Genomic DNA, 60,948 nt, shown 5'->3' with positions numbered 1-60,948 from the left:
GACCGGTAAAACAAAGGCTACATGGCAGCTTGTGTGTATATCATATTTAAGATCGTTTAATAACAGATGGTATTTGCCGCTGAAAACACACGACACTTCACAGGCACTGGATGTTGTTTGTAACACCACAGTAACTCAGACCCTGGGGCACCCCCCCCCCCCCCATGACTCTCAGGCCCCATTAAGCAAAGGTTTCCCTGCTGCGCCCCTGGAACACAAAAAACACGCCCTCCATCCCAATGCAGGTAATAAGAGCGTGGTTTACTTAGAAAAATGTATAGGTTCAGTGAACTGTTTATACAAGGAGGACACACAGAACAAAGCTGGCACAGACAGAAAGGATGCTTTGCTGTGTGAGATCAGACCCCGACTCGCAGGAGACCCTGATCATTTAACAAAGGTAGAACAACCTAATGCAACATCCATGGTGACGAATTTATTAAACCGACCTGTGAGCGGCTGCATTTCCTTCTACAGCTGCATTTTTACGGCGTGTAATTGAATTTATTTAATTTTTTTTAAAGTTATGGCAGCAAAAAAAAAAAAAAAAAAAAAAAAAAAAAAGCAGTACATCACAAAAACCATGGATGGTACGGTGAAAATACCTCGGCTTTCTGACAGGTTTTACAGGAGGAGGTCTGGTACATCCGAGCGAGTCGGGCAACTCATCAGAGTACGTGACGCAAATGAAGTCCTCAGCAATTGCTACTCAGAATTGAAGAGATTGTTTCCAAAACATTTCCACAAAATGGAGAACTTCTGGTCCTATTACAGTTATGAATATTTCCTCATTTAAAAAAAAAAAAAAAAACAAGGAAAAGTAAAAATATATATATATATATACCGCATCAGCAATCTTGTCATTTCAGGCACACTACTAAATTGCGGATTACCTGAATACAAAAGTTCTCTTTTGTATTCCTTCGACCTTGTTTTCTTCCACTTTTCTGGATGCAGTAACTTCCTGTGTGGGGGGTGTGGGCACCTCTTAGAGTTCACTTTGGTTGCCATTAATTTCCCTTTCAGTCTGCACTGTGTCAAGTTGTTGACTGTTCTTGCATGCGGTTTTTATTTTTCCCCTCCACAGGGCAGGCATTGCTGGGAAGGTCGCAACCATGTCCTATACAGTCATCATGATGACAGGTATTTCTCTTTATATATATATATATATATAAAAAATATATATACATGAACATAAAAACACTCTTCACGAACACACTGATAAGAAAAGACTAAGTACTGTGCAGTACTTCAGCATTGCGGCTCCAGCCCAGATGAACCCGGGTCACTGTGATTGGTCGGCGCAGCCTTGCACCGGACTGGCTGCCGCCCCCTCATCATTACTGCTGTCCACTTCCTGGTCCATCACGCTCTCCTCGTCCAGGCACTGGCTGGTGTAGTTGGTGATCTCCAGGAAGCCGCTGGGTTCCACCACCACGTTTGACTGGCTGGAGTCAGGCATGATCGAGTACTGGGGGATCACCTGGAAATTAAGGGAAAAGAAAAGGGGGACGTTACCAGCCAGCTTTTGGGCCTGGAGCACCATAATCACACAAACATTGGAGGTTGCAATCCAAGTCAACTGAGACGGAAACTGGAGGGACTGGCTGACTCAAAGCCAAGTGTGAATCTCATGGCTACCACCTCTACTCCTCAAGCCCTGCGTGCTGCTGTGGTGTGACCTTAACCAAGATGTCCACAAACATCAATAAACCGAAGCGATGCTGTAAGGAAGAGTAGGTCAAAATTCCCCCAATACAAAAGTGACGACAGATAAAAATCATGCAGCAAGTTATTGCAACTAAAAGTGGTTCTGCAAGTTACTGAGTCATGGGTTATTTCTCGTTAAATAAGTAATGACTTATATGTAGGCCTCTTTCGTGCGTCGTTTGTCACCTGTTGTTAGATTCACCTTATGTAGAACCTGGTAAACTTCTGTTATGTCCTAATATTAAACCACACAATTGGTTTAACAGAAAAGGTAGGTACTTTTTCCACATCACTGGTAAAGGGTAACATTTGCAAATAGTGGGTCAGTTGGAGAACAAGCAGCAAAATATCTCCAGGATAAGTGTCATGGCGTGGGCTGACACCTGACGAGTGAGAATCTCCTGCAACGGTCATCTCCTCTTTCAAAACAGAAGCTGCTACAACACTGGAACCGACTTACATGAAGAGGAAACAAAACAGAGCTTCAGTCTGAAAACGCTGGCATACAAAGATGACTCAGAAATGCTAAACTTTAGCGTTGATGGAGATGAATGAAAATGCGCAAGTTCTAAGAGCACAAAACCCAAGAGGGAAAGTAATGAAGTCAACTGCTAGACTGCATCCACCATCCCAAGACTAAGACCACAAAGCCAAGACCACAGATGGATACCAGCTGAGGACAAGTTCCCTAAATCAGCGTGACGGACACGGGACCCTTCATCCAAGGTTCATTCATCAACCCCAAGGAAAGTTCTGAGCAGCAAGACCTTAAATCTGCAGAGTGGCCTGTAGGATCAGGCAATTTCTCCGGTGCCTTTGAACTGCCGTTCAAGCGATTTTATTTAGAATTTATTTAGCACTTTAGTCTAAAGGAAGGCAAACAGCACATCAGAATCATACTTGATGGCATGGAGGCGATTAGCTGTAAGTGCAGCTGCACTGAGCTTCTAATGAATGCCTGGGTACAAGTTTAAACAGTACATGAGTCAGGGGTTACATAGCATCTTCCAAATGATTAATTCTGCATTTGACGGAGGCTCTACCTGTATGACGTCGACGTCTTTGCCCGCCTGCGCGGCCAGGCTCTGTATTCGGGCAAATCCGCCGTGCGTCGGCTTGGAGTGGCTGGCGTGGTGCAGGGCAGCCCCAGAGCTGCTGATGAGTTGGCTGGACGCCGCTGGCGCTGCCACCACCTGGGTGCCGCAGTCACTGGACGAGTCCACCACCATGGGCTCGGCGCCCGGGTCAATCTCCGCCTCCATCATGGAGATCTTCAGGATGTCCGACACGGACGGCTTTTCCGGGGCCACGCTGGGCCCCGAGCTGGACTCCGGGAGAAGCTTGGCAGCCGCCTCCCCACTGCTGCTCACTGGGGGCGAAGGGTGGCTCCCGAAAGTGATCTTTGTGACTGTGGCACCTTGAGTGATGATTGGTTGCTGGATCTACCCAAGAAAAAAAAAGCATGGAGAAGTTATACCACTGAACACAGCAGCGAACATGAGGTCAGGGTTATCACTGCTAACAAAAAAACTAAATATATTCATAAACCGAAATGAGATACAAAAATAAACTGCATTAAGTTAAACAAAAAAAACATAAATATTGCTTCCGAAACTAACAAAATAAAACAAAACACAATACAATTACCATTAATGGTGTAGTTTTTAATAATTAGTAATTGAACATTTGTTTGAGGACATCGGTCAAATAATAAAACTACTGAAATTACTATGAAACACTAAAACAAGCAAATATATAACTATGTATGTTTAAAATAAAAACGAATAAAACCAAACTGAAAACTAGCAAAACAACTTGATTTAAAAAGTAAATTGAAAGCATAAAAATGAAAACAAAATCAAAAATCAAAACCATTATAACTGCATCACGTAAGCCACATGCAAATGGGCGGGGGGTAGTTCCCACCTGGCTGGGGGAGGGCTTGTCGGAGCCCACGGGATGGTGGGCCTGCAGGGGTGGGGGCTGCGACAGCTGAGTGTGGATGGGCCGGTTGTGTGTGCTGGGGGCCTGCTGCAGCTTGGGTAGCTGAGGAGTATGGGGGGGCTTCATGGTGACCACCTGCACCACAGCCTGGGTGCCCTGTCCCCCTGATGCTGGCCGCTCCTTCAGCAGGAGCGGCTGGGGAGCAGGAGGGGCAGGAGGAGGAGGAGCGGCCGGTTTGGACTCCTGTGGGACGACTTCCTTGGAGGTTGGCTGAGCACCTGCAGATTTGATCTGCAACAGCTGCGTGGAGTGCGGCACGTGCCGACCCTGCTGCGCAGGCGGGGCCTTGGGCTGCTGTGCTGGGGGCGGGGCCATGGCCTGAGACGACCTATAGAAAAGGCCTGTCTGCGGGTCTAGCGTATCACCCTCGAGCTCGCTCTCCTCCAGCACCACCTCCTCCACCTGCTTGCTCTGGCTTGCCTGGCTGGTTACGGCCTACAACACAGGACAGGACAAACAAGACTCCGATGTAATCAAACTGTGCCACCCCTTTTAAACGCCAACAGGAAGTGACTGGCCTGTGAACCCTGGATCACATCCCCTTTAAAAATTACACGCGACAGCCCACCTGCTGCATAACACGCGTGACCGTCACAGCCGTGGACGTTGGGACGGACTTGACCACCACCGGGGTCTGTGCCGTGCTCTGGGAAGATGCCCCCTGCTGCTGCGTGGAGGAGAGGACTGGCTCAGCCCCGCTGACGGACCCAGAGGAACCACTGGCCTTTGAGAATTTACCTGCCCAGGGGATTCAGACAAGCCGGTCAGTGGTCCGGTTTTGTCCAGAGAACAATCATGATACAGACAAGTAACACCAGACAAGTTCCCACCTATCATGACTACGGAAAATTCAGAGGGTCTTATTAAACCCAGAACCTAAAGGCCATTTCTCCAGTAATGAGCTTTGTGTCGCTGGGGAACGCAGAAACGGGACAGGTGTTTCTCACTAGGTTGTGGCAAACAGCCATTCGCTGACCACATGCGGTAAAACATCTGAAAACGCCATCAGACTTCCTGTCAGCCATATATGACAGCACATCTCTAATGACATAACTCCTCCAGCCGTTGGGTGGGATCCTACCGGCAGCAACATATTCTGGGAGCGTGTCTGTCTCGGCAGGGGGGTGAACCGGGGAAGCTGGGGACTGCCTCTTCTCCTGGGCCATCTGGATGGGCACCGCCATCTGACTCAGGTCGATCGTATGCTGCCGAGGCTTGGACTCCACCTTCTCCTTCACTGCAGCGGTGAGAGGTCAAGTAAGCGACAGACAGGCAGGGGGTGCTGTTTTCAGGGGCTCCCCCCCCATATGCCCTGGGGCATGTCCACCAGTTTCAGGCACCCTATTTAACGTGCCAAACGAAAGCTCCCACTGGGGCCCTGTGCCAACACTGTGGAAATCCCCAGAACTTCTCCCTCCAATGTTATTAAAAGACACAGATACTAAAACGTCAGGTTGTGAATAAGCTGCTGTGATGTAAGCAGGGCGTGGGAGGGGATGACATCATGGCAACATGATACATTACACCTGAAGCATGGTACCTGTTGTTTGCTGAAGTTCTAGCAAAGCTTTGATTGTGGAAGTAGCAGACTGGGACTCCCCGGACACGTCCTGGTAAATAATTGTCGGACTGGCTTCTACTGAAACCTCATGGTCAGTCCACTCCTGCCCCCTAGAGGTTATAACGTGCACTACAGGCTGAGAATCTGGGGGAAAGAACAAATCTGTATTAGACGCTGAAGCCGAGGAGGTGGGGAGGCAGAGGGGTATCCAAGCCTATCCCGGCAATGGGGTCTATTCCCAAATTTACCAAGGGGATCGCCCCGCAGCCGACAAATTTTACCAAGTATCCCTTTAGAACAGACAAACAAATTTAGAGGCCACCAGTATAGCAACATTTAACAAGGGGGCCTCCACCTGTAGTCCTCTGATTAGAGGCATTCTGAAAGTGTCTGACTTACCGTGAGGGCCATGCGACGGGTCTGCAGAGGGGGAGCTGCTCTCAGCGTAGGCCTGAGGCTCCTCCTTCAGCGCCCCCTCCTGTACGGAGGCCGGAGCTACCTCGGCAATACGGGAGACCTGCTGCAGCGTCTCGCTAACCAGCTGCCTGGCCTGTTCGCTAACCACAGTGGTCTGGAAATTCACCGGCTTGGGCTTGATGAGTACCTTGGGGGACAGCAGGAAAAGAATGTTTGAGAGTCTACCAGCATCTCACAATAAGCTAACTGAATTCAAAATACCAAAATGTTGAGAGACCCTCCTCTGACCTACTTAAGGGCTGCTGACACTGACCTGCGTTTTCCCTTGCTGACCATAGACGATCTTAGTTGGTATGATCTTGGTGGTGGTAGTGGGCTGTGCTCCTGAGCCTAAGCCCTTGGGCTGGGTCACGATCATCTTGGTAATAGGGCGGGAGGCAGTGATGATGGCTGGCTTGGCCCCAGGGACAGCCTGAAGGGTCTTCTCACCCTGTGACCCCAGAGAGGGACGTTCAATAATGCCATCTTATTGGTGTTCCATCTAATTTCCTAGACCAGGATTTCCCAACCCGGTCCTCAGGGACCGGCAGGCGGTCTAAGTTTTTGCTCCCTCTAAGTTCCCTGCCAGACAATCCACCAGGAGCTGGGAGAGCAAAAACATGAACCGTCTGCAGGTCCCCAACGACTGGATTGGGAAGCACTGTCCTAGACATCATATAAAGCCATTGCCTCACGTACCCCAGCATTCAACAAGGTGGTGACCACGTTCTTCCCCGGAAGACCCTGAATGGTGGGTCCCTTTCCTGTCGTCTTCTGTACAACAATAACGTTGGGCTTGGAGGTCATGGGGATGGTGGTTATCTTGGTTGTCGTACCTGTGTCGGAGTAGTAAAGGCACAATGTAACCATGCTGCACCAAAAGCAAATCACACAAATATGCAAAGAGCACCCCCTGCTGGTCAGAGAGGATGGCTTCTGGTCACATGACTGCCTGCCAGGCATCCTTTCCCACTTCTCACCAGACACTATGCTGCTGCTGATGATCTTGCCGCCAAGGGTTGCCAGAGATTTTGGCACAACTGTGATGATGCTCCCGCTGGTCGTCTTGACGTAGGTGGCACCGGCTGGGGAGTTTGCCACCCGCGCACTGATGGTGGGACTGACAGCTGGCCGCGAATATGTGGCTTGTGTACCTACGTAAAGGGCCCGGAAGTCCGTTAGTGTGCCTGTGAGCTACAGCTTGGTTGCTGGAGGAAAACGACGACAGAGGGTGCTAACCTGTCGCCGTGGAAACCAGCTTGGTGGTCATGATGGCCCCGTTGCTGCTGACGACCATGATGGGTGAGGCGCTGCTGCTGGGCAGGGCAGCCGACGACGGCTTGGGAAGGATTTTGCTGGGCTGCATCTGCTGGGTGATGATCTTCACACCTGAGAAGCAGCAATGAATCGTTATCCCCAGAATTCAAGAGCAATTTAACATCTTTATTAGCCTTCAGGCAACAGCTGTGTTGGAATGCAGTGCCAAACAGACGGTACAAAGCAGTGCAAAAGCATGGCGATATGCTGATAGCATGAGTGATGCAGTGCAGTAACAATGCAACAAAGTGACCATCACAGGTTACTGAAAATAAGATGGCTTGGGAAAAGATGCTCTTCTTGAGTATGGTGGCCAGTTTTGTGAGGCTGTAAAACCTATCCGACTGCAGTTGGGTGAAGAGTTCGTAGCTGAGATGGCAGATTAATCCTAATTTCAGCAGCAGTTAAGGTCAATGGAGGGTCAATACAGGGTATGAAAGATTAGGCCACAAGAGTAGGGAAAGTCACCTAAGCCCCTCAGCTGGAGCTCACCTGACTCCTGCTTGATCTGGATGGTGGGCTTGCTGCCCGGCGGGGTGGTGGCCGACTGAGCGGCGCCGAGGGAGGAGGCTATGGGGGAGCCCTGGGCCAGCTGTTTGGGGGACTGCTGATGCTGCTTGGGGAACTGGGCCAGAATCTGGGTTGGAGAGCCCACCAAGTTCTTTGGCGAGGGCAACCTCGCAGTGGCCACCTTGACACCAGCTGAAGAGGCGCCTGAGGAAAGAGCAGAATGAGGACATTCGGTCTCTGAGGCCATGGGCCTCTATAGAACATCCTCATATGAGTTTTACTTGTATAAAAAAAAAATGTCCTGAGGGCAGAATGAGAAATGATTGATTATCTAAAGCAAACAAACTGTAGAGGAGGTGGGACCAACTAAATCAGGTGTCTTGGTCCAGCCTCCTCGAGTTGCTTGGACCCACCTCCCCTATAATCTGATGGTTCGGAGAGAGAACCAATCACTTTTCATTCAGCAAGTAAAACATCCACGGTCATAGGAAAACAATGGGAGATGGCGCTCACCCTGGGCTATGGTGGACATGACCACCGAGGGCGTAGAAGAAACCACTGTGGTCACGGCAACTGTGGCAGGGGCAGGCGAGGGGCTGGAACTGGCTGGGATCACGACGGTCTGTTTCTGGCTGGAGGGGGTCGGCATGGAGGTGGACACGAGCTTGGACACCGCGGCGTAGTTGTGTGACTTGGAAAGGATGTTGGGCACAAAGCTGGAGCTTGGAGAAGTGGTCACAATAATCACCTGGGAACAGGACATCACTGGATCAGCACAGTGCTAGTCACAGCTCAGCCTTAGCCAATCAAAATCAACAACAGCTGCCTGCTGGGAGGGACAGACAAGGCTTACCTTCTGTGTGGTGGTGTTGGTGGTCTGAGTGGTGGGCTTGGTGAAGGTGATCTTGACGGGCGACATGTGGGGTGGCAAGGAGTTGGCGATGCTCTGCATGATGTTGCTCATCTTAGGGCTGCCGCTGACAGGCACCGTGATGGTTTTGGAGATCGGTGGAGCGGGCTTTGGGACCTCCTTCAACACCACGGGGGAGGAACTGGAGGAGTTGGTACGCCGCCGTTTGCGTGGCCTCTCATCCTCATCAGAACAGCTCACACCTGAGGAGAGAGGGTGGGCTGGTTTCTCAGCTTCAAAGCAAGAGAGGAGAAAAACACATTCAACTATGACAGTCACTTCCATAGATACAATGAGCCACAGTGACATCTGCTGGACAGTGCTGGAAGCACACTTGTGAATTTAACAAAAATCTATGACTTGGACATAAACAGTCTGCTAAACTGAAAACAGGCATATGACGACTGCAATTTTTATCATTTGGACACAGAATACTATCAATAACCACAAGTCCCTCAACACCCCCCTCCCCAATTCCTGGAGGGTAAGGCGGACTCACTCTTCACATAGACTGTACTCCCGCTCGGCAGTACCACCACGTTTGAGGCTGGGCTGGCAGGCCGGGGGGACTTCACGATAGCGGTTGCTGCAGCACCACTAGGTGCAGTCACGCTGGTGGGTGTGGACGAGGTGCTCGTGTACGAATAGCAGACAACCACTGGGAGGTGAGTAGGGACAGAAGTAGATCAGTGTCCACCATCCTATATAGCCAAAAAAGGGGAGAAAGCAAACTTGGACATAGCGGAAACAGTTACCTTCTTTATTTCCCGTCTCGGTGGGCAGCAGGAGGGAGGCGTTCTGGTGGGCTGCCGCATTCGCCACCGCGTTCGCTGTGACAGTGAATGCTGTCTGGGGGACCAGGCGGGGCATCAGCGGGACCAGTCTGCGTCCCTCTATAGACCATTCTGAGGAACTGTTGGGCCCGGACATGCTGGGGGTGGGGACAGGCGTATAGAGTTAGGTTTTCATTGCTGACTGCAAACGGTCAAGCGGCTTCGAGACAAGCGTCAAGCTGAGCCGCGTTACAGAAGCGTGCGACAGACAGATCCAAAGATGGAGATGATCCAGGTGATTCTTACTGATAAGCGATGGTGGTTAAGCGCTCATCATTCACCGCTCTGCGGACTTCTGCGCGATGCCGCTCAGTTGAGATGCTGAGAACGAAAATACTTGCACATTCAGAAAGATCTAGAAAATGCATGACTGCTCCACAATAGTCCTCTAATCAGACTGCCATCACATATTTACTGTTCACGTGAAAAGGCCAGTGATTTTTCTGTTTGTGCAAATACAAAGTGAAATCCAACACTGAATACATTTCTACCCAGTTACTGTTTTTTTAAAATCGCGAATATGTAACCGGATATTTTATTTGCCAATCATCCATCCATCCATTTTTCAAACCGGTTATCCTACTGGGTCGCGGGGGCTCCGGAGCCTATCCCGGAAGCAATGGGCACGAGGCAGGGAACAACCCAGGATGGGGGGGCCACACTCACACACCATTCACTCACACATGCACTATTTGTCAATCATTTAAATTACAAATACAACACATTTAACAACAGTTTCCAGTACAATGCAAAAACAGCTATTTGTTATTTATTAATTACTTAATCTATGTATTTGAATACACTTTAAAAATTGTTTGCAAAAAAGTAACTGGTGCTCCACTGTGTGCAAAAATACAAAGCAAGTTTTATATTTACACTATAAGGAAAACGTTCTGCTGCTGTAAAAGGAAGTTACCATTACATCCATAAGCATCGTCATACAAATGAACAAGCACACACCTAAGGACTTTTGTGAGTTCTCCAAGAAGATCCTTCTTATCCTTGGTGAGGTCCCCTTGGGCTCGAAGTGCTGTGATAACCCCAGCATATGCTTCAAGCTCTGAAGGAGGGAAATTAGTCCAATTTAAATAACAACTCTGTCTAACTGATGTTCACGGTTCATTGTTGACAACTTTGCTCTCCAGAAAATCTGCTTATCACAAGTCACTGTACCTGAAGAGATTTTTCCCCTTTAAATTTTTACACCACACCAAGGTATACCCTTTTATACAGTGCTGACACAGACAGACCATTACTTTTGCACTTGTACAATCCTACATATGTGATTATATGCAAAGATACCCACACAATCTAAAAACAAGCATAGTGAAATGAATCTGTATTTGACATTTTTCTCAAGCATGAGAACAAGTACATAAGAATGAGTTGTTCTGGTAAATTCCCCCTCTCTCTACTTTTTCAGAGACATATAGACATGACTGCTTAGTCATATATTCATCCATTGCCCCTGCAGTATTTTTAATTTTTAGCCTTGTGTTTTTAAACAGTGTGGAGTTCGCATAGAAAGCACCTTCATGTTCTTACCCAGCTTGCGAAGGATCCTTTTGCATTCATCCCTGCTAAGGTCAAGTATGGTGGGCCACACCACAGGCATGGTGCCAGCCAGCTGCGGCTTCTCCTGCTGGATCATTAACTTCACAGAAAAAGCACAGCTGTGGGAAGGAGGATGGTGCGTCAATAAATATTCAAACATGGACACTGCCTCAAACAATAAGCAAACAAACAACGTTTCAAAATGATATTTAAATGGTTTCTTTTCCCCAGACTTACAACTTAAGATTACATAATTGACATGTTAAAATTATCAGTTTTTTTTTTTAATTGCCAACTCAATGTCTCAATGACTGATGGTCATTTTACGTTATATTATAAGCCAAGAGAAAAATAACCACTTTACATGTAAATAATGTTCAGCCAGTACCATATAATACGTAGATTCGCGATAGTCGTTACGCATGCGGACACAGCGACCAAAACATGCCACAGTGACTCCAGAGTCTAAGGCGTGACCAAAATCGTAGAGCGCATTGATAATGACATGGTAAATACATTTTTTAAACAAAGCAATCGATTTTTTTTGCTTACTAGAAATCCACTTTTCCCCATATTGCATTTGTCATTATACTGTAACACTGCTCTTTAATTTCCTGTTCATTGCTAGAGAGGTAGATGATGGGAACTAATCAACATTATCAGGAAAAGTGCAAATGACATTTCGGTCTTATAAAAAATGCTTTTGGTTTAATTAACGGTGGACCTTAATTTATAGAGTACCGCGTTTATAGCCGTAATTCTTTTATCCCCGTGCACAAACGCGCCCCCCAAAATCCAAATTATCCGCCAAGCCGCTTATTCATTTTGCTGATTTTCCCCACAGCCGCTACCGCCTTGGCTTGCAACATTTTACGAAGCACTGACCCACATAACCAGCTGACAATTTATTAAAATTGTTACATATCTAGTTAGAACTACACATCCAAATATTAATCATGAAAAATGAGCCCAGTACTTAAACAACCATTTAGCATCCTATCTGGATTCCGAAAATAATGTAGCAACCAAGCTAACATCCGAACATAAAGTAAGAAAAAATATCGCGTTAAACGATATTGTCTAGTTATAAAGAGCTGTAATTAAATATTTGGTCTACAGATACATAAGAAGCCAGCATCCATTCACAGCATCTTGCTAACTACTCGATATCGATAATAAAAAATATATAGCTACATAACTTTTCAGAAACAATTTACCATTCAATATTGTTCCGAAAGCAATGTCTTGGGTTTATTCTGGCTTATGAGGCTGCTGTGCTCATTACATGTTATTCCAATAATCATTCGGCTCAGACAATTCGGATTTTACAGGCTACCATTTTTTATTGAAATTCCACCTCAGATCCTTCATAGTCCTTCAATTCCGCCATGATTAATCGACAACAAAGCACCAAGGCCCCAGACAAAGGTGTCCTAATCGAGCCTTAAAAATACTCACTGTTTCAGAAAAACATCACCAAATAAAACATACGTTTCAAAATCAGAAATACCAAAGCAATTTTCAATATATTTGTTTTCAATGATTTCTTTGGGATAGTGTTCACATAAGTATAATAACTTCCGTTTTTGAAAAAGGCAACGCGTTAAACTTTCGTTTTGGTAGGACCCATTTTTTCATTGTTTATATCTTTTGTGCCTTTTTGAAGGTACCATTGCTTTATTATTTGCTCCACATGTAGAAGTGATTTAGCGTGTTTGTTGTATAAAACGCTGAAGTGCAATATAAAATATCAGTATTATAGAATAAGATAAACGCATTTTAAAATCACCCCCAATGCTGCCAGTATTGATGGTACAGTAGAGTTCCAAGTTAAACAATGACCAAACCAGCAGATTAAATTAGCTATTCCAGTTTTATGTACAATATTTAAATATAAGATTACGATTAATTTTAATGACACTGGCAGTTTGCTATATATAGTTCTAAATGTGTACTTTCAATACCCTAGCTAGCTACACTTGTGGTAGGTCTATCTTCACAAAATGCCGACGACTCGTTGACTACAGAAAATGGTCGTAGGAAATGAACATGGAGATAATTCTGTCACATATATTCGCTCCATATCCCTTCAACGGTAATATGAAAACAATTATACAAGTAATTTCCAAGTCCACGTTCTATATTTCAATACTGTACAACAGTACAAGACATTCATGAATGAAATATATGCCTCCGGTATAATGAATTTCTGATGCATTCAATTCAGTTTAATGTGTCAGGCCCCTTACACTCAACAATTTCGGAAATGGAACCAATAAAATGATCACAACAGCAGTTAAAAGTTGTGCTCTATGAGAAATTCGAGCAAGTACAGATCACAAGACGAGAAAACATTTCAAAATCCCACAAGAATACACGACAAGTTATAAATATATTGTGGTTTGAAAAGAAAATAAATATTTTGGATTTTCTAGATCAGTATGTTAATCGACATCCACCCTATCACAGTATATGGAATAATGTACAGGTGTGAAAGGATGGATGGGAAGGTGAATTATATTATTTTTGAAAATAAACCGGATTAAAGAACGGAAGTTAGTGCTTCAGTATATATATATATATATATATATGTGCGTGTGTGTGTGTGTGTGTGTATATATATATACACACAATGTGCAAATGGAGCAAGTTAGGGAAACATAATATTAACTTTACATTTCTAAATGCATACATTAACCTAGCGTGTCGACTGTAATGCTGACTGTGAAAGTGACATCTTTCAAAGGCCGTGCGAGACGGAATATAAGCGGACTTCTCATGCTTTTTGAAAATTATTCAAAATAGACAGCGAGTGAGCGGTGCATTATGGGGCGGAGGCGGACCGTTCGCTTTGACTCCTCCAGGCCACTCACAGCACTGTCGCACAGCTTCTCATTGCTGCCTATTAAATTCCAAAATTGCAACACCTAGCAAGATAAATAATTTACTGCATGAAAGTTTTTTTTGGTATCCAGTGTGTAGTTGTAAGATAATTTAAACTGGACCAAACGTAACAATTAACAATGCCGAATTTTTGCGCTGCCCCGAATTGCACAAGGAAAAGCACCCAGTCGGATTTAGCTTTTTTCAGATTTCCAAGAGACGCGGAACGGTAAGTCCGAGATCAAACAAGGGTTTTATAGCACTGAAAAGCTCATTTAGCCAAAGCGCTGTATTACACGTGTGGAGGCAACGTACTTTGAATTTATTGTTGTCGCTATAACTGGCTGTCAGCTGATATTAAATGTTACATTTCCGGAATATGATCTGTAAAAATGTCCCACTATTAGCAGTTCTAGACTGTATATATACAATTACTATAATATATTTGTCCTATGTGCTAAGAAATTCCGATGGCTACTTAGCTAAATACTAGCAACATTGCTAGGAAAGGAGCATGCCAAAAGTGTCCCACGCATGTTCATGTTACACAAATGCATATCAATGATTGTAAATTATCTTGAAACTTATAATAAGCCGTAATACTATACAACAAAAAAGCGTTTGCAGTGTATTGATTGACATGCAAAGCCTGCAGAGCGAAAAGTTAAGTCCGGGGCTGGTGCGCATACTGCACTAACTGCGTTCTCCAACTCCATCTCCTTTCCTTGTCGGCGTGAAATGAACGAATAATATCGGGCTCTTTGTTTCGCGAGGCGGGGTTACCGCGTTTGTTAAACAGGATGAAGATTTTGCGCTGCCGCCTTGTTTAAAACGTCGTGCGTTAATGCGAAATAGATATTTTGAGCAAGGTACTGCAGTACTTTGTCAAGCGTCCATGTGCAATAAACAGATGAAATGTATAAAAATTTTTCAAATAATGCAAGGCATAGGTCTGTGGATGAATCCTTTGCTATGTATTTGGAGTATTTTAGTTATACTTTACTCCGTCTTTATATTGCAATATTTTGTAAGAATAGTACACACCTGAGTTTTAAGTTACATTTTATTACATTGCTCTATCTTTATACTTATAATATTGGAGAATGACTGTTTGATCTGCTATCTGATCATTTGGTTAATTTTACTTTGTGTTTAGGTGCAGACTTTGGGTAGAAAACTGTCGCAGAGCTGATCTGGAACAGAAGACCTCAGACCAGCTGAATAAACATTACAGACTGTGTGCAAAACACTTTGAGACATCTATGATATGCAAAAGTGTAAGCAATATTTCATATTTGGTTTTATATATAAGGTCATAGTCACAGTTCTTCTAAAAATGAATCTGCAAAATTAAAAATCTGCTCATAAATGTATAGAAATGTTTCCAATAGGAATGCTCCTCACATTCTCAGTACTGTTGTCTTTCAGAGTCCATACAGGACAGTCCTGAAAGATAATGCTGTTCCAACCATTTTCGACTTAACGAGCCACCTTAATAATCCACACAGCAGGCACCGAAAGCGGATAAAGGAACTGGTGAGGCGTTTAACTGTTATGGCTGCCTTGTGTATGCTCACCTGTGTATGTGCCCTGTAATGGACTGCCATACCATCCAAGGTGTGCATCCGTCCTGAGCCGCATAATGCCTGGGAGAGACTCCAGGTCCTATGGTGACCCTGACTAAGATAAGCGGTTCGGAAACTGGATAGAATGATTTACAAAAACCACATGAAAGTCTTTTTTTTTCCATCAAGTGGGTTACATTTTGTAATATGATGATAATGATGATGATAATAATAATAATATGGTTTTCAACAGACCGAAGAAGAGTTAGAGAAGATGAAAGAAAGGCGATGTAAGTGAACTGTAGTATTTATTTAATCCAGGTTCCAGGTGGTACCAGTGTATGCTTTTTTTCCAAATGTTCTTACTTTATTTTCCCCCCAAAAACCAGTGGAACCCTGTACTGAATCCACAATGATAAACAACGACAGTGACATCACAGAGGGCCAAGCTACCAGTGAGGACCCGCCCGCATTGACCGAAGAGGAAAAGGAAGTTAGAGACTACTTGAAGTCCTTGTTTGAAATACTCGTGGTTTTAGGCAAGCAAAACATTCCCCTGAACGGACATGCCGAAGAAGACAAGGAGAGCACGTGTTTCACACCAAGCAATTTCCAGGCGTTGTTAGAGTACCGCATCAACGCTGGAGAGGAGGTCCTCCGGAAGAGGTTTGAGTCGACAGCAGTCAATGCGGAATACTGTTCCTCCACCCAGCAGAAGCAGATGCTGGAGGTGTGTGAGAGCTGCATCCGTGAGGAGCTCCTGCAGGAGATCAGGGAGTGTAGGTTCTTCTCGCTGGTTACCGAGGACCTGGTCGAGATCACTGGGGAGTGTCACCTTCCGCTGTTCTTGCGATTCGTGGATCAGTCTAACTGCCTCCGGGAGGAGTTCATTGGCTTTCTGCCATTCGAGGGGGATGAGGAGACCCTCACGGAGAGACTACTCTTTGAAATCACTGAAAAGTGGGGCTTAAACATGGAATACTGTCGGGGACAGGCTCACGTGAGCTCGGGGGTATTTACCAAAAAAATGAAATCGGTAGCCACCAGGCTTGCAGAGAAGTATTTATTGGCGGTACACACACCCTGCTCCACGTGTGCCCTGAACATTTACCTGGCAAACAGTATAACCTTGACTGGTGTCCAGATTGTGATGTCAACGTTCAAAAAGATTGACTCCTTCTTCAGCAACTCCCCAGTGTTGCAGGCTGAGCTTGAGCACGCCATCTCTATATTCTACCAGGGCAATGAAGAAAAAGCCAATGACCTCAAGGAGACATGTCATACCAGTTGGACGGAGAGGCATGACTCTTTTGAGTTGGCAGTTGATTTCCTGGAATCCCTTCTTCTCTGCGTAGACAGCATCCATGACAACGAGGACTTCAAATGGAGTGATCAGGTCACTGCTGATGCCTACATGATCTCAGAAGCACTTGCGGATTTCGAATTTGTTGTGACATTGGTCGTGCTTAAAAACACTCTGTCATTTACCAGAGCTTTTGGCAAGAACTTGCAAGGGCAAGCGATGGATGTGTACTTCGCTGCCAACAGTTTAACTGCGGTCTTGCATTCGCTTAATGAAGTCATGGATAACGTGGAGGTCTACCATGAGTTCTGGTTTGAAGAGGCAGTCAACCTGGCAGCAGCTCTGGAGATACCTGTGAAGGTTCCTAGGTTATACTACAGGAAGCAGCGTCCAGAAGCAGGGATGGAGATCCAGCCAGAGAGTTACTACAAAGAGTATCTGACCATTCCAGTGGTGGGCCATGTCATCAAGGAACTGAAAGATGTCTTCTCGGAAAACCACCTGAAAGCTCTTAAATGTCTCTCGCTTGTTCCTTCTGTTATGGGACAGCTGAAGTTCAACACTTCAGAGGAGAACAATGCTGACATTTACAAGAACGACCTGCCCAACCCAGACACCCTTCTGGCTGAGTTACACTGCTGGAGGATCAAGTGGAAACACAGAGGCAAGGAGATCAGTCTTCCCTCCACCATCTACGAGACGTTGCAGTTATCCGAGGTCAAGTTTTTCCCCAATGTATATGCCTTCCTCAAAGTGCTTTGCACACTTCCCGTCCTAAAGCTGGAGAACACCAAATGCAACACTGCCCGGAAGCGCTTTAATGCTTATCTTGCAGACACGCCTGTCAACCACAGGTCCAAGAGTTTGGCGCTGCTCAACATCAACTACGATATTAAGCACGATTTGGATTTGATGGTTGACACATATACTAAAATGTATCAAGAAAAAGAAAATGAATAAGATGCTTTTTTAATTGTATGTGTACTTGAGTTTTGTTATACCTTTTTTTTCATATTTTTATGTGTAAGAAATTGAAATACAAGAATCTTTTTTTTTTTTTTTCTTCGCTGTTATTCATTTCTGTATTTGCTGTTTGCAAACAGAGATTTCCTGGATATTTAGGCTAAAGTTTAAAACGCAAAAATGTTTACTCAAGCTATCTATGAAGGTGATACCATACCGTACCATAGCTGGTTTAGTCCTTTTACTGTGGTACATAAACTTTTAGTTGTGTGTTATATTCAGGGATTGTCTAATTTGGATTCTGACACAGGTGAGTGATATGGTTCACACCTCTCCACTTTAATATAATAGACATTAAATTATAGTAACAGGGATTGTGTGCAGTGGCATAATTGAAAATGTAATTACTTGCTGCCATTACAGGGTCAATGCAATGTCTTGTTAAATACTTTTAGCATGTTGGGAATAATATAAGTAAGAATGGAAAAATGCCATAAAACCCATGGAAATATTGCAGAAAGGTGAACAATGTAGCAGACTGTCAAGGAATTATTCAAAATACCACGACTTGGTAAATGTGGTAACACATTTAAATGATGCAACTAAAAATAATTAAATTCATATTTTCTCATGACAGAGCCTAAAAATCAAAAGTACGAATGTATTTTGTTTGAAAATATAAAATGTATGCCTCTTGATCTGTTTAAAGGCTGTATGATAAGTGTAGATTCATTTCTAAAAGCAAAATGAATAAATGATTTTGCCAATGATTTTTGTCAGGAATATTTTACAGTTGTGTTAGACTTTTAACATTTCATATTTCCCATTTCTGTATCAAAACTGTTTAACTGATTCTTTGAATGTTCCTATTAATTAAACACTGACAAAACAGACTTCAGTGAAAATGCCCCAGAAAGTCAGTTTCATGTTGTGCTTTTCTGATATTTTGATCATATCTTCTTGTCCAGGGTCCGCAGCTATCAGACTGGCAGTAATACATACACTCCCTGGCCACTTTATTGGATATTTCTTGCTAGTGCTGGGTTGGACCCCCTCAGAACTGGCTTAATTCTTCGTGGCGTAAGTTCAACAATGTGCTTGAAACCTTCCTTGGGACTTTTGTTCCCTGTTGGCAAGATTGCATGACGCAGTTGCTGCATATTTGTCGGCTGCACCTTCATGATGCGAATCTCCCACCACGTCCTATAAGTGCTCTGTTGTCAGCTTGAACCAGTCTGACATCCTCCTCTGCCTTCTGTATTTTCAATAAGAGAAGCACCGCTCACTGGATGCGTTTTTTGCCAACCCATTCTCTGTAAACCCTAGAGATGGTTGTATGTGAAAATTCCAGTAGATCGGCAGTTTCTAAAATACTCGTACCAGCCTGTCTGGCACCAACAACCATGCCACATTTACCTAAATCACATTTCTTCCCCATTCTGGTGTTTGACGGGAATATTAATTGAAGCTCCTGACTTGTATCTGCATTATTTTATACATTGTCCTGTTCAAATGACTGGCTGATTGGATGTTTGCTTCAACGAGCAGTTGAAAATATGTACCTAATATTATATACGGTACCAGTAAAAAGATACAGCACAGGTTTATTTGTACTATTCTCCACAATTTTGGATAACTATCAATACATCAAAACCATAAAATATCAAACATGGAATTATGCACTGACAAGAAAAGTATTAATCAAAAGGGGAAAAAATTGTTCTGAGGGACTCAGAATGTTGCTGGCTCAAATCCCATGGTGGACAGCCTGTGCCACCATTGGGCCCTTGTATGTATATGTAGACGTACACACACTGATGAGTTAAAATGACTGCGTCACGACCCAAGTCTTGTTCTATATACACTAGCCAATCAGAGTACCCCTGCTGACCTCCGTTTACCATTGAAAGTACCTATAATGAGCACGCAAGCATCGCAACTGGACCTTGGAACAATGGAAGAACATCTCCAGCTTCAATGAATCCCATTTTCTGGTGCATCATGTGGATGGTGGGGTATGCATCATATGCCCGTGTGATGCACTGGACCAACAAGTTGCAGCTACACAGCCCCCTAAGCAGCAGGGCTTGATGCCCTGTGTCATGGCTCCTGTTTGTGCCACAGTAGCCCATCTGTTGGTTCATACCAGACAGGATAACCCTTCATTCATATCTTGCATTGACAAGTCTTAGCCGCCCAACACCCTGTCAGCAGACAGCAGGTTTTCCCTCCTTAGATCACTCTTTTCTTGCTATGGCAGACCGGTTCTGGTGCAGTCTTCTGGATATATTGATATGGCCCTTGTCAAAGTCACTGAGGTCTTTATCCCCCCCCCCATTTCTTCTGTATTCAGATATAAGTACCAAATGTTATCTCGCTGTCTAATATATCCCGGACCGATTTAGGCTATTCGCTTCACGTGGGGGTGGTCATAATGTTTTAGATTTTTAGCATGTATATACAGCCCTAAAACACAGAATCATATAATTGTGTACATCTGGAAGCTTTTATAACTACTAGTAAATAAGAAAGTGTAGCTTTACAAAAAGTCGGAAACTATAGATGATTCCGGTATAAAATTAGCAAGATCCGAATAAACTCCTAACGCGAGAAACATTTCGGCGTAGCAAAGGCCAATTAAAATACATAACAAAAAGTGATTATCACTGTGAGAGGCAGAATTCTAATACAAATAAATGTGTGAATATATGCAAATATTTAAGATACAGTGGTTAAGAATACACGTCAGACTGTCCTAATGAAAAGATGTTAATTTACGAAGTGTTCTAGCCCACGCGTTTGATTCGTGGGTTTGAATGATGTTTTGTGTTTGCGCACTAACACGCCCAAAGGAAAAGTGAGCGTTTATAGATCTCCGCTTATAACAATATACATTTAAAATGTTTTTTTTATCTCATACTACCGCTTACCTCACTATAACCTATGAACCTAAATGTCAGTTACGATCTCAAAAAAAAAAAAATTATATATATATTTATTTATGGTTCGTGAGTCATGGGGGGAGTGGTTAAGTGCCGTCACGTGGTTTAAACGTTAAAATGTAACTCATAAAATGTAAAAAATATGTATATATTTAACACATTTCCAGAAAGACGTCCATTGTATTTTTCTAACGAGAAATTACACAGTTTATGTAGGACGACACCAGCCGCTGGTTTCCGTTTACTGGAAAGAGCCGGCAGCTCTCGCCATGATGCGGTGGCCATCGGTGCGCCCTGCAGCAGCCGAGCGACGTTCATTTCCGTCGTGCAACCGTGTCCTTCCTGGTTTACGGCGGCTCGCATAATGACACCGCGCTAGATAACCCAAGTTTTCTGGGGGGCGATGCCATCGGACAAAGGGAGGGTGAGCTGAGCTGCGTTTGCTCCGCTCCATTGCCCCGTGTAGCTTCCATATAGCACCGCGCATATATTTCCGTGAGTTTGGGCTGCTATGCACCGTCTGCTCTGAATCAGCCCAAAATGCCCGACTGCTGTGCCGCAGCGAATTGCAACCAGTGCACAGACCAGTCTAGCATTGCGTTTTTTAGGTTCCCGCTGGACCCCGATCGGTAAGTTGGCCGCACTTAAACGCCATATACCTAACCCACCACTGAAGAGGGATGTATCTGCTTTTAAGGCGTCTTAACTGCTTTAATTTAAAGTTGCGCAGAAGTATTGTGTGCTGTTTCCTGCTGTTTCGGGAGATGAGCACCACAGTCACGGCTAGCTGAAGCTGCAATCCACAAAAATACCAGTATCTCCTAGCGAGCGAGAACCTAATTTTGGTACAGAAAACATTAAGTCGTGATCTGAAAGATTTAATTCGTAAGCCAGCTGGCAAACCGTATTTCAGCTGAAAAAAAACTGCCTAGTGAGGGTTACTAAAGGTACTAATAATCCTATGGGATGTGGTTTTAGTTTCTTGCATTAAATATGGGCGCATGTGAAGGTAATATTATTCGTTCTTTTTGTGATGATGTAGAAACCCTTGGATGATATCTCGATATTTTGGTAATCATGGTAAATTTGAAGGGGCAAAACAAGCATATTCTCAAATGGCATGTGTAAGTTATTGAACAGAAACATTGTTCATAATGTCTGAGTGTTAGATGCAGTAACAAGCTAAACTTTAAAATGTATGTCTGTAGGTGTAAGCAATGGCTGGACAACTGCCGGAGACCAGATCTTGAGAACAAAACACCTGAACAGCTGCACAGGCTCTATAAACTTTGCGCCAGGCACTTTGAACCCTCACTGATATGTAGACATGTAAGTATCTAGTAAACTGTACTATAGACATGTAAGTGTCCAGTAAACTGATGTTCTACAGTCTCCTTAACATCTGTGGCCCATGCAGTTTTAGGGTCACTGTCTTGACTGTGATATTTGACACAGGAAAAAGTTTTTGAAACTGCCATTCAGAATAATGTTTTCACAGGTTTAGTCTTGGTATGAAATTGGGTTTTAGAAATCTAACACCCTTTAAATAGATTTTTGTAAGTAATAGCACCCCACCTTGCAATGTAGGTCATCATAACCTGTATTGGATAAGAGGTTCCGGAATATAACTGGAACCACAGAAGTCTATTCAAAAGCTTATAAAAGTTGCATGGGTAGGCAATTCTACCAAATGCCCAGGGTGAGAGACATTTTGATTTCTATATTGATCTTTAAATGTGTTTAAATGTACCAGTTATGTTCCTTGCAGAGTGCCCTTCGAACAGTCTTGAAAGAAGATGCTGTTCCCACCGTTTTTGACTTCACGAGTCACTTGAACACTCCGCAGAACCGTAACCGGAAAAGGATACGGGAGACGGTGAGTTTCACCCTGTGCTGTATAATCTGTCTGGCACTGCTACATTTCTGATTTTGTGTGTGTCAAAGCAATGCTAGCTGTTCTAGCTTTGAGATTCTGAAACCTAGGCAGTCTCACCTGAGGTGCGAGCCTTGCTCAGCAGGACAGATCAATATGTTGGATAAGTGTCCTCACGTTACGCCATAGTGCTGGTATGACTGATGCTGAAGGCTTCTGGGATTACGTCATGTCTAGCATCTTCGTTGCTTTTCAGGCCAGCGCAGTATCACAGCAAATGTGGAATTTGTATTTTATGGCAAGAATTTCCCAGTCGTTTTACAAATCATAGTTGGCAGTCTTTGCAAGCAGTGTGTAAATATGAAGTTTTTCGCTTTCACACATTGAAGGTAGACTTGTTTCTTTTTTGTGACCTTTCAAACATCTAGACTGAAGAAGAGGATATAACTATAAAGAAAACTAAAGGTTAGTTCTTTTAATTTAAAATATTGATCTTATGTTTTTAATTTGTGTTTCAAATTTTCATTGCCATTCATTAGCTGTGTAGTGCTTTTCACTGTGCATCATACTCTTATGTGATAGTAGTCAATAGTTTAATCTGCTTTTATATAAGATTTTATTCATTGTGTGTATATGTATTGGGTTTCCCCCCAATCTAGATGATTATCTTCCATCAGAAGTGAAGGATGAGCCAGGCGAGAGCAGTCTAACATCCAGCCTGATACAGGACGACATCAAGAAAGAGGATGTCACCACTTCTAAGGCCAAGGAAACCTTGAAATTGTATTTTAAGGAGACTCTGGCTTTCACTGGATTTAGCATCAGGAAGGATGTCAATTCTAAAGTTGTCGAGCCCCTGGGAAGTCATGGAGAACTGCACTGTGTCAGCCCGATATGTGTGGAGAAGATCGACCAGAGAGAAGTTCTGCAGTTCACTGAGGACCTCATGCGGGATGAGATACGGAATAGCCTGAGGTCTGCACGCTTCTTCTCCATCCTATTACAGGAGGTTGCTAACATTGAAGGTAAAGATCAGATACCTGTGTTTATCAGGTCTGTCACCTTGGCTGGATTTCCGCAGAAACACCTCATGGGCTTTCTGCCCTGTGACGCTGATGCGGAGGGCTTGGCTTATATGCTCCTATCTGCTATACGCAATAAGTGGGGGCTGAGGATGGAACACTGCAGGGGACTTACATACCTGGCCACTGGAGACATCTGCCAGAAGATGAAGGACCTGTCCAGCAAAATACTGCAAGAATTCCCCCAAGTGGTTCTGGCACCCAGCGACCCTTACGCCTTCAACATGTGGCTCATTCGCTGCATGCCTCTCCTCAACATACAGAAGGTCGTGGACACTGTGGAAGAGGTTGCTGCCCTCCTGCGCAGATCATCATCTCTCTCAAAGAAAGTAGAAGACAAGATCAGTTCTTTGTATGGACACATGAAGGGGGAGGTGGATAGGATCAAGGAGGCATGTCAGAATCACTGGGAGTGTGGCGTGGATGCTTTTCAGACCATGTTGGATCTTTTGGAGCCACTCCTCTGCTGCATTAACGAGATGAGTCCCGAAGACCCAGATAACTCTGAGCTTGTGAGGCGGCTGAAGCCAGTCCTGAAGGATTTCCATTTCATTATCACGCTTGTGGTTCTGAAAAACACGCTGTGCTGCGTGAGCATCCTGAATCCCAGCCTCAGAGGAACAATAAGCATCAGTAGCACTCTGCAGTACACAATATCAAACGCCTTAAAGCTGCTCAGCAAACACATGCAAGAAATTGCGATTTTCCACCGAAAGTGGTTCTCGGATGCGGTATGTAGGGCAAAGAAACTGGGCGTTGATGTCTCCCTGCCGGAGTGCAGTGAGGAGGACAGCAACTCGAAAGCCGTCGCGAACTCGCCTGAAGATTTCTACCGGGAGACCCTGAGCATTCAAATCTTGCAGTATCTCACAGAGTCTGTGAAGAAGGTGTTCAGCACAGAGATGGTCCGCATCCTCAGGTGGTTATCCCTGGTCCCATCCTACATGGCTGACCACAACTTCAGCATCCGTAAGGACAAGGTGGCAGACGCCAACTTGAACAACCTGGCCAGGCCTGACTCCTTCTATGACGAGCTGGGCTGCTGGGAGGTGAAGTGGAAACACGCCAGCAAACGCCGGATCCTGCCTACGACTGTTTTTGGGACCTTAAAGATCCCAGATATTGGATTCTATCCTAATGTTCAGAGCCTGCTGAAGGTACTAGGCACAATTCCATGTGTGAACGCAGAGGCTGACGTGTATGGGCAGTACGATATGGTGCTGGACCGATACAAGTCCTACCTGCACGCCACACCAGAAGACCAGAGGCTGTGCAACATGGCGTTCGTCTTTGTCAATCAGGATGTGCACTTCAGTATCGAAGAGATGGTTGACTCCTTTGTCAAGAAGCATCCCGAAATATTGGAGTTGCTACAAATGGTAAAATGATTTTAATACAAATGAGTGTGATTTACTTAATTATATAGAGGTGGTTTGGTGGCGCAGGGGTTAGCACTGTCGCCTAAATAATAATAATAATAATCGATATTTTATTAATCCCCGTGGGGAAATTGTCTTTATGCCTCCCTCAACTTGCTCTTTGTGGAGTAAGTTGTCCGCGAAGGGCAGCCACCCATAACAGCACCCAGTGAGCTGGGGGTTAAGGGCCTTGCTCAAGGACCCGCAGACGTGCTGAGATTGGGTTTGAACTGGCGACCTTGTGATTACAGGCACACAGGCTTAGCCTCGCCTCAGACCTCTGGGATGAGGGTTAGAGTCTCTGCCAAGGCTTCTAGTGTGTGGAGTTTGCATGTTCTCCCTGTGTCATTGTGGGGTTTCCCCCCATAGTCCAAAAACATACTAAGGTTAATTGGAATTACCAGGATTTCCTATAGGTGTGCATGTGTGAGGGAATGGTGTGTGAGTGTGCCCTGTGATGGGTTGGCACCCTGTCCTTGGTTGTTCCCTGCCATGCTCCTGTAGCCTCTAGAATGAGCTCCAGACCTGCCGTGACCTTGAATAGGACAAGCAGTTTCAGAAAATGGATGGATAGTTAATTATACCGAGGATATTTTACTGATTTCTGGGTGAGTACAAAGATAACATTTAAAGTATTTACTATTGTTTTACGCAGGATGACGAGAACCACAAGAACCAAGTCGCAGGTAATTGCACACTTTAACCCAGAGTTCAAAAACGGAGTTTGTGACTATTTTAATCGTAAACATATTTGATGTGTCATTGATGTTCTCTTCCAGACTCAGAGAAGAACCCCTCAAAAGAAGAGATTGAGGAAAATCAGATAATGACTTTTGGGGGTGAGGATGAGAAGATGGAGACCTCTCAGTGTAAAGGGACGGATAAGGCGGCTTTGAGGTTGGCCTTGCGGAGTGCCGTGAAGGCAGCCTGTTCCAGCTACAGCAAGCAGCCAGGGGAGGCCTTTGCAGAGCTGGAAGGGGAGGTCGAATATGTGTCTAAATCTGAGATGAAGGAAGTTCTGTCTGTGTGCGAGAGTTCAGTAAGGGAAGGAATTCTTTCTGAGGTGGGGAATTCATTTTTTTCCCTATTCATCGATCGAGTCGTGAAGCTAGGAGATAGAGAATATCTCCCCCTCTTCCTCAGGTTTGTGGACAGCTTTGATGCCATGAGGTTGGAATTGATCGGATTCCTAGAGGCTGATCTTGATTGTGACTCCATGTCAGAGCGCCTGCTTGAGATTGTGACAAAGGAATGGAGACTTGATTTCAAAAACTGCAGGGGTCAGGCATATCTAGGTTCGGGAGATGTTTTTTACAGACTGAAGGCCTTTGCATGCAAAATTCAGGAGAAATACCCTCTTGCTATCTGTACACACAGCTCTTGCTATTCTTTTAATACTTGGTGGTCAATGTCAGTACCCATACCTTCCATAACTCGAGCACTGGAGACAATGGAAGAAGTTGTGTTATTTTTTAGCAGTGAGCTCGCACTGGAAAAGCTACTGGACCAGGTAATAGCGCTGGGTTTGAGAGAGAGCTATGAAAAGATTCAGGAATTGCAGGGGAAGTTCTGTTCCGTCTGGCTCGAGAAGCACGACTCCTATGAAGTTTTTGTGCAAATCTTGGAGCCGCTGGTTGAGTGTTTGGAGAAAATCAGGGACAACAAACCACAGAGATTGGCAGCCAGCCTTTCTGAACAAGCAGGGAGATTATTACAGTTGATTAAGGACTTTGATTTTATTGTACCTATGGTAGCCCTGAAGAATGCCTCTTCCTTTACTCGAGAGCTTAGCTCAGGCCTCCAGAAAGATCACTTTAGTGCTGCATCTCAGCTTTGCCAGATCAGTGGCATTGTGGCCACCCTCAATAGGGTGAAAACCAACATCAAGGTATTCCATCAAAATTGGTTCGATGAGGCATGTGCGGTAGCCCAGAGTCTCTCTGTCCAAATCAAAGTGCCTGACATTGTTATTGTGACCAGGGACGGCATTTTGAAACCGACCACTTATTACAAAGATACACTGAGTGTCCCTCTTGTGGACAACCTTATCAATGCTGTGAAAGATCACTTCTCAGTTCATCACAAGGAGGCCTTGAATTTCCTATCATTGGTCCCTTGTTCTGTGACTGTGAGCTACATGTTTGAAATACTGAAATCAAAACCGCCGCTCTATAGCAGCGACCTTCCAGATCCTGACAACTTCTTCACGGAGCTATGCTGCTGGAGGGTCAAGTGGAAGACGAAAGTTGTTACCGTAACTATCCCTAACACCATCTTTCAGACTCTGCGTCTGCCAGTAATGCAGTATTTTGGGAACATTAACACGTTGCTGAGGATTATGTCGGTGTTACCCAGCACCACGCTTGAGTACTGTGGGGAGACACTGCGCCACAAGGTGTTCCAGGACTACATCAGGGAGACGAGCAGTAAGGACAGGTCTCCTTGCTTAGCTATGCTCAAGGTAGGAACCAACTTCAGCAGGGATTTGGACCGTATGGTTGCTCGATGCTTGAAGATTACGCCAAAAGCGCTGGAGGGGCTCTGCTTGGTAAGATCTTTTGTATTTAAATTGAGAGTATTCTTATGATTTATTTTGTTGATGTGATTTCTGTTGTGTGTAACCTGACTGCTAGATCCTCACATTTTTGTGGGAGTTTTAGGCAGGTGTGACCATACTGGGCTGATGAGAAAAAAGCTGAAGAAATTAATATATATTAGAAATTCTGTTTGTATGTACCCTTTTTAAAATGGACATTTTAATAAGCAAGTTTTTTTTTTTTATTGCTAGGAAAAAGAATCTAAAAGTCTCAAAAATGCCGAAACACACAAGGATGGTAAGTGGAAAATGCTTTTCCTCATCATAGCATTGTAATGGTTGATGTTTGGTATTGATTAGCATTTATGAGGCTCATTAAAATATTTTACTGGTGATATGAGCTGGTAAAGTGATTCTATGGGTGGCACACTTGACTCATACCTGCTGAGTTATGGTTCAGATCCCATTTCTGTTCCATGTGTATGGGGTTTGCATGTTGTTCCCTAAATTCCTTGTGTGTGTGTGTTACCCAAGATGAATTAGCATCCCATCCAGGATGTACCCCAGCCTTGTGCTCCATAATATCTGGGATAGACTCCAGTCCCTTCCAGCACCACCCTATACTGGGTAAACTGTTGGAAGATGGATGGATAGTGAAGTTTTAGTTTATCTAATCCTCAAGAGGAAATTAAGGAGTTAAGCATGGATGTTCCCAATTAGAGTAGCAATGATGTGAGAAATGAAATTCAGTTGTTGTGTTTCTTAATTTTTAGAGAGGACAAACTTGGGGAAAGTTATTTAAAACTAACTTTCTCCATATTTACAGGGGATGGATCAGAAGACGTTGAAATGACACCGTCTCTGGATATTAGGGCAGACGAAGCTTTGAAACTTGATGGTGAGAATGGTCATTCCGGAGACTACAGGCAGAGCTTGGAGGTTGTGTTCAAGCAGGTTTTGAAGCTGGGAAGAAGTAACTGCCGCTTTTCTGAGCTTTCCAAGGAAGAACAAGACCTGATATTACAGAATCTTAGCCTGTGTGACTGGGGAGAGAGCAGCCGGCTTGACATGGACATGGACATTGACGAGGCTGAAGTCTTGGATGTTCTTGTGGGGTCCATTAGACAAGTCGTGCTTTCAGAGGTCCAGGAATCACCATTCTTCTCTCTCATTATGGATAAAGTCACCACGATCGCCAGTAAGAAGTACCTGCCCACCTTTGTGCGATATGTTGCTGATTGCTCGACCAAGGTGGAGCTGCTTGGGTTTCTGCCCTTTGACGAAAAATGTGACTACGACACCCAGGCAAAGTGCTTCGAGACTATTCTTACGGACGACTGGGGCCTTCAGATGAGTTGCTGTCGTGGGCAGGCCTACATGCGGTTTGGAGCTGGGAGTTTGGCCTTGAAGAAGATGTCTTTGAAGCTCTTGAACAACTACCCACTGGCAGTAAATACTCCCAGTGAGTCGTGTGGTCTCGCTTACTGGCTCATGGGTGCTCTGCCAATCACTGCTGTCAGCAGGGTGCTGGGGATAGTGGAGGATCTTCTTCTGTTCTTTGAGCAGTCTCCGAAATTGGAGGGGGAGCTGGCACAGGCCATGGACGGGCTGCTGAATACACCCAGGGAGGCTTTGGCTGAGGTTCCCGAAACCTGCTGTTCCCGGTGGAAGAAAAGGGAAGACTTTTTTGACATACTGGTGGACACCTTGGAAGGAGTATTAAGCTGCTTGGACTGGGTGAGTGGCAATGCTGGCGCTGTGTGGAGTGAGGCCATGTCCCTCCATGCAAGCTTACTTTCTGAAGCTGTGAGAGACACTGACTTCGTGGTCATATTGGTACTCCTGAGGACTGCATGCTTACCCTTCCGAAATTGCAGCACGGTTTTCCGATGTGGGAATCCGGCCGATATCCTCTGCGAGGCTGACAAGATTGTCCCGATCATAGAATCTTTGAGTAACATGCTAGAGAACATTGACACCCTACATCCCCTATGGTTCGAGGAAGCCACTCGTCTGGCTACCAAAGTAACCTCTGCCCCGATCAGTTTCCCAGAGGAATCTGCTAGCTACGAATCGCCTGAAAACTACTACAAGAAGACCTTGACTGTTCCAATCTTGGAATGTCTAGTGGAGGAAATGAAGTACAACTTCTCCGATAGCCACCTGAACACTTTGAAACTGCTGTCTCTGCTTCCGACTTGTTATCCGCAAACCATGTTCGCAGATTTTGCAGAAAAACTGGGCAGTATATACCAGACTGACCTCCCAGAACCTGACACCCTCCAGGTAGATGTCTGTAACTGGGCAGGTGTTTGGAGGGAGAAGTACCAGGATGTTTCTCCGCCGTCATCCATCTCTGAGACGCTTCTTCACCCCGAGTCAAAAAACCACGTAAACATCAGCGCCCTGCTGAAGGTGGTCGCTGTGCTGCCGAGCGTCAGCATGGAATGGGATCTCATGAAAACGACACTGAACTGCATGAGGTCCTTCCTGAGAGGTGGGATCGGTAAGCACAGTCAAACGGATATCATAATGCTCCACATGTATCGCACGACCCTCCAGTCTCTGGACGACATTATCAACCAGTGCATTAATGTGGACCCAGAAGCATGCAAGTCAATTCATCAAGTAAGTACTACTAGGACCTACCCAATATAAATGTAATATTTATGGACTGTGTATATCAGTGTTTCCCAACCTCCCAGACTGTCCATGTTTTTGCTCCTACCTGAAGCTGGCAGGGAGCAAAAATGTAGAGACTCTACAGGGAACTGGGATGGAGCAAAACATGGACTGTCTGGGGGTCCACACGGACTGGGTTGGGTAACACTGGTATACATAATTAAATTATAAAACAATTTTCTCACACTCATTAAATAATCTTTTTCTCTTTTTTTTTTTTAGGTACAACAGAAAGTTAAAAGCCTACAGCTGCAAAGTGGTTAGTATTGTGTCATTTGGCTTTCTTTAGGAATTATGATTAATAACATGCTATACACTCATTTGCCATGTTTTTGTCAGAGTTTTGCATCGTGGAGGACAGGAATCCTGATAACCCAGAGGAGACCAGCAGCCTGCATCTAGCGCTGAAGAATGTGGCTAAACTATATGCGCCAGATTTGCTGAACTCTGAAGGCAGCAACTCCAGCTTATCTTTTTATGGCGCCTCTGAACGAGAAGAGATTCTCAAGGAATTGTGGGATTCGCAGTTCTTCACCATAATTACCCATCAGGCTATGGAGATTGATTTGGTGCGTTACGTCCCCGTGTGTGTCCGGTACTTGGACAAGCAGGACATTCAGTGTGAGGAGACTCTAGCTCTCATCCCTTGCTGTATGGATCCACCTGCCTTTGCGGATGCCATGGAGACGGCGCTGTCAGAAAAGTGGGGTCTGAATATGGAATTCTGCCGAGGACAGGCCTCATTGTGCACTGGGAATGTTAGGGCCCTGATGAGGTCTGTCTCTGCTGTTATATCACAGAAATACCCTATGGCTGTACGGACCGCCAGCTCTGCAGTGTCCCTCAATGTGTGGCTTGCTAGATCCCTCCCAAACATGAGTGTTGCTCGCTGTGTGGTCGCTGCCGAGGAGATGCTAAGATGGTTCTCCACTGACATGCTCCTGCATAACAAGCTGGAGGACATGATCTCCTGGGTGTTCCGACATGATGAAGGCAAGCAAAATAAGCTTACGGACACTCTTAACAGCGACTGGGATGGGAGCCATGACATTTTTGAGACGGTGGTGGAGCTTCTGGGACCGTTCATGCATGTGTTGAATGAAATGAGAAGTCCAGAGAGCCTTCAGAGAAGCCAGGCCCAGCTCTTGTCCAGGGTAATTGGTGATTTTGAGTTCATTTTTATAGTGACTGTGCTGAAAAACCTGTTTGGTATCACCAAAAAACTAAGCCAGGGTTTCCATGGCAAACCTCTAGACATGGTATTGGTTGTTAATTCCTTGCCTGCTCTTCTGACTTCCCTGGAAGAGGTGAAGAGCAACATTTACGCCTACCACGAAACCTGGTTTCAAGAAGCAGTGGATCTGGCTGCCAAGCTGCAGGTTCGGTTGCTGCATCCAGTGCTTCGAGAAGCCCTTAGCAAGCGTTACAGGAGCACAGTGTCCGTAATGGCGGTGGAGCACTCTATTGCCGAGATCACGGAACTCTTTCCAGACCACACCTTGCGTGTTATGCGGTGTCTGGCGATTGTGCCTTACGTCATGTCGAAAACCGAGGGCGGCTGCCGAGAGACAGACATAACTGGCGCGTACAAAGAGGACCTTCCTGACATAAGCTCTCTCCTCCTCGAGATGGTGTCCTGGAAGTCCAAATGGACTGATTCCATAGCCGCGTACCTGCCCACCACCGTTCTGGATACGCTGAAGGTCTCTGACATAAGGTGCTTCACCAACATCGAGACGCTCCTGAGGGTCCTGGTCGTGCTGCCATTTGCGAGGAAGGAGAGCACTTTCAAACAAGGGAAGAAAAGCCTTCAAGAATTCATGCAACAAAAGAAGAGATCCCTCTCTGAGCTGTATCCACTTTGAAAGGTTCCTGCGTTACCATGAGCCTACATGTTTCTTACATTGGCTGTTATGTACTGCTGATTCATGAACTAAATTTTTCCTAGACTTTAGATTTCAGTACTTTTTTTTTTTTTAGTGATTTACCACTTCTGTGTAACTTTAAGTATAATCATTTTTTCTTTCATGTTTCTTTTATTATGGATTTTTAGGTTAAAAGTGGAGGACTGCCTAATGGGACCAATACATTGCCAAAAATATGCCCTCAGCGGGCCCTGATGTTTGTGTGCCTTAAAAGTTGTCGCGTGAACTGTAAATGAAAGCCCAGATCGAGCGGATTGAGGTGTCTTTAATCACTGTTGGCAGTCCCTTGTAGGCTTGGAAAGGTTCTTAGGATCAAGCTGTAGGTTTAGGTCCAGATGGAGGAAAGGTATGATAATTATGTGCATCAGAAACTGTCAATAAAAAGAGAAACCTTTAGCATGTGTCTGCAGAAACTTCTAAGAAGTTCCATTGCCTTGTTTCATTCATTTTTCCTTTTGAGGTGCTGAGTCAGAACTCTTGTCACGTTTGCTTATTTCGTTGGTGTTTACGTTGAAATCCATGCACTTCTGAATACTCCCCTCCCAAAGAAGTAAGCATTGACCTATATTTGTCAAATAAAAAAAGTAAGAAATGAAGCATAATTTCAGTTTAAATGTGTCTATTTCTTTAGAGTACTGAATGGAAGACAACTAAAATTAAGTGCAATGTCTTCAACCACCACTAGGGGGCCTTCTCACCTTCCAATATTTTGCAGTAACTACTCCACTCAGGGTTTACATTAGTTGTAAGTCTTGCAAAAATAAACTGGTTTCTGCTCTCTTTAGGTGGGGTAATTCAGGCCTAATTTAGCCGCAGCTGGTGATAACATCATCTGGCTAGCGTTGACATTGAGTTGTTTTAAAATGCCCTAATAGGGTGTATAATATATTACGATTGCGTCAGGGAGGGGGCCTGTTCGAGATGTTACTCGGCTGTATTATCTGGGTGGCTGTTTTCTCTTTTTGGATGGTAACAGGCCGGCATGTTTGGTGGTATGTCAGTCTATCTAGCCTTTCATCTGCAGATATCTTGTACTTTGGCATACGCTCTCTGGAAACCAATCTGAGCTAAAGTGTTTATGAAACCCAAATGAATCTGACATCCCAGACACTACATTCCCCGGTTATTAATAGCTGCGTAATAGTCCTTCTGACAATGTGGTAAACTGTTACCTCTGGAGTCCCAGATGGGTACATTTTTTTCCCTCAAAATTCAAGATTTTGGAGTGCAGCCAAGGTTTAATAATGAGACCTCCATGTGCACACAGCATGTTTCTGCCTAACAAGACGAAGAATATAGATTTAAAGGCACCACTGTGGATGAATGACTGTGTTCTCTGTCACGGACCACTGGACACAAAATTATTTTCCGGGGAAAACAACCCAAGTTGGTGTTACATGTATCTTTAAGTCTGAAGTCTTCCAGTATCGTTACATAAGTGACCGTGATGGACAGAAATAGCATTCATGGGTTCCAGTAGGTTACCAGTGGTCTGTTCTTCCTGCCTGAAACATTGGGTGTGCTGTGAAAGTAAGGGTTTGTATTCCTGGATTGACAAGTCCTTCCTGGTGTGCCCCTTCTCTTACTGGTATATAACGTTTGGTTCATCCAACCAGGCTCTTACTTCAGACGTTTTCATTTTTTTGAATGAAGGTCAGCGGACTCATATGTTTGGGGGATTGTGAGGGATGACACTGTTTCCTTGCACCATCACAATTGGGGGTTCTTATGCCCCCTGCTCTAAGTGTGTGGGATTTGCATGTTCTACCACAGTCCCGATTACCATCATTAGAATTGCTCAATCTGTGCATCCTGCGATGAACTGGTGGTATGCCCAGTGTCCGTACCCTGTTCCCTTCACTGCTTCAGATAGGCTCTAGGTCCTACACGACTCTGTACTGGAGAAAAGATGGATAGATTGCAGTGAAACTTGTTAAGGATTGATGGATGTTATCGGGGAGGGGGCCACTGTGGCCTCAGCTTCCGAGGTGTGTGGTTGATTCCCACCCCCCGGGTCAGTAAGTATGCATCCTCCCCATATACACTCTCCCGCAGTCCATAGACAAGATAGGCTAAATCACCCATAATGTGTGTGTGTGTGTGTGTGTGAGTGTGTGTGAGCCCTGTTATAGACTGGCATCCCATCAAGGGTGGATCCAAGGCTTGTGCCTTGTCCTGCCTGGGATAGACTCCAGGTCCCTTGTGATGAGGATGAGCATTTGGATAATGGACATATGAGTTACAATGGTCCACACTACCAGACTAAAGAACTGTGTCTGTTACATCTCAGCTTTATCACTGATTTTAAAAATCGTCCAAATTGCAGAAACAGCCAGCGGCTCCTTTTTACGGCATCACATCTGCTTCCCGGCATCAGGATCTTTCTGAGGTAATGGCTGTTGCCTACCCCCATTTTTTTTTTTAACAGAACATTTTTGTCTAATTGCAGCCTGTGAGATAGATCGACGGCATTCTTTGTTATGCACTGGGATCCAGTTCTGAATCTGTACCATTCCTGTGTGTGTTCCAAAGGCACTTCCAGTTTTTTTTTTTTTTTTTACACATTCTGCATTGTAATCATGTATCTGTATGTGCGTGTATATGCCCTGCAAAGGACTAGCTTCCCATCCAGGGTGAACCCCTGCCCTGTGCCCTGTGCTAGCTGGGATATAGGCCCCCATGAACTTGCACAGGATAAGCTGCTGAAAGATGGATAGATGTAAATGCATAATCTGAATAATGAATCTTAAATAGGTTTTCCTCTCATTTTTATCTGCATTCTGAACTGTATAGTCTCCCTGTGAGCCAAAGTTCCCAATTAACTACAAAGGCTTTTCAGGGTTTTCATTATTGTTTATTGAATGCCACAAGTGTTGTTGATTATGTCTTGTCATCAGTGTTCGTTGGAGTAGTTTTCTTTTTCCCCACCGAAACATTGTTGGGTTAGATGCCAAATCTGAATTGTCACATTTTGCACTAGATTTTGATCCAGTTGAGGTTCAGTTTTTTTTTGCTGCATTTTTATTTGCAGTCTGAAATCTGGAATGTTGATCTTAAACTGTTACTGTTGATCTACTGTCCCAATCGTAAAAGAGATAACATGGCTGTTAAAGGCAAGTGGGTAGCATAAAAAGAACTGGAGAAAATGTGCGTCACATGATAAGATTCTTCTTAACATGTAAGTGCAACTAAATCTGATCCCCTGTAAGATATTTAACATGCCCTGACCCGGAGCTGGAGATGAACGGCGATCCCAGAATTCCTGCTGAGGAAGGCATGTCTGGTTTTTCACAAGTTGCCAGCAGGCAGCAGCCTTGTTTGCAGATGGGACTAAAGCTGGCGTCTCTGGGACTCATCTCGCCATGGAAACACAAGCCCCGCTGTTAAAAGGGGATGTGAGCAGTCATTCAGCATGGGCCCGTTATGGTTCTGGCAACTGACAGACGAATGTAGGATCCGGCGACCTGGTTCAGTCAGTAGATAATAATGTAACTCGACTGAAACGCCCTTGAAACAGACGTAGTGCTGCCGTATCAGGTCCATCAAAGGGGGTGTTTTCACACCTGCGAGATGTTCATTGATCTCTGAAAGTTGAGACCATCACCCAGGTCCTATGCTGGCTTCCCCTTGAAAGTTGGGCTTGTGCCCTGATTTAGGACCATGATACTTCATAATGTCCATATATTTTAGCTATTTTTCAGGCAGATTTTTTCCTAGTTTTTTTTTGACTGGAATACAATGTAACAGAATGCAGAACCACCAACAAATAAGCCATTTGGTTTTAGCTATCACAGTTTCACATCTCTCAATCAGATCCGGAAATTCTCGTCTTATTTCTCATGTATTCCACATGAAAAACCCAGACCATGCTGCATGTTTTTTTTTTTTTTTATATCTGATATCGGTGTTGCAAAACACATCCAACGATCTGTGGTAGAGCAACAAATTTCTGATTGGCAAAAGCAGCTATTGAGACCCTGCCACAGAAATTCAAAGACCTCAATTAGTTGCCATAGTCAAATTTTGCCAGTTAGCGTGAGCAGGCTAACCCTGACGCTAAGTGATTAGGCTAATGTTTTGGCAGGCCTTCCTACCGCTTCATTTGGAACTAAGTGTCCTCACCTCACGATTTATAATACTGCTCTGTCACTCCGCCCCCCCCCCCCCCCGCCCCCCCCCCCCGCTAATGCTGCTGGGAAATGATAAAAAACATATGTATTGGTACAATTTATCTATTGTGCTCAGGGGCCCTGACACCCCCACTTGCCCTTCTAACCCAACCACCCCCTCGATGGGTCAGAGCGGGGAGGTGTTAGCAGACTGTATCAGAGGTAAGTCCACCAACACCGCATCCAGATGGTTTATCTCTGTGGCAACCCCCCCCCCCCCTCCCCAACACTCCTTATCACTCCCCCTGACACTCTGACACCAGCTCCTCTTCAACACTCCCGTCAGAAATAATACGGTTCTGTCTGGTGACGTGAAGACACTCTTCTGGCTGGCCCTCTGATGGATGCTTTCTAGTTTACCCTGCAAAAGAATCTCGTGAAGGTTTTTCTACATGGTGGCAAGAAGGCAATCATTTTCATTTCTGCCATTTAGCACCACTAGTTTATCAGGCTGCTGTTGTGGTCTATGCAAACTAAGAATATATTCGCATGATTTCATGCCCATTGTTTGGGAACAAAAAATCTATTTAAAGTTTCTATTCTTTAAATAATACTAGACAGTGCATGTTCACAGCTAAAATCTTCCTGGTTAGAATTTTCCCTGTATTTATAACTAATGTCTTATGCTGATTAAATATTTTAAATCTACATGATTCCTGGGTTGATGCCATACAGGAAAGCATTCATAGCTTGCTCACATTGACAGACAGTTTGCTATAATTATTTACTTTCTCAACATGGTTCATATGTTATTTGCTTGCTCTTCATTGTTTCATTTATAAGTATTTCCACCTGTTTCACCCAAGAGGAGAGACTGCAACTTATATCAGTAAACGGTGAGGAAGGTAGGATTCCTCTCCTAACATGGATGCTTTTTTCCAGCTTTTTAATAAAAATATAGTAAAAGTACTTAAAGAAAAAGAGCAGTTTTCTGTCTGTATGTCCAGCCTGACCTGAGCACTTGAGTGGAAATATCAAAACAGTAATGCATGAACGGTGATGGCGGCTGGGGTTTATAGCCGCTAATGTCACTCACTGCGAACTCGAATACACATGAATATAAAAAATTAATCGAAAGAAACTTCATTAACGGGTGATATCTGCTTGTTCTGATATCGCGATACTGTGATACTATTCCCAGTGTCACAGCTGCTTTTCTCATATTTTATTTCTCTAAAGATTACTAGTCACTGACATCTCGTTGATTTTTTCCGTCTACTGCTTGTCCTCCATGCCATTCATTCACCACCAATCCAACCCAAGCAGCCTCTGAATTAACGTGCAGCATCAGATGCACAGAGGCCTTGTACCGGCTTTTCTCTGCTCTCCGTCGCTTAGCACTCTCATCAAACGTGGGAATGTATTTTGAGTCACTCTTCGTGTTTGAAAAGAAAGCTCTTCAAAAAAAAAAAAAAGTTGAGAAATTAAAAAAAAAAACAAACGGGGGTCCTCTGAAAACAGTGTAATCTACACTCGAGGGTCCCTGGAATGTCTGCATCTTTCCACCAAGCCGTCTTTAGACCTTTTTAAAGACCACACATCTGAACTCATAAATCAAGCCTGCCTAGTTTCAACAAAGTTTGTCAATAAACTTTTAGTATATATTTTTGATTCTTTTTTGTTATTTTGTTCAGTGTAATTATAAGATGTAATTAAATTAAATCAATTGTAATTAAATCATTGTATCATACGTCTACAATTTTTTTTGTTTCCTGTATCCAAAAAAACGAGAAAAAGCTTTACAATTGAAAAGATTGTGCCGTTACAAAACACTTTGAGGAGTTTTTAAATAATTAAGCGATACTCATAGCTTGAAAATAATGGGTGGAGGGGAGATAAAAAACAACAGATAAAAAATGTAAAAAAAAAAAAAAACCGAATTCTCTTAAAAAAAAGTCAGAAATTAGAGAGAAATCCAATATTAAGCTATCATATATAAACTTATATATGATGTGTGAATGTAAAGTACAAATTCTCTTTACTTATGAAATTCCCTGACACTCAGTTAACGAAAGAGGCATCTTTTCAAAGCTATTTGTGTCACCCCCCCCGACCAACACACACACATTCATTTCAAGGCAATTCATCAGGAAATTTCGCATATAAATGTGCAAACGAGTGCTGGTATCGGAGAAATTCTCATTCGGAAGCAGAGGCTGCAAGGTGCCAGTGCTGTGAAAGTGTGAAATTCTACAACCGATATATCGGCGCGGCCTTACTGCGCTCCAGGTACGTTTGCACTAATACGTTTTTGCAATGTATAATTTATCATTTCTGTGTTTTATTCTCTTATTCAGTTACTTACTATTTGAATTGCATATATAACATCTGATATGTGATGGCGACTCAAACATTTTTGAGATTTTTTTTCTTGACACATATTTGCAAAACGATACTTATGAAATTCTTGCATGAATTTTTATTCTATGAGTCGTAACTGGACTAGAGAACAATGACTGTAAACACAGACATTTAGTCCATAGATATTGAGATCTGGGACAAATTTGTATGTGTAATTTCTTTTGATCTACATATTTTGATTTATTGGACAAGTTTCCTGTACCATTTCATTGGTGACTGGTTAATAATGACGCATCTGAATGCAACAGTGGGGATGAATCATGTCTGATTACTGCCATGCAAGAAATCTAGCGACACCTGTGATGTTAAAGACATTAGCATTGTTTTCAGCCCAAATTTCAGATTGTCTTCAACTTCATGCAATAGGAAGCTATGGATTTTCTTTTAAATTGTTTTCTTTAATAATGCCAGATGTACCAGAAATATTAGTATGATTATGACAGACTGACCAAGAATAGAACTGATAGTAAACCATGTCTGAAAATGCTTTAGTTAGAACATGAAAACATAAGAAATTTACAAACGAGAGGAGGCCATTCGGCCAATCAAGCTCATTTGTGGAGATCTTAACTAATAGCTCAGAGTTGTTAAAATCTTATCTAGCTCTGATTTAAAGGAACCCAGGGTTTTAGCTCGCGCTACACTAGCAGGAAGACTATTCCATACTCTAACCATGGAGTTTATGATCCATATTAAGTAAACTTAGTGATGTTTTCCATATAAGTATCATATGTAACAGCTTAAGATTTTCAGGATTGAAAGATAATGTAGTGAATATATTTGCAACTTCTAAATGATTGTTAAACCACAGAATCTCATGAGCATCATTTACAAGCCACTGATACAGCTGCATCAGGCCAGTGTGTGGGCAGGGAGATTCATCAAATTTCAGTGGTCCTCCAAGGATACTTAACGGGTATTTCTTTATCTTTGAGAACTTTTGATAGTTCAGATAATGTCAGTCGAGGGTCTTGAGAAACAGATAAATCTAAACACCCAGATGACTTGTATCATACATTCCAGATCAATGATTCCCCACAAATGGCTGACCAGTGAACAAAACATTCACACCATGCAGAGATGCACACCAGGCCACTTCGATTAATGATTTACACGACTCCCCATCAGAGCCAAGCTTCCCTATCACTGAACACAGAACAGGAATATATTTTATATATCACGTTCATTCAGTAAAGCATGGATTGAGTCATTAAATACATACATTTGGGCCAAATAGAAACTGAACTATCATATTCATAAAACTGCAGTCTGTGACTAAGCAGATTAGGATGCTGTGCCTGTGGCTGGAGAAATGCTAGTTCAAATCTCAGGGTCAGTTGTGTGATTTTACAGTTTTGCCCCTGAGCAAGATCCTTAACCCCCAAGTGCTCTATGGACCGTCTGACCCTGCTTTCTCAAACTATGCATGTTGCGTAGGATAAAAGTGTTTGCTAAATGCATAAAATATGTCTTGTGACCAAGAATATAGTCTTGCAAAGAATATATGCATTTACTTGTTATTTCTGTGTTGTCTTTAGTCATCAATTCTTTTATATGTACACACACAGACATATAATCCAAACAATATGCTAAATGTGTTTAGTGCATGTAGTTTTCAGTAAACATTCTTCGGTTGTAGTTGCTTTTCATTAATAAGTGAAACATTTTTCTGATCTTCCATCAAAGTTTGCTTGTGACATATTCCAGTCCTGGTTGGAGAGGAAGTTTGGGTCATAGCTCTGTGGCTAGGAAAGGAGGGAGGATCAATCTGTGAACTTGTGGTTAGTGCACCATGGTTCGATGGAGAGAGTGAGAGAGAGAGAGAGAGAGAGAGAGAAAGAGATCTGATGATGAGAGCTGCAGCTGTACAGTCTAAGCACACTGGGTGTGATAGATGAAGGTGCATCACTGAACTCCTGAATAGAAGCCAACCAGCTCCAGCTTTGGGAGGGAAACTTCTGACATTTAAGTCCCAGGGGTTAAAGGTCAGAGGCTTTGTCATCCACTGGCAGGCCTCCAGACTTTTGATTTTGCTGTGATCTTCCTGAGACAGAGGACAATGGGAATGTATTGTTGATTCAAGTCACTGTAACTCCCAAACATTTAACCACTGTATTGCCTCATCGCATCCTCTTTGTGGAACAGATTAAGGTGTTGCTGGCAAGGGAGACATGCTTCCTCCACCCTGCTCTTTTATCTCATGCACTTACACATGACAACAAACACATCCAATAAAACAAGTCATTAAACCTCCTGAAGTAATCTATGTAATTTTCCCCGACTGGAGAATAATTCCGGCGATGGTAAAATGCAAACTGCTTAAATGGCAATAACGCACATTTCAGAGCATCAATAAATCGCCCACTTCATCATCGAATATCTTAGACATTTCAGGAAAACGCAGATGCATGAGTTCAAATAACTTTTTGCAAAAGCCGATTAGCGGTGAACACTGTGACGCTGAAAACGATGCCGTGAGCTCATGACCCAAACAAAGGAATATATTACATGCCCCAGCACAAGTGGGGAGCTTTTGATACACCAGAGGGTAGTTGATGGCAAAACGCCCGCCTTAATAATTTCTATCCACCATAAATGAAGGTGATTGGAAGGAAACAAGAACGTACTGGATGAGGAGAACTTCTCTGGATAATCAAATTGGTTGTCAAATGCCGTGACAGCTGTTAATAACCTAACAGCTAACGGCGTTTCAAGTGGTAGACATATTGCAAATATAACAAGATCTCTGACATAATACAAAGGGCACATTTTGCCAAGGCAAGATCAACTATTATACGAGACTGCACGCTATAAAGACGAATATTTAAAGTAATAAAATGCATGCAGTAACATTTCACCAGTTTCAAACCCATTGCTAATTATAGTCAACTATGTCTTACTTGCAAAGTTCGCAACATTCGTATAATTTTTATCAAGGTTGTTAGTTTAACATGTTGAACTCCTTACCTGCATTTAACTATATGCTCGCATGCGTTTAGGTGGAAAACTAAGAGCTTTAAAAACTATAATAATAATACTTCACAAATATATTGTGTGTGTTATATATATATATATAAACCCTTATTGAATCATCTGAACGAACCACGGAAGATAGAGCTGCCAAGTCGGAAATTTTAATATGAATTGCAGGCTATTTATCTTTATTTCCACTATAAGTTAACATTGAAATGATGTACTGTTATATTTTAATTTCACTTAGTTTTTCAGTATAGTCAATACTATGCACATAAAAACGACTAAACGACCATACTTTGCATACAACACAAGTAACTCATTGCACAGACACTGATTTCTAAATCGCCTTTTACTGTCATGAAATCTTGTACTATGATATCACCATAGAGGCGAATCATTCATACAAAAAAAAAACAGGAATATACCTTACGTTAAATAAATAAAGGCGAAATAAATTCCACTCAGACGCATAAAATTATTTCAATTTTGCAGATCACACAAAAACAATAATTAAATTATATTTTTATTACACGTCACAAGATCACATAAGTAGACAGGTTGCTGGCACTCTATAACCTTGGTGGGGGATTTAATTAACTGCGTATGATGCTATTCTTCGTCATACTGAAGACGGAATTGCTCTCTTAAACTGAAGTTCATTTATTATGACGTGAAATATTATTTATAGTGGAAAGAACATACATTTTGCAATGTAATATGGAGTTTACCTGTAAACTATGTAAAAAATATTAACATTTCGTTTCTTACCTTATACCTTAAAAGATCACATCCGCTCGAAAATAAAGGTGTATCTCTTGTCTCAGTTTGGAAAGCTCAGCATAATTTAAATGCCATACAATTACTCTTACTTGAAGGGGAGAGGTTATACAGCTCATTGTCCCGGGATCCCGGTAGTTTCCCGTAAAGATTTTCCTTTCCAAATAAAACGTACCCCTTTAAAGCAAAACACTGGAATTGCACAATAGATTCCAAAGGAAACTTGTTTGAATTTATCTTAATTGCAAGGTTATTTAACGAGTTGAGTACGTGGCGCTGCTTTATAGTGAAGAAAGAAGCGAGTGATGCGGAATTCACTGCTGGAGAAAAGTTAACGACAAACGCGTACGGAAAACATCTTGACTTTTAATGATGCAGAAGCTATTTTCCATAGTTGTATAAAGCCTATTTGAAATTAATGTCTCTCAATAAACGCAGTGATTTTAACCATAATATTTCGGAAAATCTGGTGTTGATCCCCAAAAATGTTTCCAGATAGTAGGCCTGTAATGAATATGCATCCTGATTATTGATGATATCTGCGGGAAATACTTAAATTGATCGTTTCCGCCAGTCGTATCATTAGCGAACGTGAAAAGATGTTTCCATCTAAAAAACAAATAAAATACGATAGATATCATTTTAGCGCCTTAAATCTGTGACATTTAAATAGTTTAGGAAAGGTAGTGACACAAAAAAACACGTTGTTAATAACGATCACCACCACACCACTTAAACTGTGTGCATAATTAAAACATTACAACACAGGAAGCCTGATTTTGTAATGATATTCAATACATACAGAAAATACGGATGTTTATTGCGATCCATTCAGAATAGTGCTCTTTGGCTAAAATTAATAAGCTGGAATATGAAGCTTTAAAAACTCGCAATATATGGCTCGCCTCTGTCCACTTCGGAATAAGAATCCTGTATACTTTGTTATGCTAATTAGAGCTGACATCACAGTGAGATCAAAGCGGCGCTTGGTGGATATAAATGGTAGCCGCGGCGATATCGGGAGTTGAGCATTACTACAGCCAGGCTGCACGGCTGCAGGGAACCTGCCGCGTCCCCGTAACGCGAAACAACTCGAAGGAGAACCAGCCGAATGATGCTTTCTGCTTTTTCTGGAGCCCGATTCTGAATACTGAGGATTTACAAAACGTCGTTTGATGGCGGACCTTGGTTGAAAAAGGATATCGTGTGGAATATCACCGCTGGGTTGATAATTGATCACAGAACTTTATTTTAAAAAAGGTAAAATATGTGTTATTCATACAGATCGGTATTTTAGCGAAGATGTCGTTTTGACCTGAAGGGGGAAAGATGTGGGTTTTTTCAGCTTTAATGAAAAGCGTTTACCTGAAACTACAGCATACCTCTCGCAAAAGAAGTAGGCTACATTCATTCGAACTTAAACTGCAGATTCAAAGAGGACTATAGGAACTCTGAAGGGTGCTAAACCTTATCCAGTGCAACTGCATTTTATACTGTTTGTCTGACTACACCACATCGGCATATTTCTACTTACCGGAGCTGGAAACACTAAAGAAATTTCTCCTTAAGCGCAAACTTATTTCCAAGTCATATGTGTTACGATGCTTTAAATATCATAATTATTTAATATGATATGCATTGCTCATAGTTTTACCCATGGTAGCCTATGTTTTTAAATCCGTTGTTTTCATGTCATAGAGAGACCCATAAACTAATGGAACCGACTTAAGTTAAGCAAATGCATAAACGTATAGACTGCAATATTGTAAATGAACTACAGTAGTGCTACTTCAAAGAGTTTTAAACAAAGTCTTCATTGTTTCCTGTTTTCAAGCAAATTGTTCACGGTGGAAAGACCATTATTTACCCGTGAATCATGCTTTCAATCAATTATTTTAAAATAGATCTTTTTCAAATTATTTTTAAACTATAAATCATGATAACAGGGGTATGTAACCAGCCATGCTCTGTGGTTAATTAGCACGAAGAGCGGCACAGTTCTACAGTCTATAGGCCTGCGAATGATTTGCCCATTTTTACAAAAGGTAAAACCACCGTGACAGGACTGGGGAAGAATGAAAAACTCCGCTTACTTTCAGTCAATCACATTTTTTGGCAAGGCATGACAAGCCAATTTGTCACAACACGCTTTATTGTGATCTTTAATCAAAGTAAAAACATTATTATCGTTGTTTATGAAATTTCCCCTGTTCGTATAGAGGTCGATCGAACAGTATTCCTGGACATCGGTGCCTGTAACAGCGCAACAGATGGAATTGTATACACACTGTAAATGGTATTTCATTTATACACATTGTATCAGTATTTAAATATCTACACTATGCATTTTTTTCCTGAAAATATATATTTATTATCAATTTATCATATCATTCTAGGAATCACGGCGGATGTTTTGAGTTCTAGGACTTTCGTTGCCTGAGAGCCATCAAAGTGTGTTTATGCGGCTAAAACAGGGACGCACAAGTAGCGTGAATTCTCTCCAACGCGCAACACTCTCTCTGGAAATATCAAGATTTAAAATAAATCATCTTCACGTTATAATCTAGCCTTATTAAAAAAATAATGGTGTTAGTTTTTTGCGCCCACATATATAGAGAATACATTCTTTTGGCTCAGGGCTGCATGGTATTTGTTCTACACATGCTCATTTTATGTTTCGTCAGGTTAAAAACAAGTTGAAGAAGACGCAGAAGACAATGATCGCTGGCTTTTGACCGCATCTTGAACACAGACGCCTCAGCGACTCCCTCCTGCCGTATCCCATTTGGACCATCATCATGAAAAAAACTTTTGGCCTGTCGCTGCATCTCCTTCTGGTACTCCTACATATTTGCTCAGGCATCAAATGGCTGTAAGCGCAATTATTTCTTAATATGATATTGTATTATATCGTATTATATTTGCACGGAACGGGGCGGTTCCCCCCCTCTATTCGAGTTACACTTTTCATTGCAGGTACGCTGGCCCTGTTTTACTCGACTCTGAAAACGAGAAATCCATGCTTAAGTATTCAACGGCAATGTATACAATATCATTTTTTCGGCTTAGGGCCGCAAACCACTTGGACGCAAAAGGTTTGCTGCACATATATGTTAACTAAGTTCAAAATCTGCCACATCGGCGGGTGTCAATTACTACGCTCAAAATATGACTCGCTGTCGGAATTATAAAAACATTTGGTTACTTGGAGTTGCTTATCAAAACGCTATCCAGAATGAATAAAGGCATATCTTTGTGTTTCCAATTTGCAGTGGCAAATGTCTCATCACATTAAAACAGGCGAGAGAGGCTTTGCGTCTTAAAAAAAAAAACGAAATTCGAAAAAGGGAGAACATTTGGAAACCCTCAAATTAGTGTAAAACTCGGCATAGCACACTGTGGGTAATTAACCACATTCTCCTCCATACCTAAAACACATGTTTCTGTACGTGGTTTAGACATAACAATAGGCATGTGTAGTTATGGCTAAGCTGTTTCTCAACAGCCTTTCAGCGAGGAGCGCAGTACGAGCAGGCGCGGTCGTGATGAGGCGAGCCGCAATGTAAAACAGATGCGGCCGTAAACACCTGTTGCGACCGGGTAGAGGGTAGAGGGGAAGCGGGCACAGGCCGGCGACTTCCCCGGGGTAACGCAGGCAAGGTGTATGGTATGTTGGCAGGCGCCACACGAACCGCTGTTCGGTAACCTGCACAACATGGGCTGCGATCACCGCTTTTTATTGTCTAAACCTTCTGTCAATAAAAGCCCTGGTGCGTTTGAATCCCAGGTCTCAATTGCCCTCGTCAAAGAAAAATTTCCGTTTGGTTTCGGTCTGTATTTCTGTAACTCCAGACACCCCCATTCTTGATTAGACTAACATTTCCATTGGCAGTCAGCTTTTATATAATATTTATTTACAATTAAATTGTAAATTTTTCCTGCTGTCAAGAAAAAAGAGGTCTATATGTGCCAATATAAGCTCTCGTCTCTCAGCGCTCATTTTGACTGAAAATACATTTTTTAAAGTCGCGTTAAAATTTTACAAAACTTGGGTGTATTCATTTGTTTCCACAATAAGACTGAAATGCACAATTAAATGGCTGCAACAGTATTCGACAAATAAGGTGTGTTGGACAAAGACATAATTTCATAACCATCAATTTTTGTTAAAGTGCCATTAAGCCTTTGCCGCATCAGAAAGTATCGTTTAGGTCGCTATCTAGAATTTGCATCATATTGCATGAATTGAAATTATTCAAATGTAATTGTTTCCATGTGGGGTCCCCACATGCTTCTAATATAAGAGTTTCCAGGTCAAAAGCAATACATTTATTTACAGTGAAAAAAAAAATATCAGCCTTGTTTCTAGCTCATATTAACAGCTACCACTAGCAGTATGAGTGCAGCAGATTTACAGTAATTTATGTGGGACTTTTTACAGTTACTGCTAAAAGGGATTTATAACCAACATGTTATAAAGTATTTGTATTTAAAGGGTATTTGGAGATTCAGGACTCAACTGCTGCGTGTCCAGTGATGAGAAGTATTAAAATGTGTGCGTATGTGTGTGTGTGCGTATGTTTGTGTGTCTGTGGTAATCTGAACAGGGCCCTGTCGCGGACGCCCCCCACGCTGCACGTAAACCAAACCCAGCACTGCAAGAGGCTGGAGGGCCTGGTGTCCTCACAGGTGCAGCTCTGCCGCAGCAACCTGGAGCTCATGCACACCATCATCCAGGCAGCACGTGAAGTCAAAAAGACGTGCCAAAAGACCTTTGCCGACATGCGCTGGAACTGCTCCTCCATCGAGAACGGGCCCAACTACCTGCCGGACCTGGAGAGAGGTACAGACTCCGTCTCCATCCTCAAAGGACTCCCGGTGTCCCTGGTGGCATCTTCCCGGCACACGACAGGAACCTCTGTACCTTCCGAGGAACCTGCTGGTCTCATGTGGGAAACATCCAGCACTGACCATTAAAACAAAAGGCAGTAACTCCAAAGGTTCCCCCCCCTTTGCCCCGAGCCTCCCCGGGTGGTTTTGTGTAGGATGAAATATGCCAGGCAAAGACTGGCATTCTTTATTCTGCTGTGCTGTCCCAAGAAGGCACCCACTAACCCCACAAACAACCTCCGCGGTTCAGTTTCCTGTCCACAAAGCCTGCTGTTAAAGCATTATTAACTGGCCGATCTTTTCGGCCTGAAAGTGCCAGGCTTCCTGTTTTAGGATGTGGGATTTCTTTGTGGCACCTCACAATAGGATCTATTCTCTGTGTGAGAAATCATGAGGCGCCTCTAGCGGGGGCTTTGCATATGGTCAAGCACGATGGGTGTATCCTGTAAGTCATTTTATGTATGCCAACTGGAGTTTGTTTATATTGGGCTGAGGAAATAACTTATAGGTGATATAGTGTATGCGTGCTGTACCGCTTGGCAGATCAATCTGAACATGACATAGGGACACCTCTTTCGTCTGGTAGGTTTATGTTTTTTCCTGTGTATGTGCCAATAGTTTTTCTCATGCAGGAATGACCAGTTGCCAGGTGAGGTTTATGGGATCTGACTGAAGTTATGAAAGCACTACAAAGAGTTGGCTCATTGGCAGCAGCTAGAGATGAGTGGATGATGTCTCGCCAGATGAGACTGGACTCGCATCTGTCTAACTTCTAAGCTCCTCTAGAATGTCTTGCCAAGCACGAGTGGTCGGCGTATGAGGGCACTTTCATCTAGGTGTGGCTCTTTAATATCCATCATCCTTTTGTCACTTATATGATCACTGTGGGATTCGTCATTAAACCCGTTTCCACATGCTCTGCTACAAATGCACCCCCCCCCCCCCCCCAAGATATATGGGCTCGGCCCTGATACGTTGTTTAAGTTTTGGAATCATACAAAGGAGTCGAATGAACACAATGTTTCTAGGAGAACCAGGGTGGTCCTCAATGAAATCGGGAATTTCCCGAAAAGTGCCACTATCACATCAGAGCGGTGAATGAAATTTTCACCTCCTGTGCTTCCATTTCAGGCACGAGGGAGTCAGCGTTCGTGTACGCTCTGTCAGCCGCTGCCATCAGCCACACCATCGCACGGGCCTGCACGTCAGGGGACCTGCGGCTGTGCTCCTGCGGACCCATCCCCGGGGAGATCCCCGAGCCGGGTTACCGATGGGGTGGCTGTGCAGACAACCTGCACTACGGCCTGGTCATGGGCTCCAAGTTCTCGGACGCCCCCATGAAGATGAAGAAGTCCGGGTCTCACGCCAACAAGCTGATGCACCTGCACAACAGTGAAGTGGGCCGACAGGTAATGTGACCCACTTACCCCCCCCCCCCCCCATTAAAATATGATGCCTTAAACGGGCAAGTGCTCATTGCATGGCAAAATAATTCCCCATTCCATAGCTACAAGTTAAGAAACTGTAAACTTCCAACCAGTTATCCGGTACAGCAGTGTTCCAATCCAGTCCTCACGGACCTAGAGTCGGTCCAAGTTTTTGCTCTATCTGAACTCCCTGCCAGACAGTGGACTTGGGAGAGATCAAAAATGTAGACTGTCTGTGGGTCCCTGAGGACAGGACTGGGAAACACTGCAGTACAGGGTTACACTGAGCCTAGAGCATATCCCAGGAATCACGGCACATGGTGCAGGGGACACGGTGGATGGGATACCACTCCATCACACGGCACGCAGCCACACATGCTATGAATCAATAGCTCACCTAACTGCATGTTTCTGGAATTTGAGAAGTATGGGGAAAATATGCACACTTCACATGTACAAAGCTGGACTGGAAGCCCCAACCATGGAGCTGGTAGGCCATCCAAACGTTTGTGCTGCCCAGATTCAAGAGATCAGAAAATAAATGTTAAATACATCAAATCATCGTGCTTTCGGAAGGTTGTAGTAGAAACTGAACATCGTAGAACCTCCCACTAAGGTGCTATGCTGGTCGCATCTTTCTGACCGTCTTGCCATTTTTTAGGCACTGCGAGACGCCCTGGAGTTGAAATGCAAGTGTCATGGGGTATCAGGCTCTTGCTCCATCAGAACCTGCTGGAGAGGCCTGCAGGACCTGAAGGACATCGCCATGGACCTGAAGACGAAATACCTGTCGGCCACCAAGGTGGTGCACAGGCCCATGGGCACACGCAAGCAGCTCGTCCCCAAGGACATTGACATCCGGCCAGTCAGGGAGAACGAGCTGGTTTACCTGCAGAGCTCACCAGACTTCTGCACCAAGAATGACAAACTTGGCTCCGTTGGCACTCAGGACAGGTGAGTAACTCGACTTCTATTACAAAGGACATGTTTCATCCATGAGAAAGTGTGTCCACACATGTGGCGATGACGTGGCCACTGCGACCTTTCCCAAGTGCTGTACGTGCCGCGGTTATCAGCCAGTGACTAAGTAATGTGGTTATTCTTGGGCTCAGCTGATATCAATTAGCCAATATGTCATACAGTGGAAATGGCTTTAAGTTCAAAAGACCTACGCAATTCAAGACTGTTTTATTGGGAAGCATGTTTTTTTAAATGGAGGTCTCCTGGATCAATTATGCCATGATACTGCATCTATTTGGTTCTGAGGTAAGTGTGAGATAGTTTGGAAGATCTGATCCTGCAAACCAGCTCCACACTTCAGTTAGCGTCTTCATTTCTGAGCGTTGTTTTATTGGCTTTATCCTCCCAGCTTACCTCGTATGAGAACTGTAGTCTTTAGAGAAAAGGTAACACAGCCTCAAAAGGCATTTCTTAGTTGTATTGCTGATGGGTTTCACAGAACTTTCGCAGAATTGGAACTGTATTCGAAGGAACTGTATTTGTATTTGATGGCACTACAAGATCCTATGTTTGTCTTTGTCTGAGTGTAATATCTGTGGTACCATGAAGGGGTGCATCCCTGAAATTTCAAACAAGGACAATTACTTTATGGTCTTATTATTTTGGTTAACAGAGCATGAAAAGTCATTTTTAATTTGACAGTGGTTTTTTCCAGACTAACAGTGGTACGTCTCAAGTCGTGCCCGGTATCTGTTAAGATCCCAGTTCTTTTTGGTCCTATGTCAGTGAAATAGAAGCTACGGGGTGGGTTTCGCAGAACCTTGGCAGGATGGCATTCGAACCAAAGTTAAAAAGATCTGTAGTCAATAGGCCTGTATGTTGGATTTAGCTCCGTTGTCCCGGACAGATAGCGCTGAGCTGCTCTGTGTGTCAGGTGTAATTACTGTGCCCAAAGCATCCATTTCCATAGAGATAAGATAAAGGATGTTTGGCCAGCAGATCTATATTTAGACAAAAGAGTCACACGGCTCCAGCTTTTGTTATCATTGAGATGTGATGCTATTGTTAAACAAGGCCTCTATGATCCACATAAAACTTGTTATTTCAATGAATTCCAGCATATTCAGGGCAGCATTAGAATGGGCAGCCGTTTTAATATTTCTTAAATTGTTAACTGAGGATGTTACTTTCATAAGGAAGTCCAGTCCTTGCTAATGGCTGGTATCGAGAAGGCCAGCTGTTTTTGTTGAATGGAAGTTGATCCTGGACCACTTGTAATTCAGTATCTAGGGTGCCAGAAGTTGAGTGAAAGTAGGGACCAATGTACAAGTGACAAAAGCTGATGGTGCGGCATTTATTAAGGGCAGGAGAGAAGTAAAGCTTTGGATATCTCCTGCAGATGTCCCACAGGACCGCCTCGTAAACTGGTCAATGCCACAGAGTCCCTTTGTAAAGTTTCTACAAAGAGACTCCCGCCTCTCCTCTACTGTAGTAACCACCTCCCCAGCATCTCTCACCATTAAGCCTATTATGGTGCTGAAATTTTGAAAACAATTTTCTCATGGAGGGGTGGGAGGCTTGTAAAATATGGCAGCTCCCGGTCCATTAACTGCAATGAGCTGTAGATTTTGCCTCAGTTAATCGTGAGAGTAACTGCTGTAAGATTATGTATAACAGCTTGGCTTGGTGGGGGGGGGGGGGTGGTAGGTGGTGATGAAGGGGGTGTCCTAACCTAAGTATGGTGCTGAAATAGCACCAGTCCTGAGGTGAACCGTCAAGGAGGCTCAAATGCGACGGCGGCCATTTTGTCCTCCTAGTCTTATTTGTGAGGTGTCTGTTGCGTTGCTGTTAAAGTATTACCGCTTTGTCACCCCGCGCCCCTTGCAGGCAGTGTAACAAAACCTCCAACGGCAGCGACAGCTGCGACCTGATGTGCTGCGGCCGAGGCTACAACCCCTACACAGAGAAGCTGGTGGAGAGGTGCCACTGCAAGTACCACTGGTGCTGCTACGTGACGTGCAAGAAATGCGAGAGGACTGTGGAGAGATACGTGTGCAAGTGAGGAAGTTCGAGGCCGGGCCGGGCCTCTCACAGATAACCAAAGCACTATGTACCGAGAAGGCTTACTTTTGTCTTAAGCTACAGCGTGTATATTTTGACCAGAACAATTTATTTTTTGTGTTTATTATTATAATTTTTTTTCAAAACGAAAACCGGTTTTGGACTTTTAAAAAAAAAATTGCTGAATGTCGACATGGGTGTCGTGGCCCCGATGGTCTGTTACTGTGGCAACCACTCTCCTCCTGTTTTTTTTCCTTCCGCAAACGTGCACACCTTTGCCACATTTGGATATCGAGAGCATATTTTTGTATGTGTTTATTACTGAAATTATACTGGCTGGGTTTTTTTGAGGAAGCCTCCTTAGTTTCTTTCCAGTCGGACTCTCCTTTGTAACTGTGGACTAACACTGACTTAAATTCGTGCTGCAGAACCAATCTAAGGAACTTTTAGAGGTTCTGAAACCTGCTGCATTATCCAAGGTACTCTTACAGAAAAGGAGTGAAAGAACACGTCAGATATGTAAAAGGGTCTTGCGTAGTTTGTGTCACGCGTCTGGATGGACATTTGTTCTACACTGTCACAAACTAGGAGACAACTTTTTTGGTCCCCCAGAAAGGACAACAAAAATGTTTGCATTGTAAAATGTTTCCATAACATAATGAATGATGTCAAAGCTAACACTTTAGAGCATGTGAACTCAAATCATGAGGGGGGGGGGGGGTTCCCATGACATTGTGCTATGAAACCACTTTTGCGTGGATGTACATATTGTCTTTTGTATGCTGAATTTAAAGAAATATTTATGAATTAAAGAATCTTTACCAACTCTACCAGATGTTACATCCATCCATCCTCCAAACCGCTTATTCTATTGGGTCGCGGGGGGGTCCGGAGCCTATCCCGGAAGCAATGGGCACGAGGCAGGGAACAACCCGGGATGGGGGGCCAGCCCATCGCAGGGCACACTCACACACCAGTCACTCACACATGCACTCCTATGGGCAATTTAGTAACTCCAATTAGCCTCAGCATGTTTTTGGACTGTGGGGGGGAAACCGGAGTACCCGGAGGAAACCCCACGACGACATGGGGAGAACATGCAAACTCCACACACATGTGACCCAAGCGGAGACTCAAACCTGGGCCGTAGAGGTGTGAGGCAACAGTGCTAACCACTGCACCACCATGCCGCCCACCAGATCTTACATGTATATCTTCATTCACACCTTACATTGTTGCCAGTTTCCTTGAAAACCTAGACACTGGGGCATTCAAAATCCTTTTGAACTCCATGGTAGTATAATGGTGAGAATCCCCACTTGTAGGAGACTGGAGTTTGATTCCTTGCTGGGGAGAAAAGCTGTTTTTGCAGTTTCCTTTGGGATTAATGAAGCATCTATATTTAGGGTGTTTTAGTCAAAGTAAAAGTAGCTATTTGGGTAAAAATTCACCAGATACCATTTAAACAACATCTGTCAGTCTTCCAGCTGCTTATCCAGTGCATGTTACAGACTGTCACGGGACAAGCCACTCTCACTCTATGAGTAGACCTGCTCAAACACAGGACAATTGTGCATACTCCACACATGCAAAGCAGGAGTGGGATTCAAACCCCCACCTCTGCTGGCATGGGGTAAACACAGTACCCAGTGGGTCACCATAGGGCCCCACACATTAAGCATCGACTGAGCTTGTTTTGTCCGGGTTGTGAGTCGTAATTCACAGCGATTATAAGCCTCCCCCCCGCTGCTTTATCGTCTTTTAATCTGGTTTCCCATTTCAGTGCAGCCTGTCCAGGCCTGAACCAGCTGCCTTGTTTTTATAGACCAGTCCTGGAACCAAACGACCGCATTTATCAAATGGCGATTTTGAGCTTGTGTGAGAAATGTAGCCGTATGTTTCTGTTTATTGCAGCCCTGCGCCTGACAGGCCACACAACAAGCTTAAAGACGTAATGAAACGAAAATGAACTGAAACTTTTATTTGCCATTTGTAGAAGTATGAGTACAGGTACTTTGGAATGTGTTAGAGTTCTCATATCCCACCTCAATGTCCGTTTTTATGACACACACATATATATATATGGAGGTGAGACTGAAGCCTCGGTCAGGCTACAGGGTCAGCCATCCATCCTGTGCCCCTGGAGCGTTTTTTATTGGTTTAAGGACAAGCCTGGAGGTTTGGTTTCAGCACTGATAGGGACCAAATCAGCTCCGAACTCCCTGTCCTCCTAAACACACATGCTACTGCCACAACGTGTCTCTGTCGTCCATACCCAGATTTACGCCTTTGATTAAGGGCCTCGTAATGCAGGGTTTCTCATGCTGGTTTACACTGGCATCCTCAGATGGCACAACAAATGTATTATCAGAAACTGAAATCGGTGTCACTATTTTTTTCTTTTTAATAGATTTAAAGTGCATGACAGCATGGTGACTAGCAACAGCGTATGCAGTTAGACCAATTGGCATCATTAAGTGGTTTTGTCTGTGTGTGTGTGTGTCTTTGCACCTGTGACTTTAAATGCAATATTAATAATTTAAATTGCAGGTATTTGGGGGGGGGGGGGGGGGGGGTTGAGGCACCTTACATAGCCAGTGCTGGGGGTTCGAATCCATTCCCCACTTTGTGCCTGTGGTGTTTGCATGTTCACTCCATATTCGTGTGGGTTTCCTCTGGCTACTTCACATTCCAGAAACATGCAGTTAAGTCCCTTGGCACGTCTGAATCGCCCAGAGTTTGTGGTTGAGTGTGTGCGTGTGCTGCGGTGGCCTGCTATCACTTCCGGGGTGTCCTGTGCTTCCTGGACCAGACTGCAGGCTCACTGGGATTATGCACTGGGTAGGACGTCAGAAAGACAGATGTATGGACGGATTTTATAGGTCCCATGTAACAGCTGCCAGGAGTTCTTGTTATATAATTCAGGAAAATTACAAAAATGAATTGGATGCAAATCACTGCATGCTTTCGTTAACATAAAATGTTCTTGCTTGGCCCGCTCTAGGATTTTAATACAGGTCTCAAGATGTCCTATTAAAGTACATAATAGCTGGAGCTGAGCCTCTGGCATGAGTGTGTGATGTGCTGCAGTTCCAGTGAGGAGCTCCTACTTCACCACCGGTCAACAAGCACGTGGGAGTAACGCAGTGCCAGGAGGACGCCATGGGCGGCGCCATAGAATGTCATTATCCTGGCTACACGAGACCCGCTCACTTTTGCGGTTGAGGTTATTCTTTAACTATAAACAGTTTGAAAAGCCTATTTCACTAACTGCCAGCTGTCAGAATTAAAGGCCAGTGCTGTAATTTGTTCCAATTTCAGAAAAATCTTTAAGAGCTGAACTCTGTCTCAATGAACAACCTCACATTTGAGTTATACTGATTGTACATCATGGTGAAATTAATTTGTTGAGCCTCAAAGTGTAAGTTAGATGTCATAGGGGTGCTGGAGGTGATGTGGGAGGATGCATGAGTGTCGTAGGTGAGGAATGAACATCTACTGCTCAGTACTGCCAGAGGCGAGCTCATCAGGGCCCTGTGGTCTGCTGAGCATGTCTCTCATAAGGGGGTCTATGGAGGACCTCAGCTTTGGGCCCAGATGTGCTGATATTCAGATTCAGGGCACCGCGGTATGTACATAGGCGGAGCCACAGGGGTACTGGCCCCAGCGGAAAGCTGATTGGTCCCCGCAGTGCAACTCTCCTGTCACTCATCCATGTAAAACGTGTCATGGGCTACTTATATATCATTGGTCCCTCCAGATTAATTGTGACTCCTCTTGTATCTCATCCCCTATCGTAAAAAACAATCCTACAATGGCCCTTGCAGCGGACCTTGCATGCTTGGGTGGGGGCCACTCTAACGTCCTGCTCCATTTCGATTTGTCTTTAAAGGGCCACTTGCTACGTGCAAATTAGCGATGGTGCTATGTCGAATCTCCACCCCCATGCAGTCAGGACCAGAAGGTGCTGGCACACTGCATCATAATTAAGGTCCATTTTTTCAGCTAAAGGAAGTTGCACACCCTCAAATACTCAACAAAGGATATATTATGTCGCCCCTTTTGGACTGGCTTTTAGGCCATGTCTTCATCGGAGTATTTAAATGGTGGCACAGTAAATCATGTGTGCCATGTTTAGGAGGTACACAGCTTACTTTATCAGTTAGCCAACACCTCTAATTACAGTAATACGGTGCACACATATTTCTTTGGTTAAATCATGCCACTGTAAGTGAACACCGTGGTTAATGTTGACACATATTGATTTACGGCACATACATTACGCCTCCTAATTCAAAATTAAAGACTATTTCAGAAAAATCTCAAGAGTTACGAGTCACGCAGATTTTTTTTTAAAAAAACCTCCCAGTGAAATTTCTCATAATTTTCCCTGAATGGGAGACCAATTGGCTTACCACCAGCAATGTCCCTAAATGAGGAGAATTTTGCTTGCTTTATATGGAATAAAATAGTTCCTAATAAATAAAAATCTATTTCAGCTGTTTTGCTTCTGTTTAATTGTAGTGGTAATTGCCATTTCACTGTGAAGCATATTAAAGATCATATAACCACGAGATAAAAGGGTAAATGGACTGCATTTATATAGCACTTTTCTACTCCTACGAGTACTCAAACCACTTTACATTTCATGCCTCACATTCACCCATCCACACACTGGTGGTGGAGGCTGCCATGCAAGGTGCCAACCTGCTCACCAGGAGCAATTTGGGGTTCAGTGTCTTGCTCAAGGACACTTTGATGGGGTCATGAGGAACCAGGGCTCGAACCTGCAACCCTCCAGTTGCCGAACGAGAGCACTACCTCCTGTGCCAAACACTTTGCACTCGTCCAAAAGCTTGTGAAATCAGACCTTTAGTGTAACCTTTGACAACATTATTCTAAGCAGAAAAAAGAGAAAAGAGCACAGATATAAATTAGCTGGAATATTTCCGTATTTTAACGTGAGGGAAAAACCACAACTCGTCTTGATTTATTCTCCTCAACCTTAAACACACATAATGAGGTCCGTGCAGTAAATTCTCACAGGCATTTGTATCCCTGACTGCACTAACTCTCCTGCTTCCTTTCTTCCAATCTATTCTCCATCGAAATATATCGATTGATGATTCACCGCATCTACTAGCATCCCATCCAGGGGGATACCCCTGCCTCCTGCCCTGTGCTACCTGGGATAGGCTCCTGCCCCCATCACAAAAATTCCCAAAAGATTTTGGGATGTAATGAATCCTTCACATCAGAAACAGCACAGGCACATATGGATTGGAAGGGCAGTCGTGTTTCCTACAACAGCCAGCCGCGGGTCCTTGGTGATGGGGAAATACCACACTAAAGAGAACGTCGCTGGTAACATTTAGGATCATACCAGAATGCTGTCCATGCTGTGTTCAGTTAAGTCTAAATGTTAATGCCATTTCAATTCATTGCAAGCAGACCCCGACTGGCCATCCCAAGTGTCAGGAGATTTCCCAGTGGCCAGACCTACCATTCAGAGCAGACCTTTAAATAATCAGACAGTGAAACAAACTAGCTGTTTAAGTGCACAATGCACGCACAGCATGGACCCACCCCGTACCTCTTGGTTTGTGCTAAATGAATAAAACACCATGTATAGTTTAGCTAAATAGGTAATTACTGAGTGTTAATCTACTTTATCTATCAGTTCATAAACAATTTTTACCTTAAATTGATCTGTAACTGTTTTTAATGCGGTATATTTGGCTATTGCCCCGTATTGAAAAATAAGAATCTGTTTTGAACTAAGATTGTTTCACAGAGCCCTTCTCCCCTCTGACTTTGAGGTTGATTCAGCAACAAATAAAAATCTAGGGTTCGACATACGTGTGTAACTAAACAAACAAATGAAGTGATTAATAAATAGTTAAATGAATGAGAAAAGAGCAAGAATGCATGCTGAAGACTGGGAGCCCTATAACTTCCACTCACTTTTACAAGGGATCCGCAGACTTTTCATTAGGTATTTTAAAACAAACGGCACCTTGGTTCGTTCACAATTTATTCCACTTAAGGTCTGTTTGTTAAATTGGCCAAAACTCAAAAATGCGAGCGTATTGTTCAATTTAAGTGTCAGTTTACCCTCAAACACAAAACCTGGGCGTATGAATTTAAAATAATTCCCTTTTCTTTGACAGTGGTTGCTCTCTAAATTTAAAGTGTCAGTTTTGCAGTGAATCTCTGAGTCCTTTAGAAACACCCCCTACGGCTTGAATTACCTAGTAATCGTGGGGAAAAAGAGGTTTTAATGGACAGCGGCAAAAATGCTGGAGGTTAATGTCAATGGGGATTGAAAACGGACAATATAATAGCGAGCGGCTTTGTGGTCGACGCTGTTCAAATGTTGGCCATGAATAAGGAGGGACAAAGATCCTGAGTGGAGCTGTAAAGGCTTTGGGGTGTAGTGACCCACACTGTAAACGCACTTTAGCGGGAAACGCCTCCCGCGTCTTTGTAAATACCCAGAGCCGTATGCGCAGTCCCCGGCCGCTCCCTCCCTATTTAGCGCGTCCGAAGCCGTCAAAATGCCTCCCGTGGCAGGTCACCGGGGCAACAGCGGGTCGGGTGGCACGGAACACATCAGGAGCATGCGGGTTTTGCGGTGGGCTGAGCTTAGTGAGGGGGACACGGGGTCAAAGGTCATTTCGAAGTCTCCTGGCTTCCAAAATTGTCATTTGCATGTAGGTTCTGTCGGGAACTAAATTAGTTTTATTAAAAACAGGACACACCGTCATCCCAGAAGGAAGGGAGCCTGCAGACGTTCAGAGGCGTTTCCCATATTTCTCAGCCACATTCACACATTCCTATGTGTTTTTATATACATCCTAGAAAGTGCATATGCATTTAGCATTTTGTATTTTTGGATAATCTGACATATCATAATCTGGTTGAAATAATAAAAAAAAGAAACAATGTGATTTTATTTTAAAAGTTACAGAAAAAAAGTGTAGGGGCACCAAATGAGCTGTGAAACCACAACTTTAGAGAGATCTGCATCCACTCCAGAACATTTTAAGTGGCTAAGATCTTCATTCCTCAAGACTGTGAAACAAATACCGTCAGCCGAGCCGAAGGGATCAGCGGACAAGCAGAAAAAGAGGAGAGAGAGGGGAGATGAAAGGATAAAAGAGGAGGAGTTAAATACTCTGGGAAAAGTAAACAAACGGAGCCGAAATCACAAGATCTGGTGAGGCTGCATTCTGTGGTCTGGGCTGCACGCCGAGGTATTGCAGAGCCGGTAAAAACAGCAGGCTAATTGATCTTACAGAGGAATGATGCTCACTGTTTAAACTGTTTTGGTGTTTGTGAAGTTACTCTGTCCACCAACTAGCATTCTGAAAGTCAGCGTTTCAGTGCAGAGACAGATTTGATTACTCTGCTAATTTAGCTTTTGCGTTTCTTAGTGCCTTTGGGGGTTTTTGTTTTACCAGCTGTTCCCAGATTTCCCCACCCCCCTACCCTCACCGGCTGCTTCGTACTGAATCTAACACACAGCCAGGCAGATAATTTGATGGCACTGTATTGGATGTTTTGATGGAGCTTGGACGTGGTATATGCAGGGTAAATTACCAACTCCAGCCAATATGGAACAGCCGTTTCGTGTTTGCTGAAGGATAAAAGGGATCCTGAAGTCTTGAATTAGTGCGCCGTCTGAATGACATAAGTTTAGCGATGAAGAAGCCAAAGTGCTGCCATGGAAATTGCTGGAATCATTAATTTCTGTTGTTAATAATGCAAATCAAACACACATGGCTGCGTGTGACAGATGACCGTATACCTTCACATAGAGAGAAACACTAGATGATAAACTATGTGTTCAGATCTCCCACTAATGCACCCCCCCCCCCCCACTCCAACCCCACCTCCCTTTTCTGAAGCTCGTTTAAGAAAAAAAAAAAAAAAAACTTGGTGCAGTTTAGCATCTGCCCTTTCGCCGGGGGTGAAAAGGGTCAAGTCAGGTAAAAATGGAATTCCATCGATCCCCTACCACATGCCACAAAAAGTGAAATTCACCACAGATGGCGGAAATGCACAGCAGAGCGCGCCGACGGGCTGGTGTGGAACGCAAGGAAGGCGGATGATTATCCTCACAGGTCTCGTCATGACAATGTCGAGAAACTCGCATTCTTAGTCCAAGTCATGGCCCACGAACTGTCAGCAGGGGGAATATGAATTCCATCAGGGAAGTCGGCAGCTGATTGGAGGAATGACCCAGGGGTGTGGTCAGCCGCAATCTATCAGATATTATTATGAGACTTCCAAGGGCCGCTCACATGCCTCAGCACAACCAATCCCAGGAAGGAACAGCTCCTCCTGGACCGATGTCTTCCAGGAAACCTGCAACATACCCTGGACGGGATTCTGGTCCATTACAGTCACATACACTTACTCTGGGCAATTTATGTCATGAATAGTAGAGGGAGAAGCCAGTGTCCCCGGAGAATCAAGGGAACCCATGCAAGCTCCACCCACGCAACAACCTGGAAGACGTGAGGTAACAACACAACCTCCTGATCCACAATGATCTTAGTTGTACATCAAAATTATTTCATAAAAAAAAACTCCTGATATGTTATTCTTTTTATAAGGTATGCTTTAACATATGTTAAATGTACATTGTTTTTTTATAAGGCATGCTTTAACGTACGTTAAATTTTACATATTTTCAATGAATACTGCAGGTCATTTTGCATTAGCATGTCCCCTGAGCAAGGAAAAGCACTGACAAAGTGATAGGGGACAGCCAGTAGTTTGCTACCACACATTTCGTTATCCGTACATACTTAACAAACGACAGCAAATCCCTTCGGAGGACTTTGAACCTGCACCCATTTGGTCAGATTCCGAGCAGCTGTTCTTACCCAGACCGCCAAAAACACGATGTAAAAATCTCCAGTGCTGCGTTACAGTGAACCTTGCTGAGCTCGCTCGGCCTGTCGACATCTGCAGATGACGGTAATCGGTTATGATGGGTCTTGGAGGGTTGGCCCCTGACCCTGACTTTGTAATACGCTCTTGACTGATCAGATTTTTCTATTTCCTTTTGCCACCAGTTGCACAAACCCAAAATTTGTTCCCATGAGACTCAGAACTCAGGCCATCACACCTAAATGTGACCCCTCTAAAACTCCCAAAACCATCTCAGATCTGCTTTTCCATTCAATATGTTTCTCCATAGTAAAAATATAGGCTTTAGAGTCACAATGGAGACATTATATGTGCGTACGTTGATTTGAATGTATTTTTATATCAGTGCAGTTCGGAGCC

General features: G+C 43.7%; 4 protein-coding genes and 1 long non-coding RNA gene across 7 annotated transcripts in view; 4 read left to right on the top strand and 1 right to left on the bottom strand.

Annotated features, from left to right (window-relative positions):
* Positions 1-240: 240 nt before the first annotated feature.
* On the bottom strand, positions 241-14,446 carry emsy (EMSY transcriptional repressor, BRCA2 interacting). 3 transcript variants are annotated; one of them, XM_049017238.1, is made up of 20 exons: positions 14,428-14,446; positions 10,847-10,974; positions 10,262-10,361; positions 9,548-9,622; positions 9,224-9,399; positions 8,968-9,126; positions 8,412-8,701; positions 8,072-8,306; positions 7,541-7,762; positions 6,971-7,120; positions 6,712-6,885; positions 6,431-6,567; positions 6,006-6,182; positions 5,675-5,879; positions 5,255-5,419; positions 4,796-4,951; positions 4,283-4,452; positions 3,637-4,149; positions 2,754-3,152; positions 241-1,483 (listed from the first exon to the last, which is right to left on the bottom strand). In XM_049017238.1, the coding sequence occupies exons 2-20, from the start codon at positions 10,950-10,952 to the stop codon at positions 1,286-1,288; spliced, it is 3,807 nt and encodes a 1,268-aa protein (XP_048873195.1). In that variant the 5' UTR covers positions 10,953-10,974; positions 14,428-14,446; the 3' UTR covers positions 241-1,285. The 3 variants fall into 3 exon arrangements, with proteins under 3 accessions (XP_048873195.1, XP_048873194.1, XP_048873196.1); XM_049017237.1 differs by lacking the exon at positions 14,428-14,446 and adding an exon at positions 12,073-12,376; XM_049017239.1 differs by lacking the exon at positions 14,428-14,446 and adding an exon at positions 12,073-12,375 and having other exon boundaries at positions 8,412-8,671.
* Positions 13,558-18,339, top strand: thap12a (THAP domain containing 12a). Its single transcript, XM_049017240.1, has 5 exons — positions 13,558-13,967; positions 14,895-15,015; positions 15,167-15,274; positions 15,557-15,593; positions 15,693-18,339. The coding sequence occupies exons 1-5, from the start codon at positions 13,879-13,881 to the stop codon at positions 17,564-17,566; spliced, it is 2,229 nt and encodes a 742-aa protein (XP_048873197.1). The 5' UTR covers positions 13,558-13,878; the 3' UTR covers positions 17,567-18,339.
* A 2,320-nt stretch (positions 18,340-20,659) lies between these two features.
* On the top strand, positions 20,660-32,440 carry si:dkey-250d21.1 (uncharacterized). The gene is made up of 11 exons (XM_049016848.1): positions 20,660-21,140; positions 21,720-21,840; positions 22,280-22,387; positions 22,813-22,849; positions 23,044-24,845; positions 25,540-25,570; positions 25,664-27,432; positions 27,673-27,718; positions 28,247-30,048; positions 30,325-30,361; positions 30,442-32,440. Exons 1-11 carry the CDS (start codon positions 21,052-21,054, stop codon positions 31,965-31,967), a joined length of 7,368 nt encoding a protein of 2,455 aa, XP_048872805.1. The 5' UTR covers positions 20,660-21,051; the 3' UTR covers positions 31,968-32,440.
* Positions 32,441-43,315: 10,875 nt separating this feature from the next.
* On the top strand, positions 43,316-52,478 carry wnt11 (wingless-type MMTV integration site family, member 11). Its single transcript, XM_049017790.1, has 6 exons — positions 43,316-43,570; positions 44,995-45,182; positions 46,918-47,153; positions 48,332-48,609; positions 49,289-49,581; positions 51,475-52,478. The coding sequence occupies exons 2-6, from the start codon at positions 45,109-45,111 to the stop codon at positions 51,647-51,649; spliced, it is 1,056 nt and encodes a 351-aa protein (XP_048873747.1). The 5' UTR covers positions 43,316-43,570; positions 44,995-45,108; the 3' UTR covers positions 51,650-52,478.
* A 7,511-nt stretch (positions 52,479-59,989) lies between these two features.
* The window catches only part of LOC125744888 (uncharacterized), a 16,223-nt gene continuing 15,264 nt past the window's right edge, over positions 59,990-60,948 (top strand). Inside the window, exon 1 of the long non-coding RNA XR_007398518.1 lies at positions 59,990-60,175. This is a non-coding gene — a long non-coding RNA (uncharacterized LOC125744888). The remainder of the gene's footprint in view (positions 60,176-60,948) is intronic.

This window comes from Brienomyrus brachyistius, chromosome 6, assembly GCF_023856365.1.
Source record: "Brienomyrus brachyistius isolate T26 chromosome 6, BBRACH_0.4, whole genome shotgun sequence".
Classification (NCBI taxonomy): domain Eukaryota; kingdom Metazoa; phylum Chordata; class Actinopteri; order Osteoglossiformes; family Mormyridae; genus Brienomyrus; species Brienomyrus brachyistius.
Note: the sequence above shows the minus strand (reverse complement) of the source record. Positions and strands in the feature narration are given on the sequence as shown.

What these genes read in the sequence shown, in the direction of transcription:
- emsy (XM_049017238.1), bottom strand. Translation starts at nt 10,952, where the DNA reads ATGATCCAGCAGGAGAAGCCGCAGCTGGCTGGCACCATGCCTGTGGTG. An exon ending in AAGGATCCTTCGCAAGCTGG is followed by an intron (nt 10,362 to 10,846) that starts GTAAGAACATGA and finishes TCCCTCCTTCAG; the next exon opens with AGCTTGAAGCATATGCTGGG. An exon ending in CCAACACCACCACACAGAAG is followed by an intron (nt 8,307 to 8,411) that starts GTAAGCCTTGTC and finishes TCCTGTTCCCAG; the next exon opens with GTGATTATTGTGACCACTTC.
- thap12a (XM_049017240.1), top strand. Translation starts at nt 13,879, where the DNA reads ATGCCGAATTTTTGCGCTGCCCCGAATTGCACAAGGAAAAGCACCCAG. An exon ending in CATCTATGATATGCAAAAGT is followed by an intron (nt 15,016 to 15,166) that starts GTAAGCAATATT and finishes GTTGTCTTTCAG; the next exon opens with AGTCCATACAGGACAGTCCT. An exon ending in GAAGATGAAAGAAAGGCGAT is followed by an intron (nt 15,594 to 15,692) that starts GTAAGTGAACTG and finishes CCCAAAAACCAG; the next exon opens with TGGAACCCTGTACTGAATCC.
- si:dkey-250d21.1 (XM_049016848.1), top strand. Translation starts at nt 21,052, where the DNA reads ATGCCCGACTGCTGTGCCGCAGCGAATTGCAACCAGTGCACAGACCAG. An exon ending in GGAAAAGGATACGGGAGACG is followed by an intron (nt 22,388 to 22,812) that starts GTGAGTTTCACC and finishes TCAAACATCTAG; the next exon opens with ACTGAAGAAGAGGATATAAC. An exon ending in TATTGGAGTTGCTACAAATG is followed by an intron (nt 24,846 to 25,539) that starts GTAAAATGATTT and finishes TGTTTTACGCAG; the next exon opens with GATGACGAGAACCACAAGAA.
- wnt11 (XM_049017790.1), top strand. Translation starts at nt 45,109, where the DNA reads ATGAAAAAAACTTTTGGCCTGTCGCTGCATCTCCTTCTGGTACTCCTA. An exon ending in TGCTCAGGCATCAAATGGCT is followed by an intron (nt 45,183 to 46,917) that starts GTAAGCGCAATT and finishes TAATCTGAACAG; the next exon opens with GGCCCTGTCGCGGACGCCCC. An exon ending in CCTGCCGGACCTGGAGAGAG is followed by an intron (nt 47,154 to 48,331) that starts GTACAGACTCCG and finishes CTTCCATTTCAG; the next exon opens with GCACGAGGGAGTCAGCGTTC.